General features: G+C 44.8%; 1 long non-coding RNA gene across 1 annotated transcript; it reads left to right on the top strand.

Annotated features, from left to right (window-relative positions):
• Positions 1–57,284: 57,284 nt before the first annotated feature.
• Positions 57,285–62,215, top strand: LOC143773690 (uncharacterized). The gene is made up of 3 exons (XR_013215307.1): positions 57,285–57,379; positions 61,731–61,775; positions 61,906–62,215. It is a non-coding gene; the product is annotated as an uncharacterized LOC143773690 (long non-coding RNA).
• The last annotated feature ends 9,874 nt before the right edge of the window (positions 62,216–72,089 follow it).

The following is a 72,089-nucleotide window of genomic DNA, read 5'->3' as shown; positions in this document are numbered from 1 at the left end:
CCATTACTAATCTGTGGGCTTGATGTCACCTGACAATACAAAGGTGACATCAACCCCACAAATATGAAGTCCACTTGCTACCACTACAGGGCAAGTGGAAAGAGTGAGGCTAAGTGCCAGATTTGGTGCATCTTACAGATGCGCCTTTTCTGAGGCAGCTGAGAGCTGATGTTTTTAGTCTGAGAGGGGCCAATATCCATGGCCCCTTGCTAGGCTATTAATATCAGCCCGCAGCTGTCTGCCTAGCCTTTGCTGGCTATATTTTATAGGCGGACGCTATGTCAATTTTTTTCTGGGGTCCCCCTGTAAACTAGCCAGTAAAGTCTAAGCAAACAGCTGTGAGCTGATATTAATAGCCTGGGAACCGTTATGGCTATTGGCTCCTTACCAGAAAATTAACATCAGCCCTCAGCCTTTGGCTTTCCCTCTGCTGGTTATTAAAATTACGCGGGAGTCCACGGAATTTTTTTTTCATTTTTTTTCTTTAAAATTAATAGTTGCTGTCTGGTTACAGCCTACGTATGTTCATTCTGTTAAAGTTCCTGCATAGGCTGGTGACAAATGTGGCAAAAACGCACCAAAAACACATGTCTTTTCCGCAGCGTTTTTCCTGCCAAGAGATGCAGATACCTTGCAGAAATTTATGCAAGCAAATGGTCAACGTGTGTACATAGCCTAAATCAGTTAATTTTGCCTGCTTTTCGAATTTCTGAGTACAGATCACCGTAAAAAAACACAAATCTTTCAATGAGTGTATGGAAAATAGCAGCAGCAAGGGTTATAATTTGAGGCAATAATCCCTGACTAAATGCCTGTAATATTCTATCCCTACTGCATCAGCTCACCATAGAGGAATTGCAGATAAGAGGGGTATTATTGCAGAATATAGAAGGGATTTGAACTGGCCCTAAAAAGATTTTTTCTTGTACGTGGTAGCAGCAAACTCTGGAGGAACGCAAGCAACAATGCTGGTTTTGATGGTTTTCTGAGTACAGATCACCTTAAAAAACATGAATCTGTCAATGTCATGAGTGTGTCATGCCAACCTGGGAGATTTTGTGTGTTGGGATCCCATATTTGGTTTCCTTTGGTGCTAATGAGGTTAATGACCCTTTCTATGCTGGTCAGAAACACGCAGTTCCATTTCAGCTGCTTCTGATTTGGTTGTTAACTCTTCCTATAAAACCTGGCCACACTCTCTCTGTCTTGACAGTGAAATCTCTTCTTCCTTGCTCTTAGAAAGTGCTGTACTGAAAGGAGTTTGTTGTTGTTTTGAAGATTAATTTTCCTGTGCGGTGTGCTTAAGATAGGTGTTTTGGAGAGACGTTGTTGTTACAGGTGTTCTGCTGTATGTGTGTTTATCTCCTGTTCCCCCATTTCCCTTTAGTTTATTTCTCCCTGTCCCTATCCTCCTCCCTGTTGTTGGTTGGTGCTTGTGCTACCTAAGACCGTCGCAACATGATCCCATTATAGTCTTTGCCAAACAGTTGCAGGGCCTGTCGCTTGGAGTGTCAGACCTGCAATCTATGGTCTCTCAGCAGCAGACTGTTGGTCTTGTGGGCAGTCAGGCTGAACCAGAATCTAAGGTGGCCCTCCCGGATAGGTTTTCTGGGGGACGGGATCAATTTATGGTGGTCCGTGAAGCTTGCAAGCTGCCTTTTAGGCTTCGTCCTTGTTCATCTGGGATTGAGGAGCAATGGGTTGGAATTCCTTTTTCTCTCCTTCAAAGATTTCCTCTATTCTGGTGCTTTTCACTTCCGACAGACCCACTGTCTGTCTGGTCGGTTGATGAGTTTTTTGAGGCTCTGGGCCTCATGTACAATGATCCGGACTGGGTCTCTATTGCTGAGTCTAAGCTATATAAGTTCTAGCAGGGAGAATGGCAGGAAGAGGAATTCTGCTCAAAGTTCGGAAGATGGGCACTGACACCCTGTAGAACGATTCTACTCTTAGGAGTCAGTTTGGTCAGGGCCTGTCTGAAAGACTAAAAAACACACTAGCGCTTTATGAGGCTCCTGAGTCGTTGGAGTCTGCCATGGCTGTGGCCATACACATTGATAGATGCCTCAGGGGTAGACCTGTTGTGACTCCACCCTTCATGGTACTCCCTAAAACCGATGTTCTCTCTGTATGCTCTGAAGAACCGATGCAATTAGGAGGGGTCTCCCCTCGGTATGAGTCTCTTACAGGTCGCCGCAAAACAGAGTTCTGTTTTTTCTGTGGTCAAAAGGGGCATTTCATTGGGGTCTGTCCTTCTTTATGTAAAGCACAAAAAGTTGTCAGAAAACTTCTTTACTCAGGTTGTGTGGAGTATAACAACCTGGGTGCATATGGAGCGCCCCCACACCGCCGCAGGGCCGAGGGGTACCCGGAGCCGGGCCTCTGAGTCTCAGTTCTGGGGTTGTCACGGTGGCTGGACCCGATCCGTGGCCCTGCCTGTCAGTGGGGGACGTCCAGTGCGAAAAGTGGTGTTGTAACGGTGCAGGTCGTGGCAAATAATGAAGACACCAGGTTGCAGTCTCTTTACCTCTTTACTGAAGATGTTGGAGACCTCAGTCCAGAGCGCTGTTAACTGGGTTTTCAGAGACCGGCCGGTCCAACGACACATCAGGAGTTCTCCTTACAGGTGGGAATCAGTATCTACCTTCTAGCGCTGTGTGTTGTAGTTCTTCCCTGCTGAGCTCCCGGGATAGTCCTCACAACTGTTTCTTTTCTGTCTCTACTGTTCTGTCTCCGTCCTCCAGATCATATGGTAGGACGCACCCGTATGACGGGGTAGGCCTGGAGTTCTTCCGGGACCCTAGAGTCGCCCCTCTCCCACAGCTGCCTCCGTTGTCTGCTTAGGTGTTAAGTGAGACAGCCAACCTGTAATTAGCTGTCCTGCCGTGGTTTGCAATGTACTTAAAGTCTCTTACTTGCTCGGCGTTCCGGCCACCGACTGTTTGCGCCTCAGAAGGATGTTGCCTCGGTCTAACAGCAGGACCCCTTCTGGTATTTCTCCTTTTCTGTATTCCCGTTGTTTACTGGTTAGTTCTGCTCTGAGGAGTCTGCCAGGATCCCCATCCCTGACAGGTCCTCTCACTAGCTCTTCCCAGCTACTTCTCCCTCTCTTCCTGTCCAACCCCCCAGTTTTACCAGAGTTGTGAGGGGTGGCCTACTAGATAGGACCACCCCCCCTGGTGGCCGGAGTGTGAAGTGTGGTGTGAGTGTACCTGGTCAGAGAAACTCCTTAGTGCAATCAGACGTACCATAGCTCCCCATAGTGGCGGGGCCACGGTACTGCAACAACCAGGACTCTGGGGTGCTGCACTCCCCCCCCGGTTAAATCCAGTACTCCGGGACTGGGAAAACAAGAACAATAATACATGTTAACAGGAAACACACAAATTTTTGAAATAGCATAACAATTGAACATAACAATGCTTCCCTTTACGGGAGGTGAGGATTCTTGAACGTTGCAAAAGTTAGGTCATGCACAGTTTATGACTCTCAGTTCAGTGGTTGAAACTGCGGGGACCCCGGGTAAACAAAGGGGTCCCCCTTACAAAAGTTTTTGAGCAATTCACCGTCCATTACTCTAGTGTCCATTTAAAAACCTGTAACAAAAAGATATGCATACAAACATTTTCAATTAAATGGCAGCCCTTATCAATACCTCCAAGTTTTGTAGCGGAGGGGAGTTTGATTTTGAGTGCTGCGTGTGGACCTTCGCAACGCAGGGGTTGCTATTGGCCTAACAGGGCCCGCTATGCTTGCTACCGCTGGTGTAGTGCGCTGTCTTCTAACTACACTTCTAGTGAGTCTGGGTAGCACTGGCAGGTTGGGGCTCTCAGAGCTGCGGTTTTCAACAGTGGGTACAGCAGATTCACTGATAGCAGAGGGAGGATTTGCCGGTTCAACGGCTGGCAGGGCTTCATCAGGTAAGGCTTGTTGAGGTAGTGGAGCCAGATGATCTGGTACCACCATTGTTTCTGGCTGGTCCGGCTGTTGAAACATTACGACAGGTACCACAACGGCTTGGTTTATCTGAGTCCAGGACTGGGGAAAGTCACCAAGGACAGTATGGAACATTTTCTCCTTTTCCACCGGCAGGGAGATTTCTGGAGCCGTGCCCCTCTCTTTCAACTTATCGGGGCAGGCCTTAAGGTGATCCCTGGATACCGCTGTCGAGGTCTCCCCTCTGTCCTTGCTGATGAGACAGACCTTAGTGTTGTCGAAATCAGATGGCAAGATGGTATACGGTTCCGCTTCCCATTGGTCATCGAGCTTGTGTAACCTCCTCTTTCGTTTAAACACTTGCTCACCAGGTGACAGGGGAATCGCAGGAGCATGTTGGTTGTAGTCCCTTTCTTGCTTCTGCCTAGCCTGGGCGAGACTTCTCTCTACACACTCCTGTACTTCGCGGTACCTTCGCTGCCTTTCTGCATCCCAATCTGCATCCGGCGAGGTATCTTCGGGTACTAGGACCCCCATGTCCAGATCAACGGGTAACCGACTAGACCTTCCTCGCATCAGGTACGCTGGAGTACAGTTGGTGGAACTTACTGGGATGTGGTTGTACATATCCACTAAGTCAGGCAACTTTGTCGGCCACAGATTCCGTTCCTCCACAGGCAAGGTCTTCAATAAATCGATTACTACCTGGTTCATCTTCTCGCACATCCCGTTGGTTTGAGGGTGATACGGTGTAGTTCTGATCTTCTTACACCCGTACAACTGGCAGAATTCTTGGAACACTTCCGCTTCGAATGCAGGCCCCTGATCGGTCAGTACTTTCTCTGGGTAGCCATGGGGCCTACAAAAGTGCTGCTGGAAGGCCCTGGCGGCAGTCCTAGCTGTTAGATCCTTGACAGGCACAACCACCAAAAACCTGGAGTAGTGGTCCACGATGGTAAGGGCGTAGATATAGCCCGCCCGGCTAGGTGTCAGCTTCACATGATCCAGCGCGACCAGTTCGAGCGGCCGTTTGGTGATGATAGGCCGCAGGGGAGCCCGTTGACTGTCACGGTCCTTCCTGCGCAGACTACATGGACCACACTCCCGACACCACTTCTCAATGGTTCTCTTCATGCCAATCCAATAGAACCTCCCTCGGAGCAGCTTCTCCAGCTTCTTCCATCCGATGTGTCCGGCTCCATCATGGTAGGCTCCCAGAACCATGGGCGCATCTCGCCTTGGCACCACTATCTGCCACACCAATTCATGAGTACGTGGGTCGATGCTCCTCCTGCACAACTTGCCATCATGGATAAACAGTTTGCTTCTCCCCTTCCACAGCTGTTGGGTCTCTTGTGGATCATCTGGGCCAGGGTGCAAGCCAGCCTGCGTCAAGAGTTCCTTCACCTGACGGACCGCGGGGTCACTATCCTGGGTTTCTGCCCATCCGTGGTGGGGCAGGGGATTCAGCGTGGCATCCGATTGGTTCTTGTGCCTGTTCTTCACATGGTGAGAGTTCTGAGTGGCTTTGGGGCGATGGAAGGCAGGCAGCTCCACCTCTTCAAGTGCCTCCGGGTCTTCTCCCACTTCTGGTAAATTGGGCATTCGGGACAGAGCATCGGCATTGGCATTCTGGTGCCCTGCCCGATATTTGATGGTGAAATCATAGTTGGACAGCCGGGCCATCCACCGCTGTTCCAAAGCCCCGAGTTTGGCAGTATCCAGATGCGTTAGCGGATTGTTGTCCGTGAAGACGGTGAATTTCGCAGAGGCCAGGTAGTGCTTAAACCTCTCTGTCACCGCCCAGACAAGGGCAAGGAATTCCAGTTTGAAGGAACTGTAGTTGTCAGGGATCCTTTCCGTGGGACGGAGTTTCCTGCTGGCGTAAGCGATCACTCTTTCCTTGCCTTTCTGGACTTGAGACAGCACGGCTCCTAATCCCACATTACTGGCATCTGTGTACAGCACAAACGGTTGGTCGTATTCGGGGTAAGCCAGTACCTCTTCCCCCGTCAGCGCCGACTTCAAGCAGGTGTAGGATTCTTCCAGCTCCCCGTTCCAGTCAAAGGGGGTGTTCTTCCCCCTGGTCTTCTTTGGTTGGCCCACCAACAGGTTTTGCAAGGGTGCGGCCTTTTTGGTGAAGTCTTTAATGAACCTCCGGTAATAGCCTACCAGCCCGAGGAACTGCCGGACTTCGTGGAGGTCACTGGGCTTTGGCCAGTCCTTGATCACTGTGACCTTGTCAGGGTCTGGGGCCACTCCTTCAGCGCTCACCACATGGCCCAGGTACTGCACTTTAGGTTTCAGCAGATGACACTTGGACGGTTTCACTTTTAGGCCGAAGTTGGACAAGGCTTCAAACACCTCGGCCAGGTGCTTCAGATGGTCTTCGTAGGTTTTAGAGAAGACTATGACGTCATCCAGATATAGCAGCACGGTTTCAAAGTTCAGGTGTCCCAGGCAGCTCTCCATCATCCTCTGGAACGTTCCGGGAACATTGCACAATCCGAAGGGCATGTAGTTGAACTCACAGAGGCCCATTGGCGTCGTGAAGGCCGTCTTCTCTTTGTCCGCCTCCGCTACAGGAACCTGCCAGTACCCACTGGTGAGATCTAAGGTAGAGAAATAGTTAGCAGATTTTAAGGCAGCCAGAGACTCCTCTATCCTGGGCAGTGGGTATGCGTCCTTATGTGTAATGCGATTCAACTGTCTGTAATCAACACACATCCTCATTGTACCGTCTTTCTTTTTAACAAGGACTAACGGAGCCGCCCAGGGGCTACAGCTGTCTCTCACCACCCCAGCCTCCTTCATTTCTCGCAACATGTCCTTGGCACACTGGTAATGAGCTGGGGGTACAGGGCGATATCTCTCTTTTATGGGTCGGTGATCGCCCGTGGGGATGTGATGTTGGATCCCTTTCACCTGCCCAAAATCTGAGGGGTGTTTGCTAAATACCTGCTCGTACTCGTGTACCACTCTGTAAGCCCCCTGTATTTGATGAGATGGGGTAGAGTCAGTGCCCACATGCAATTCCCGACACCAGTCTTTCAAGTGCTCGGCAGAACCCTTGTTCTCCGCCACGTTTGACGGGACCAAGGGTTCAGGTGTCTGTATTACACTATTATTGACAGTGAACAGTTTGGCGAGCGTGGTATACTTGGTTAGGTGGACCTCTTCCTCCCCACAATTGAGGACACGTACGGGCACTCTCCCCTGTCGGACGTCGACCACCCCCCGGGCTGTCAGAACAGTAGGCCTATTGTCTGAATATACAGGTTCTACCAAGGCCTGGTAGTCCTTACCCCTGAGGCCTATAGCTGCTCGACACCATATTAACATTTCACTTTTGGGGGGTATCGCGATGGGGTTTGAATCACTCACAGTGACACGACCAATCTCACCACCAGTCAGCTCTACCTGCTGTCTCTGCATCAGAGCTCTGATTTCCTTCTGCAGGGCACGTTGCTCACTGTGGCCAGCGGTTTCTGCCACCTGTTGCAACAAAACAATCACTTCTGCAAGACAATTTTCTATAACATTAGTACCAAGAGTCATCATGGGATTACATTCTCGACGATCAATATCTACAATCACAATCCCTTGGGCTTTCAATTCCACCCGCCCCACTTTGATGGTGACCTCCTTATACCCCACTTGTGGCAACGGCTGACCATTACTGGCGATTATGGTGAAATCATCGTCAGGGCCACGAGTAATATCAGCGTCCTCCCAATACCGTTTGTAGAGCACGTAAGGTATAGTCGTCACCTGAGAACCGGTGTCCAGCAAAGCATTCAAGGGGATTCCATCAATCACTACAGGGAGAACTGGTCGTCCTCCAATATACTTGGTTCTCCAATGCTGCGGGCCTGACCGTCCTACTCCTGGGGGTTGGCCCTTTGCCCCAGGGGTTGCTCGTTTAAAGGACAGTACCTTGCAAGATGGCCCACCTGGTGACAGCGGCGGCAGATGGGTCGTCCATCTGGGTGGAAGCGATCGTCGGGCCGGCTCCTAGTCGGCGGAGTCCTCCTCTGTCACATCCAAGGGACATCCTCCGGGCTGGAAGCCAACTGGATCTTCTCTTTGGGGGCCTCCTGTAGGGACTGCACCGTCCGGGCCAGGGCAGCAACGCTCTTGGTTAGCTCTTGTATTTGGAGACGGAGTCCTGCAGGGGAGTCGTCCTCTAGGCTCTGGGCATCGGCCTCGGCGGCGACTGGGGCATCCGATGCCACCTCCTGGTGGTATGTGAGAGCGGGGCGCCTGGGTGGTACTGCGCGGCTGGGCTGTCGCTCCTGCAATGCCTGGATAGCTTTATCTTTAAACTGCGCAAAAGTCAAGTCTGGATTTTGCATGGCCAGAAAGTGCAATTGGCCCCGCTGGTGAATGCATAGGAGCCCCTCAATGAACCGCTCCTTCAGGATTTTATCCTCATCCTGCATGCTGCCGGGGTCACTCTGCTTAATGGCCCGCATCGCTTCCTGGAGATTAAGGGCATAGTCCCGTAAGCTATCCTGCGGCCTCTGTTTGCATCCATAGAAAGTCAGTTTAATCTCTGTGGCAGTGCGAGTATCAAAGGTGGCTTTAAGCTTGGCAAAAATCTGTTGTGCAGTTCCTTTATCCTCAGCGGGCCAGGATTTCAATTCTCTAAGAGCCGCCCCAAAGAGTTGGCCGGTTATCATATGGACCTTCTGGGTCTCGGTTAGGGGATAGAACTCGAGCAGGCTGCAGAGCCCTTCTTTAAAGTCAGTGAACGTATGTGCCTCCCCAGAGTATCGTGGGAGCCCGGCCGCTCCGGGCAGGTAGGGCATGGAGAAGGGCATTATGGCTTTTGCATTAGCGGCAGTGTCCGACTGGCTGATGGGGGCAGCGGGTTCTGCGGCAGCCAGTGGTGGTATTAGGGCCGCGGCTTCGCCCGCTGCGGGGACCGGAGCTGCCCCTGCGTCCGCGGCTGCGACCGCCACCTCCTCTCCTCCCGACTCGGACATGGCCGTCCCTTCCTCCCACTAACCTGCTGGAGGTCGGAGTTCCTCTTCCGGGATTGGCGCCTCACCGCGCTTTTCGTTCCGCGCTTCTTTTGGCTGATCCCGCCCACGTAGCTAAGGCTCCTCCCTCCGCGCGCGGCAATGGCGAATTTTGGCGGTAACTTTCCGCGGCGAGCAGTAGCACACAGTTCTCTCAATAAAGTACAGTCCAAGCACGATAAATCACAGTTCCAAGGCACACATGACCTGATTCTTCAGGCTTAAGTAAATCCTGTTCGTGACGCCAAATTTGGAGCGCCCCCACACCGCCGCAGGGCCGAGGGGTACCCGGAGCCGGGCCTCTGAGTCTCAGTTCTGGGGTTTTCACGGTGGCTGGACCCGATCCGTGGCCCTGCCTGTCAGTGGGGGACGTCCAGTGCGAAAAGTGGTGTTGTAACGGTGCAGGTCGCGGCAAATAATGAAGACACCAGGTTGCAGTCTCTTTACCTCTTTACTGAAGATGTTGGAGACCTCAGTCCAGAGCGCTGTTAACTGGGTTTTCAGAGACCGGCCGGTCCAACGACACATCAGGAGTTCTCCTTACAGGTGGGAATCAGTATCTACCTTCTAGCGCTGTGTGTTGTAGTTCTTCCCTGCTGAGCTCCCGGGATAGTCCTCACAACTGTTTCTTTTCTGTCTCTACTGTTCTGTCTCCGTCCTCCAGATCATATGGTAGGACGCACCCGTATGACGGGGTAGGCCTGGAGTTCTTCCGGGACCCTAGAGTCGCCCCTCTCCCACAGCTGCCTCCGTTGTCTGCTTAGGTGTTAAGTGAGACAGCCAACCTGTAATTAGCTGTCCTGCCGTGGTTTGCAATGTACTTAAAGTCTCTTACTTGCTCGGCGTTCCGGCCACTGACTGTTTGCGCCTCAGAAGGATGTTGCCTCGGTCTAACAGCAGGACCCCTTCTGGTATTTCTCCTTTTCTGTATTCCCGTTGTTTACTGGTTAGTTCTGCTCTGAGGAGTCTGCCAGGATCCCCATCCCTGACAGGTCCTCTCACTAGCTCTTCCCAGCTACTTCTCCCTCTCTTCCTGTCCAACCCCCCAGTTTTACCAGAGTTGTGAGGGGTGGCCTACTGTTATGACCCCAATGGCGAGGGTCTCAGAGGAACGTGGAAGTCTGCAGAATACAAAAATCCAGCTCATAGGGCAGTGGTAACTGGGTTGACCATATATCTACTCCTAACGCCAACACTAGAAGTAGCCGGGGATCATTCCTACGTTGATTCTAGATGACACGCGCCAGCCGGAGAATCTAGCTACCCCTAGTAGAGGAAAACAAAGACCTTTCTTGCCTCCAGAGAAGGGGACCCCAAAGCTGGATAGAAGCCCCCCACAAATAATGACGGTGAGGTAAGAGGAAATGACAAACACAGAAATGAACCAGGTTTAGCACAGAGAGGCCCGCTTACTGATAGCAGAATAAAGAAAGGTAACTTATATGGTCAACAAAAACCCTATCAAAATCCACACTGGAAATTCAAGAACCCCCGAACCGTCTAACGGTCCGGGGGGAGAACACCAGCCCCCTAGAGCTTCCAGCAAAGGTCAGGATATAGATTTGGAACAAGCTGGACAAAAATACAAAACCAAAACAAATAGCAAAAAGCAAAAGGCAGACTTAGCTGATATAACTGGAACCAGGATCAGTAGACAAGAGCACAGCAGACTAGCTCTGATAACTACGTTGCCAGGCATTGAACTGAAGGTCCAGGGAGCTTATATAGCAACACCCCTAACTAACGACCCATGTGCGGATAAAAGGAATGACAGAAAAACCAGAGTCAAAAAACTAGTAACCACTAGAGGGAGCAAAAAGCAAATTCACAACAGTACCCCCCCCTTAGTGAGGGGTCACCGAACCCTCACCACGACCACCAGGGCGATCAGGATGAGCGGCATGAAAGGCACGAACTAAATCGGCCGCATGAACATCAGAGGCGACCACCCAGGAATTATCCTCCTGACCATAGCCCTTCCACTTGACCAGGTACTGAAGCCTCCGCCTGGAGAGGCGAGAATCCAAGATCTTCTCCACCACGTACTCCAACTCGCCCTCAACCAACACCGGAGCAGGAGGCTCAGCAGAAGGAACTACAGGCACAATGTACCGCCGCAACAAGGACCTATGAAATACATTGTGAATAGCAAACGACACAGGAAGATCCAGACGAAAAGATACAGGATTAAGGATTTCCAATATCTTGTAAGGCCCAATAAAACGAGGTTTAAATTTGGGAGAGGAGACCTTCATAGGAACAAAGCGGGAAGAAAGCCACACCAAATCCCCAACGCGTAGTCGGGGACCCACACCGCGGCGGCGGTTGGCAAAGCGCTGAGCCTTCTCCTGTGACAACTTCAAGTTGTCCACCACATGATTCCAGATCTGCTGCAACCTATCCACCACAGAATCCACCCCAGGACAGTCAGAAGGCTCCACATGACCCGAAGAAAAGCGAGGATGGAAACCAGAGTTGCAGAAAAAAGGCGAAACCAAGGTGGCGGAACTAGCCCGATTATTAAGGGCAAACTCAGCCAACGGCAAGAATGTCACCCAATCGTCCTGATCAGCAGAGACAAAACACCTCAAATAAGCCTCCAAAGTCTGATTTGTTCGCTCCGTCTGTCCATTAGTCTGAGGATGGAAAGCAGACGAAAACGACAAATCAATGCCCATCCTACTACAAAAGGATCGCCAGAACCTGGAAACGAACTGGGATCCTCTGTCTGACACAATATTCTCAGGGATGCCGTGCAAACGAACCACGTTCTGGAAAAACACAGGAACCAGATCGGAAGAGGAAGGCAGCTTAGGCAACGGAACCAAATGGACCATCTTGGAGAAGCGATCACATATCACCCAGATAACGGACATGCCCTGAGATAGCGGAAGATCAGAAATGAAATCCATGGAGATATGTGTCCAAGGTCTCTTCGGGACAGGCAAGGGCAAGAGCAAACCGCTGGCACGAGAACAGCAAGGCTTAGCTCGAGCACAAGTCCCACAGGACTGCACAAATGACCGCACATCCCTTGACAAGGAAGGCCACCAAAAGGACCTGGCCACCAGATCTCTGGTGCCAAAAATTCCCGGGTGACCTGCCAACACCGAGGAATGAACCTCGGAAATGACTCTGCTGGTCCACTTATCCGGGACAAACAGTCTGGAACCAGAATCAGTAGACAAGAGCACAGCAGACTAGCTCTGATAACTACGTTGCCAGGCATTGAACTGAAGGTCCAGGGAGCTTATATAGCAACACCCCTAACTAACGACCCAGGTGCGGATAAAAGGAATGACAGAAAAACCAGAGTCAAAAAACTAGTAACCACTAGAGGGAGCAAAAAGCAAATTCACAACAGTATCGCAGACAGGCTATCTGTTATGACCCCAATGACTAGGGTCTCAGAGGAACGTGGAAGTCTGCAGAATACAAAAATCCAGCTCATAGGGCAGTGGTAACTGGGTTGACCATATATCTACTCCTAACGCCAACACTAGAAGTAGCCGGGGATCATTCCTACGTTGATTCTAGATGACACGCGCCAGCCGGAGAATCTAGCTACCCCTAGTAGAGGAAAACAAAGACCTTTCTTGCCTCCAGAGAAGGGGACCCCAAAGCTGGATAGAAGCCCCCCACAAATAATGACGGTGAGGTAAGAGGAAATGACAAACACAGAAATGAACCAGGTTTAGCACAGAGAGGCCCGCTTACTGATAGCAGAATAAAGAAAGGTAACTTATATGGTCAACAAAAACCCTATCAAAATCCACACTGGAAATTCAAGAACCCCCGAACCGTCTAACGGTCCGGGGGGAGAACACCAGCCCCCTAGAGCTTCCAGCAAAGGTCAGGATATAGATTTGGAACAAGCTGGACAAAAATACAAAACCAAAACAAATAGCAAAAAGCAAAAGGCAGACTTAGCTGATATAACTGGAACCAGGATCAGTAGACAAGAGCACAGCAGACTAGCTCTGATAACTACGTTGCCAGGCATTGAACTGAAGGTCCAGGGAGCTTATATAGCAACACCCCTAACTAACGACCCAGGTGCGGATAAAAGGAATGACAGAAAAACCAGAGTCAAAAAACTAGTAACCACTAGAGGGAGCAAAAAGCAAATTCACAACAGCCTACTAGATAGGACCACCCCCCCTGGTGGCCGGAGTGTGAAGTGTGGTGTGAGTGTACCTGGTCAGAGAAACTCCTTAGTGCAATCAGACGTACCATAGCTCCCCATAGTGGCGGGGCCACGGTACTGCAACAACCAGGACTCTGGGGTGCTGCACATATATCTCCTCCGCATGTGTATCTCAGTTTTTCTTACCCGCAGGTGTGGTTAGTGGTATGAAAACTGAGAAAATATCCATCCTCTTGGATAGTGTCCACCTGGTGTGCTGTTAGTGAAATGTAGCATCACTGACCACAAGCATTTGTCCACATGTCCATAGTTAAGTGGACTTTCCCAGTAACAGCGTTTTTCAGGGCACGACTTGTGTAAGGTGGGGTCGGCACAAGCAGGAGAAATAGTGGCTGCTGTTATGGACCTGGTGGTTAGGTGCACCTGGAATGACCTGATGGTTAAACTAGAAGACAGGACAAGCTCTGGGAAGTGGGAACTCTGCTGACCGCAAATCCTAATCCTATAACACACACACTAGAAATAGCTGTGGAGCATACCTAACTCTCCCTAGACGCCTCTTCACAGCCTAAGAGCTAACTACCCCTAAAGATAGAAAAATAAGCCTTACCTTGCCTCAGAGAAATTCCCCAAAGGTAAAGGCAGCCCCCCACATATATTAACTGTGAGTTAAGAGGAAAGTCACAAACACAGGGATGAAACAGGTTTCAGCAAAGGAGGCCAGACTTACTAAATAGACTGAGGATAGGAAAGGGATCTATGCGGTCAGCATAAAAAAAACTACAAAAAGCCACGCAGAGTGAGCAAAAAGACCCCCGCACCGACTCACGGTGCGGAGGTGCCACTCTGCAACCCAGAGCTTCCAGCTAGCAAGGCAATATCATGTTAGCAAGCTGGACTAGAACTTAGCAAGTACTAAGAAATATATTCAGTACACAATGAACAACAAATGAACTAGCGGGGACTTAGCTTCTGCTGGAGAGAGATCTGAACCAGTACGGATACATTGACAGCTGGCATGGAGTAACGATCTGAGTGGAGTTAAATAGAGAAGCCAGCCTAGCCGCAAACGAGGGCAGCTGAGGAGGCAACCTCAGAACCAGCAGTTCCACTCACAGCCACCAGAGGGAGTCCAGAGACAGAACTCACCGAAGTATCATTCATGACCACAGGAGGGAGTTCGAGAACGGAATTCACAACAGTACCCCCCCTTGAGGAGGGGTCACCGAACCCTCACCAGAGCCCCAGGCCAATCAGGACGAGCCAAATGAAAGGCACGAACCAACTCGGCCGCATGGACATCAGAGGCAAAAACCCAGGAATTATCCTCCTGACCATAGCCCTTCCATTTGACCAGGTACTGAAGTTTCCGTCTCGAAATACGAGAATCTAAAATCTTCTCCACCACATACTCCAACTCCCCCTCGACCAACACCGGAGCAGGAGGGTCAACGGAGGGAACCATAGGCGCCACATATCTCCGCAACAACGACCTATGGAACACATTATGGATGGCAAAAGAAGCTGGAAGGGCCAAACTAAACGACACAGGATTGAGAATTTCAGAAATCTTATAAGGACCAATGAAACGAGGCTTAAACTTAGGAGAAGAAACCTTCATAGGGACATGACGAGACGACAACCAAACCAAATCCCCAACACGAAGTCGGGGACCAACACAGCGACGGCGGTTGGCGAAACGTTAAGCCTTCTCCTGGGACAATGTCAAATTGTCCACTACATGAGTCCAAATTTGCTGCAACCTGTCCACCACAGAATCCACACCAGGACAGTCCGAAGGCTCAACCTGCCCTGAAGAAAAACGAGGATGAAAACCAGAATTACAAAAAAAAGGCGAAACCAAAGTAGCTGAACTGGCCCGATTATTAAGGGCGAACTCAGCCAATGGCAAGAAGGTCACCCAATCATCCTGATCAGCAGAAACAAAGCATCTCAGATAGGTCTCCAAAGTCTGATTAGTTCGTTCGGTTTGGCCATTTGTCTGAGGATGGAAAGCCGAAGAGAAAGACAAATCAATGCCCATCTTAGCACAAAAGGACCGCCAAAACCTTGAAACAAACTAGGAACCTCTGTCCGACACGATGTTCTCCGGAATGCCAAGCAAACGAACCACATGCTGGAAAAACAGTGGAACCAAATCAGAGGAGGAAGGTAATTTAGGCAAGGGTACCAAATGGACCATCTTAGAGAAGCGATCACAAACCACCCAGATGACCGCCATCCTTTGAGAGACAGGGAGATCTGAAATAAAATCCATGGAAACATGCGTCCAAGGCCTTTTCGGGACCGGCAAGGGCAAAAGTAACCCACTGGCATGAGAACAGCAGGGCTTGGCCCGAGCACAAGTCCCACAAGACTGCACAAAAGAACGCACATCCCGTGACAAGGAAGGCCACCAATAGGACCTAGCCACCAAATCTCTGGTCCCAAAAATCCCAGGATGACCAGCCAACACCGAACAATGAACCTCAGAGATAACTCTACTAGCCCATCTATCAGGGACAAACAGTTTCTCTGCTGGACAACGGTCAGGTCTATCAGCCTGAAACTCCTGCAGCGCCCGCCGCAAATCAGGTGAGATGGCAGACAGAATTACCCCCTCTTTAAGAATACCAGCCGGCTCAGGAACTCCCGGGGAATCAGGCACAAAACTCCTTGAAAGGGCATCGGCCTTCACATTCTTAGAACCCGGAAGGTATGAAACCACAAAATTGAAATGGGAGAAAAACAGCGACCATCGAGCCTGTCTAGGATTCAACCGCTTAGCAGACTCGAGATAAGTCAGATTCTTGTGATCCGTTAAGACCACCACGCGATGCTTGGCTCCCTCAAGCCAATGTCGCCACTCCTCGAACGCCCACTTCATAGCCAACAACTCCCGATTGCCAACATCATAATTACGCTCAGCAGGCGAAAACTTTCTAGAAAAGAAAGCACATGGCTTCATCACAGAGCCATCAGAAGATCTTTGAGACAAAACAGCCCCTGCTCCAATCTCAGAAGCATCAAACTCGACCTGAAAAGGGAGCGAAACATCTGGCTGACACAACACAGGGGCCGAAGAGAAACGACGTTTCAACTCCCGAAAAGCCTCAACGGCCGCAGAGGACCAATTCACCACATCAGCACCTTTCTTGGTCAAATCAGTCAACGGTTTAACAACACTAGAAAAATTAGCGATGAAGCGACGGTAAAAATTAGCAAAGCCCAAGAATTTCTGAAGGATCTTCACAGATGTAGGCTGAGTCCAATCATAAATGGCCTGAACTTTAACAGGATCCATCTCGATAGTAGAAGGGGAAAAAATGAAACCCAAAAAGGAAACCTTCTGAACTCTGAAGAGACATTTAGACCCCTTCACAAACAAAGAATTAGCACGAAGAACCTGGAACACCATTCTGACCTGCTTCACATGAGACTTCCAATCATCCGAAAAGACCAAAATATCATCCAAATATACAATAATGAATCTATCCAAATACTTTCGGAAGATGTCATGCATAAAGGACTGAAACACAGATGGAGCATTAGAAAGCCCGAATGGCATCACCAGGTACTCAAAATGGCCCTCGGGCGTATTAAATGCTGTTTTCCATTCATCGCCCTGTTTAATACGCACAAGATTATACGCCCCTCGAAGATCTATCTTGGTGAACCAACTAGCCCCCTTAATCCGAGCAAACAAATCAGACAGTAGAGGCAAAGGGTACTGAAATTTGACCGTTATTTTATTGAGAAGGCGGTAATCTATACAAGGTCTCAGAGAACCGTCCTTCTTGGTCACAAAAAAGAACCCTGCTCCCAACGGTGACGACGACGGGCGAATATGCCCTTTCTCCAAGGACTCCTTTATATAACTCCGCATAGCGGCGTGTTCCGGCACAGATAAATTGAAAAGCCGTCCCTTAGGAAATTTACTACCAGGAATCAAATTAATCGCACAATCACATTCCCTATGAGGAGGTAGGGCACTGGATTTGGGCTCATCGAATACATATCGGTAATCCGACAAAAACTCAGGGACTTCAGAAGGAGTAGAAGGAGAAATTGACAACAACGGAACGTTACCAAGTACCCCTTGACAACCCCAACTGGACACAGACATTGATTTCCAATCCAATACTGGATTATGGACCTGTAGCCATGGCAAACCCAACACGACCACATCATGCAAATTATGCAACACCAAAAAGCGAACATCTTCCTGATGTGCAGGAGCCATGCACATGGTCAACTGAGTCCAGTACTGAGGTTTATTCTTGGCCAAAGGCGTAGCATCAATTCCCCTTAATGGAATAGGATACTGCAAGGGCTCCAAGAAAAAACCACAGCGCCTGGCAAACTCCAAGTCCATCAAATTCAGGGCAGCGCCTGAGTCCACAAATGCCATAACAGAGTAGGACGACAAAGAGCAAATCAGAGTAACGGACAAAAGAAATTTAGGCTGTACAGTACCAATGGTGACAGACCTAGCGAACCGCTTAGAGCGCTTAGGACAATCAGAGATTGCATGAGTGGAGTCACCACAGTAAAAACACAGCCCATTCTGACGTCTGTGTTCTTGCCGTTCAGCTCCGGTCAAAGTCCTATCACATTGCATAGGCTCAGGCCTCTGCTCAGAGGACACCGCCAAATGGCGCACAACCTTGCGTTCACGCAAGCGCCGATCGATCTGAATGGCCAAGGACATTGATTCATTCAGACCAGCAGGCGTGGGAAACCCCACCATAACATCCTTAAGGGCTTCAGAAAGACCTTTTCTGAAAATTGCTGCAAGGGCACACTCATTCCATTGAGTAAGCACAGACCACTTTCTAAACTTCTGGCAATATACCTCCGCTTCATCCTGACCCTGACACAAAGCTAGCAAGATTTTCTCTGCCTGATCCACAGAGTTAGGTTCGTCATAAAGCAATCCAAGCACCAGAAAAAACGCATCTACATTAAGCAATGCAGGATCTCCTGGCGCAAGGGAGAATGCCCAGTCTTGTGGGTTGCCACGTAACAAAGAAATAATTATTTTTACTTGCTGAATGGGGTCACCAGAGGAGCGGGGTTTCAAAGCAAGAAACAGTTTACAATTATTTTTGAAATTCAGAAATTTAGATCTATCTCCAAAAAACAAATCAGGAATTGGAATTCTAGGCTCTAACATAGGATTCTGAACTACATAATCTTGAATGCTTTGTACCCTCGCAGTGAGGTGATCAACACAAGAGGACAGACCTTGAATGTCCATATCTACACCTGAGTCCTGAACCACCCAGAGGTTAAGGGGAAAAGAAAGACAAAACACACTGCAGAGAAAAAAAAATGGTCTCAGAACTTCTTTTATCCCTCTATTGAGATGCATTAACACTTTGTGGGCCAGCTGTACTATTATGGACCTGGTAATTAGGTGCACCTGGAATGACCTGATGGTTAAACTAGAAGACAGGACAAGCTCTGAGAAGTGGGAACTCTGCTGACCGCAAATCCTAATCCTATAACACATACACTAGAAATAGCTGTGGAGCATACCTAACTCTCCCTAGACGCCTCTTCACAGCCTAAGAGCTAACTACCCCTAAAGATAGAAAAATAAGCCTTACCTTGCCTCAGAGAAATTCCCCAAAGGTAAAGGCAGCCCCCCACATATATTAACTGTGAGTTAAGAGGAAAGTCACAAACACAGGGATGAAACAGGTTTCAGCAAAGGAGGCCAGACTTACTAAATAGACTGAGGATAGGAAAGGGATCTATGCGGTCAGCATAAAAAAAACTACAAAAAGTCACGCAGAGTGAGCAAAAAGACCCCCGCACCGACTCACGGTGCGGAGGTGCCACTCTGCAACCCAGAGCTTCCAGCTAGCAAGGCAATATCATGTTAGCAAGCTGGACTAGAACTTAGCAAGTACTAAGAAATATATTCAGTACACAATGAACAACAAATGAACTAGCGGGGACTTAGCTTCTGCTGGAGTAGACAGGTCATCTGTTGTGGATTCTGTTTGTGGGCTCCCTCTGGTGGTTACTGCTGGTACTGGGTGACTTTGGTGGGTTGTGGCCTTTGGTTTCCACCTGTCCATCAGTGGCTGGGTGTTTCCTATTTTACCTGGCCTTTCTGTCATTTCCCTTGCCGGCTATCAATGTATTCAGATGTGCTCTGTTTGGTTCCTGCCTACCTGCTCCCAGATCTTTCAGGATAAGCTAAGTGCTGATTTTCAGTTGTTTGGTTTTTTGTCCAGCTTGCTTATTATGTCTCTATGCTAGCTGGTAGCTCTAGTGGACTGAGGTTCTCCCCATGTGCCATGAGTTGGCACATGGGTTCTTGTAATCTCAGGATGGTTTTTTTTTTATTAGGGTTTTTTGCTGACCGCTCAGTCCCCTTTTGTATCGTTCTGCTTTCTAGTTTACAGCGGGCCTCAATTTGCTAAAACTATATATATCATCTCTATGTGTGTGCCTTCCTCTCATTTCACCGTCAATACATGTGGGGGGCAACTATATCTTTTGGGGTTCATTCCGCTGGAGGCAAGTGAGGTCTTAATTTTCTCTGCAGTGCTAGTTAGCTCTTAGGCTGGTGCGTGGCGTCTAGAACCAACGTAGGCACGCTCCCTGGCTATCTCTAGTTGCGTTTGTCAGGCGTAGGGCAGCGGTCAGCCCAGGTTCCATCACCCTAGAGGCTCGTCCGTAATATATTTGTACTTTGCTTGTCCTGTGCTATCCCTAGCCATTGGGATTCATGACAGTATAGCCGGCCCGCAAAGTGTTAATTGTTTGGGCTGAAGCAGGAGAAAGAGAAGTGTTTAAGGGAAATTTTTTTTTTTTTTTTTTCCCTTCAGAGTTTTGCTGCCTAGCCCTTAATTGCTGTCTAGCTGCTTCTTACCTCCTCTTAACCCTTGAATGGCTCTGATCTTAGCTGTTTAACATGGATGTCCAGAGTTTGGCTTCCAGCCTGAGTAATCTCGCGGCAAAAGTTCAAAACATACAGGATTTTGTTGTTCACACTCCCATGTCTGAACCTAGAATTCCTATTCCAGAGTTCTTTTCTGGAGATAGATCTACCTTCCTGAATTTCAGGAACAATTGTAAATTGTTTCTTTCCTTAAAATCTCGCTCCTCTGGAGACCCTGCTCAACAGGTCAAGATTGTAATATCTTTCCTGCGGGGCGACCCTCAGAATTGGGCATTTGCATTGGCACCAGGGGATCCTGCATTGCTCAGTGTGGATGCGTTTTTTCTGGCATTGGGATTGCTCTATGAGGAACCTAACCTGGAGATTCAGGCTGAAAAGGCTTTATTAGCCCTCTCTCAGGGGCATGATGAAGCGGAGATATTTTGTCAGAAGTTTCGGAAATGGTCGGTGCTTACTCAGTGGAATGAGTGCGCCCTGGCTGCAAACTTCAGAAATGGTCTTTCTGAGGCCATTAAGGATATTATGGTGGGGTTCCCTACGCCTACAGGTCTGAATGAGTCTATGGCTATGGCCATTCAGATTGATCGGCGTTTACGGGAGCGCAAACCCGTGCACCAGTTGGCGGTGTCTTCTGAACAGGCACCTGAGACTATGCAATGTGATAGAATTCAGTCCAGAAGTGAACGGCAAAATTATAGGCGGAAAAATGGATTGTGTTTCTATTGTGGTGATTCAGCTCATGTTATATCAGCATGCTCTAAACGCACAAAAAGGGTTGATAAATCTTTTGCCATTGGTACTCTGCAGCCTAAGTTCATTTTGTCTGTGACTCTGATTTTTTCACTGTCTTCCATTTCCGTCGATGCCTATGTGAATTCGGGCGCTGCCCTGAGTCTTATGGATTGGTCATTTGCTAAACGCTGCGGTTTTAGTCTGGAACCTCTGGAAGTTCCTATTCCTCTGAAGGGAATTGACTCTACACTATTGGCTATGAATAAACCGCAGTATTGGACACAAGTGACCATGCGCATGACTCCCATTCATCAGGAGGTGATTCGCTTCCTTGTACTTTATAATTTACATGATGTACTAGTGCTTGGTCTGCCATGGTTACAAACTCATAATCCTGTCCTGGACTGGAAAACAATGTCTGTGTTAAGCTGGGGATGTCAGGGGGTTCATGATGATGCACCTCCGATTTCAATCGCTTCATCTACTCCTTCTGAGATCCCTGCGTTTTTGTCTGACTATAGGGATGTTTTTGAGGAGCCTAAGCTCAATTCGCTCCCTCCGCATAGAGATTGTGACTGTGCTATAGAATTGATTCCTGGCAGTAAGTTCCCTAAGGGTCGTTTATTTAATCTGTCACTGCCAGAGCATACTGCTATGCGGAATTATATTAAGGAGTCCTTGGAAAAGGGACATATTCGTCCATCTTCGTCCCCTCTGGGAGCAGGTTTTTTTTTGTGGCAAAAAAAGATGGTTCCCTGAGGCCTTGTATAGATTATCGCCTTCTGAATAAGATTACAGTCAAGTATCAGTATCCATTGCCATTATTGACTGATTTGTTTGCTCGCATTAAGGGGGCTAGGTGGTTCACTAAGATAGATCTTCGCGGTGCGTATAATCTGGTGCGGATAAAACAGGGTGATGAGTGGAAAACCGCATTTAATACGCCTGAGGGCCATTTTGAGTATTTGGTAATGCCTTTTGGACTCTCCAATGCTCCGTCAGTCTTTCAGTCCTTTATGCACAATATTTTCCGTGAATATCTGGATAAGTTTATGATTGTGTATTTGGATGATATTTTGGTGTTTTCTGATGACTGGGAGTCTCATGTTCTACAGGTCAGGAAGGTGTTTCAGGTTCTGCGGGCCAATTCTCTGTTTGTGAAGGGCTCAAAGTGTCTCTTCGGAGTCCAGAAGATTTCTTTTTTGGGGTACATTTTTTCTCCTTCTACTATTGAGATGGATCCCGTCAAGGTTCAGGCGATTTGTGACTGGACACAACCTACATCTGTTAAGAGCCTTCAGAAGTTCTTGGGGTTTGCTAATTTTTATCGTCGGTTCATTGCTAATTTTTCCAGTATTGTTAAACCTTTGACTGATTTGACTAAAAAGGGTGCTGATGTTGCTGATTGGTCTCCTGCGGCCGTGGAGGCCTTTCAGGAACTTAAGCGCCGGTTTTCTTCTGCTCCTGTGTTGTGTCAACCAGATGTTTCACTTCCTTTTCAGGTTGAGGTTGATGCTTCCGAGATTGGAGCGGGGGCGGTTTTGTCACAGAGAAGTTCTAATGGCTCGGTGATGAAGCCATGTGCATTCTTCTCTAGAAAATTCTCGCCCGCCGAGCGCAATTATGATGTGGGTAATCGGGAGCTTTTGGCCATGAAGTGGGCATTTGAGGAGTGGCGTCATTGGCTTGAGGGTGCTAAACATCGTGTGGTGGTCTTGACTGATCACAAGAATCTCATTTACCTTGAGTCTGCCAGGCGTTTGAATCCTAGACAGGCTCGTTGGTCGTTGTTTTTTTCTCGTTTCAATTTCGTGGTTTCATACCTGCCAGGTTCAAAGAATGTGAAGGCAGATGCTCTTTCCAGGAGTTTTGTGCCTGACTCTCCTGGAGACTCTGGGCCTACTGGTATCCTTAGGGATGGGGTAATATTGTCCGCCGTATCCCCAGACTTGCGACGTGCATTGCAGGAGTTTCAGGTGGATAAACCGGATCGTTGTCCACCAGAAAGACTGTTTGTTCCGGATGATTGGACCAGTAGAGTCATCTCCGAGGTCCATTCTTCTGTGTTGGCTGGTCATCCTGGAATATTTGGTACTAGAGACTTGGTGGCCAGGTCTTTTTGGTGGCCTTCCTTGTCTAGGGATGTGCGTACCTTTGTGCAGTCTTGTGAAGTGTGTGCTCGAGCTAAGCCTTGCTGTTCTCGGGCCAGTGGGTTGTTGTTATCCTTGCCCATCCCGAAGAGGCCTTGGACGCACATTTCCATGGATTTTATTTCTGATCTCCCGGTTTCACAGAAAATGTCCGTTATCTGGGTTGTGTGTGACCGCTTTTCTAAGATGGTTCATTTGGTGCCCTTGCCTAAGTTGCCTTCCTCCTCTGAGTTGGTCCCTTTATTTTTTCAGAACGTGGTTCGTTTGCATGGGATTCCGGAGAATATCGTTTCTGACAGGGGATCCCAGTTTGTGTCTAGATTTTGGCGGACATTTTGTGCCAAGATGGGCATTGATTTGTCTTTCTCGTCTGCATTCCATCCTCAGACGAATGGCCAGACGGAGCGAACTAATCAGACCTTGGAAACTTATTTGAGGTGTTTTGTTTCTGCTGATCAAGATGACTGGGTTGCTTTTTTGCCACTGGCCGAATTTGCTCTTAATAATCGGGCTAGTTCGGCCACGTTGGTCTCTCCTTTTTTTTGTAATTCGGGGTTTCATCCTCGTTTTTCCTCTGGTCAGGTGGAGCCTTCGGATTGTCCTGGAGTGGACGTGGTGGTGGACAGGCTACATCAGATTTGGAATCAGGTGGTGGACAATTTGAAGTTATCTCAGGAGAAGACTCAGCAGTTTGCTAATCGCCGTCGCCGCGTGGGTCCCCGACTTCTTGTTGGGGATTTGGTGTGGTTGTCTTCTCGTTTTGTCCCTATGAAGGTCTCTTCTCCTAAGTTCAAGCCTCGGTTCATCGGTCCTTATAGGATCTCGGAGATTCTTAACCCTGTATCTTTTCGTTTGGATCTCCCAGCATCATTTGCTATTCATAATGTGTTCCATCGGTCGTTGTTGCGGAGGTATGAGGTGCCCGTTGTTCCTTCGGTTGAGCCTCCTGCTCCGGTGCTGGTGGAGGGAGAATTGGAGTATGTTGTTGAGAAGATCTTGGATTCTCGTGTTTCCAGACGCAAACTCCAGTATTTGGTTAAGTGGAAGGGTTATGGTCAGGAGGATAATTCCTGGGTGGTCGCCTCCGATGTTCATGCGACTGATTTGGTCCGCGCCTTCCATAGAGCTCACCCTGATCGCCCTGGGGGTTCTCGTGAGGGTTCGGTGACCCCTCCTCAAGGGGGGGGTACTGTTGTGGATTCTGTTTGTGGGCTCCCTCTGGTGGTTACTGCTGGTACTGGGTGACTTTGGTGGGTTGCGGCCTTTGGTTTCCACCTGTCCATCAGTGGCTGGGTGTTTCCTATTTTACCTGGCCTTTCTGTCATTTCCCTTGCCGGCTATCAATGTATTCAGATGTGCTCTGTTTGGTTCCTGCCTACCTGCTCCCAGATCTTTCAGGATAAGCTAAGTGCTGATTTTCAGTTGTTTGGTTTTTTGTCCAGCTTGCTTATTATGTCTCTATGCTAGCTGGTAGCTCTAGTGGACTGAGGTTCTCCCCATGTGCCATGAGTTGGCACATGGGTTCTTGTAATCTCAGGATGGTTTTTTTTTTATTAGGGTTTTTTGCTGACCGCTCAGTCCCCTTTTGTATCGTTCTGCTTTCTAGTTTACAGCGGGCCTCAATTTGCTAAAACTATATATATCATCTCTATGTGTGTGCCTTCCTCTCATTTCACCGTCAATACATGTGGGGGGCAACTATATCTTTTGGGGTTCATTCCGCTGGAGGCAAGTGAGGTCTTGTTTTCTCTGCAGTGCTAGTTAGCTCTTAGGCTGGTGCGTGGCGTCTAGAACCAACGTAGGCACGCTCCCTGGCTATCTCTAGTTGCATTTGTCAGGCGTAGGGCAGCGGTCAGCCCAGGTTCCATCACCCTAGAGCTCGTCCGTAATATATTTGTACTTTGCTTGTCCTGTGCTATCCCTAGCCATTGGGATTCATGACAGTTACCCCGGTGTAACGCAGCCATTAACCCTGTGTGAGCGCTGACTGGAGGTGGCACTGACAGAGTAGGAAGGGGCGAATTCGGGGCCGGACTGTGCCCATCGCTGATTCAATCAGCGACGCGGGATTTCCGTGACAGACAGACAAACAGACAGACAGACAAACAGACGGAAGTGCCCCTTAGACGATTATATACAGTATATAGATTATTATATAGGTTGTTGGTTACCACCAGTTGCCCATAGGTATACATGTTGATGTCACTTTGCCATTACTAAATCTGTCCTTGCATTTAATAGCTTGGAAGGGGTTGGATGTAGGAGACCTCAGAATGTCATACTTGTCTTTTAAATTTAATCGACAAATTGAACCTGAAAGGAATTTCTGGAAATTTGCTCACCTCTACACTGTTCTACATATAGTGATGTGGAAAAGTGTTTGCCCCTCTTCCTGATTTCCTATTCTTATTCATGTTTGTCGCACTTCAATGTTTCACATCACCAAACAAATTTAAACATTGGACAAAGATAACACAAGTAATCACAAAATTCATTTTTTAAAGGATTCAAATTCATTTTTTATTTTTAACGGAAAAAAAATCCAAACCTACAGGGTTCTGTGTGAAAAAAATGATTGCACCCAAAACCTAATAACTGGTTGGGCCACCCTTAGCAGCAACAACTGCAATCAAGCATTTGTGATAACTGACAATGAGTCTGGTGAGTTCAAAAGAACAAGCAGAAAACAAGCCCCCTCATGGCCATATTGATGGAACATAAAAGTTATAGCACTGGGAAGAAGGAGAGCAAAAAAATGAAAATGCAAAAACGGGAAAACACACAGGGGTAACGGCGTTAAGGGGGTAATCACTTTTTCACACAGGGCCCTGTAGGTTTGGATTTCTTTTTCCCTTAATAATAAAGACCTTCATTTAAAAACTGCATTTTGTGTTTACTTGTGTTATCTCTGTCTAATTTTTAAATTTGTTTGGTGATCTGAAACATTTAAGTGTGACAAACACGCAAAAGAATAGAAAATCAAGAAGGAAGAAAACACTTTTTCACACAACTGTATTTTCAAAAGTTGTCAGGTTCAGTGCGAAGAAGCAGTGTGCGAAACGTGCGTTGGGGTCTCTCCTTCCACGTCCAGGTGCAGGTTGGTTCACTATACCATATATAATGTTATTTCGCTGCACTTCACTTCACATTTTCTAAAAGCCTGATTTTTCATAGAGCAGTGGGATTTCCCCTATATGCCTGGTATTGCCACTTCAGTATATATTATTTCTATTTTTCCCAGTAAGGGTCTTACCTATAGCACTAGCTACTGTGGTTATATTGAGGTTATACTATCTACTGCATCTTGGCACTTTGCACTTTATTTGATTTATTTTGTTGAAGTGATGTGTCCTCTGATACAGCTAGGGGGCGCTGTTTGTTCTCCCCAGAATGTGCATGCAGACAGATGAAGTCCATAGGTGTGCATGAGAGTCACGGATTTCCGGTCCGGGTTTTCCAGGTGGCTGAAGGCCACAGGTTTGTGTGTGTTTAAAAGCCCTGCAGTAAGGGGTATGGGTGTGTCAGGCCATGCAGGCCGTGCAGGCGTCTGGCCAGGTGAGGCCAGGTGTGGGAGGTGCACGTCAGTGTCAGTCTGGTGTGTGCTGGTCTGCAGAGTGCATGGAGGCCAGTAGAGCCAGCAGCCAGGGCAGCTGAATAGCCTGGCACCCGCAGCGTACACAGAGATGCAAGTCATCCATGGTACTGGTCTCGGATGTGGACAGTCCTGTTCCCGGAGGTTGACAGTCCTGTGACCGGAGGTGGTTGTCCTGTGCCCGTAGGAGTCGGATGTGGACAGACCTGTGCCCAGAGGTGGATGTCCTGTGCCCGAAAGAGGACTAGCATGTGCAACGATTGCAAACAGGTGGATATGGTGCCCGGCTGCTATCCGGAGGATATCCTGAACTGTGTACGACTGTGTGAGTAAAGAGTCTGTAAAGAGACTGTGATACAGCGATGCAGGACACCCACGAGAACTAGTCAGAGGAGGGCTGGCGTGAGTAGTGTCTGCAACATACGAGGCTGTGTGTATGGAGACGTATAGAGACTGTGAGATGGCGTGCGGTCGCCCAGGGAAACTGGACAAGGGAAGTCTGGCCTGTTTAGGGACCGCAAATCTAAAGCCATGTGAAATGTATTGCATTGAACTGGTGTAAACTGATCACTGAAGTTATATGCATTTATGTGTATCCGGCTGCACTCCACAGGATAAAGAGTGCAGTGCGCTGAGTGAGTACAGAGGACTGACACCCTGCGTCTTGGGCTGTCTTATGTGTATCCGGCTGCACTCCAGAGGATAAAGAGTGCAGTGCGCTGAGTACAGAGGACTGACACCCTGTGTCTTGGGCTGTCTTATGTGTACCCGGCTGCACTCCAGAGGATAAAGAGTGCAGTGCGCTGAGTGTGTACAGAGACTTGTTACCGGCGTGCGGTCACCCAGGGAAACTGGACAGAGGGAAGTTCGGCCTGTGTATTGACTGCGTCATATAGCCATGCATTATTAATGGACTGTATGAAGAAGCCGTTTACTATATTGACTGTGTGAAGTAACACAATAAAAGAGACTTTTGTGTTTGAATTTGTGGGTCACTGCTTCTTCACTGCGTACAACGCTTTACAGATGTAATATGCTATTTTGAGCCTTGGCCATATTTACCTATATACATATATTCTACTGTTAAATAAGAGGTTTAATATATTACTAGCTGTACTACCCGGCTTCGCCCGGGGTAATAACTGCTGTTAGCAAAATAGAATGTGTTAACAAAAACTTATTCTGCACAAAAAAACCACAAAACAAATAGATAGAAATGTAATTATTAAAAGGCAAAAACTAAGCTAATAGAAGCATTTTACAACATATATTTCAACACCAGAGATATTCCACACAGATTTAACTAAATTGGCCAAGTAATGTGAAGTAATCTTCTACTACTTATTCGAGAGCCTTTTGATAAACGACATTCTTAGTTTTTCCTTCAGGTGCAAAGACAAACAGATTTTTGGCTGTTCCAACTCTTGAACAGGCCACATAAAGTTGACCATGAGAAAAGCATGGAGATTGTAAATCTAAGCTAGCTGAAGAGCCCGGCGTTGCCTGGGCATAGTAAATATCTGTGGTTAGTTATAGCACCTCACTTCTCTTATTTCCCCCTCACATCTCTCATTTTCTCCCTCACACCTCTCATTTTCCCACTCAGTCCTCTTATTTTCCCCCTCACTCCTCTCATTCCCCCCTAACACTTGTCATTTCGACCTCACATCTGTCATTTTCCGATCACTCCACTATTTTCCCTCACTCCTCTCATTTTGCACTCACACCTTTTCATTTTCACCTCACACCTCTCATTTTCACCTCAGTATATACATGTTTGTCATCTCCCTTATATATAGTATACACCTGTATGTCATCTCCTGTATATAGTATATACCTGTATGTCATCTCCCCTGTATATAGTATATACCTGCTGTGTGTCATCTCCCCTGTATATAGTATATACCTGTATGTCATGTCCTCCTATATATAGTATATACCTGTATGTAATCTCCTCCTGTATATAGTATATACCTGTGTGTCATCTCCCCTGTATATAGTATATACCTGTATGTCATGTCCTCCTATACATAGCATATACCTGTATGTCATCTCCTCCTGTATATACTATATACCTGTAGGTAATCTGCTCCTGTATATAGTATATACCTGTGTGTCATCTCCTTCTGTATATAGTATATACCTGTATGTCATCTGCTGTATGTAGTATGTACCTGTATGTCATCTCCTCCTCTATATAGTATATACCTGTGTGTCATCTCTCCTGTATATAGTATATATCTGTGTGTCATCTCCTCCTGCATATAGTATATACCTGTGTGTCATCTCCCCTGTAAATAGTATATACCTGTGTGTCATCTCCTCCTGTATATAGTATATATCTGTATGTCATCTCCTCCTGTATTAGCCTTCGTTCACACGTTATTTGGTCAGTATTTTTACCTCAGTATTTGTAAGCTAAATTGGCAGCCTGATAAATCTCCAGCCAACAGTAAGCCCACCCCCTGGCAGTATATATTAGCTCACACATACACATAATAGACAGGTCATGTGACTGACAGCTGCCGGATTCCTATATGGTACATTTGTTGCTCTTGTAGTTTGTCAGCTTATTAATCAGATTTTTTTTTTTGAAGGATAATACCAGACTTGTGTGTGTTTTAGGGCGAGTTTCGTGTGTCAAGTTGTGTGTGTTGAGTTGCGTGTGGCGACATGCATGTAGCGACTTTTGTGAGATGAGTTTTGTGTGGCGACATGCGTGTAGCAACTTTTTGTGTGTCGAGTTGCATGTGACAGGTTAGTGTAGCTAGTTGTGTGCAGCAAGTTTTGCGCATGGCGAGTTTTGCGCGTGGCGAGTTTTATGTGTGGTGCCTTTTGAGTATGTGCAAGTTTTGTGTGAGGCAACTTTTGCATGTGTTGCAACTTTTGTGCATGTGGCAATTTTTCCGCGTGTGCAAGTTTTGCGTGTGGCGAGTTTTCCATGAGGTGAGTTTTGCACGTGTGGCGAGTTTTGCATGTGGAGAGTTTTGCGCGTGGCGAGTTTTGAGCGGTGACTTTTGTGTTTCAACTTTTATGTGGCGAGGTTGGTGTATGTGTGGTGAAATGTGCGCTGAGGGTGGTATATGTGTTCGAGCACGTGGTAGTGTGTGGCGCATTTTGTGTGTGTGTTCATATCCCCGTGGTGGTGTGGTGATTATCCCATGTCGGGGCCCCACCTTAGCAACTGTACAGTATATACTCTTTGGCGCCATCGCTCTCACTCTTTAAGTCCCCCTTGTTCACATCTGGCAGCTGTTAATTTGCCTCCAACACTTTTCCTTTCATTTGTTCCCCATTATGTAGATAGGGGCAAAATTGTTTGGTGAATTGGAAAGCGCGGGGTTAAAATTTCACCTCACAACATAGCTTTGACGCTCTCAGGGTCCAGACGTGTGACTGTGCAAAATTTTGTGGCTGTAGCTGCGACGGTTCAGATGCCAATCCCGGACATACATACACACATACACACATTCAGCTTTATATATTAGATTAGTATTGAGACATTTGGTAAGATAATAAAATATCATCTATATTTTATTTCTAATCATTACGAGGCTATTTTATGTATTATCCCTGCAATACCTCTTTCCTGTACGTGGTACTAGGATGCCGTCTCTCACTTTTTATTGGGTTTATCTTTAGTAAATTTTGTTTAACTTATTTTTAATAATTTATAATAAAAAATTTATAGCATTTTTTACCCAGCTCTAGTGTCCATTTTCCTTTGGTTTTTCAGTTATGAAATAAGCTATCACTTAATGATTTTGACCTCTTAAATTCAAATCTGACAATGAAAATGTTTAGTTACCTCTTGTTTTCATGATGTCAAAGAATTTTCCTTTTCCTGCTACATATAATTAATGCATAAAAGTTTCAGTACTACGAAACATTATTATTTTTGCAAATACAAAGATGCAGAATAGCTTGTTATGGCAAATTTTTTTATCATAATTTAGAGGAAACTTAGCAACAATTCAAATAACTAAAGTATGTCTAAACACTATTGTGAATTATAAACAGTTACAGAAATTGCACAAAATTTGGTCCTCACTCAGTAACAACTATTTTGTGCTTGTCTCCTGTACTCCTGCATCGGACCATCTCTTACAATTGTCCAGCAGTAATCTGCAAGCATTGATGGATTCCATTTTCCTTGATATATTTTCTCCATGGCAGCAATATCTTGGTAAAACCTCTCATCAGGCTTGTCGCTCACTGCTCTGCAGTTTAGTGGAAAAAGTCTTCATGCGGATGTAAGAAATGAATGTTTAAGGACATGTTACAAACAAGAGCCTTACATTTTTTGAGATTTTCCACCAACTATTCATAGTTATCTGCTCTTGAGTTTCTCAAAAAATTAGTTACTACTATTGCAAATGCTAGCCATGCAGGTTTTTCCTTGCTCTGCAACAACTTGAAGAAGCTTACGAAACTGAGGTCCAATAAAGACTCCTTCCTTTATCTTTGCTTAACTCAACCTTGGAAATGTATCAATTAGATACTTGAGTGCTTTTGCATTTTTATCCATTGCTTTTGCAAAGTTCTTCATTATGCCCAACTTGATATGCAGTGGTGGGAACAAAATCTTCTATGGGTCAACAAGTGCTGGATGCAGGACATTTTAACTTCCTGGCTGAAGTGTATGTTGGAGAGGCCAGTCTATTTTATTGGAATGATATTCACTGGTACAACTATTGCACTCATACAGGAAGCAGTAGTACTTTGTGTATCCACCCTGGAGACCAAGTAAGAGGGAAACCACCTTTAAGTCACCACAGAGGGGCCACAAATGTTTGTCATAGTTTAGGCACCTGAACAGCTGTTTCATGTTGTCATAGGTTTCTTCCATGTAGACTGCATAACCAACTGGAATTGAAGATAGCGCATTGTCATTATGCAGCAAGACGGCTTTTAGGCTTGTTTTTTTACGAATAAAGAACCTTCATATTTCTAGATTATGATAAATAAAAACAAATGGATGGATCCGCGCTAAAGTGATAAACAGATAATCAAGGATATAGATGATAGTATATAATCTAGTCCCTAAAAAATACTAGGCTGTGTACCTATCCAATGTATGGATAAAAAAACAAGACCACAAGGGTGTGGATATAAGGCCCCCCAACACCACACACAAACCACTTTAGGGCAACCTAAATGCGATACAGAATTGGACCTGAATGCGATACAGAATTGGACCTGAAACAAAGCTGGAAATGTGCCCAGAAAATCTGTACCGATAACACTGCAGACTCACCGTGATGTAGTGGCAACTCAGTGTGGAGTGAAGGATGCGGTCCGGATTCGGACCGCATCCTTCACTCCACACTGAGTTGCCACTACATCACGGTGAGTCTGCAGTGTTATCGGTACAGATTTTCTGGGCACATTTCCAGCTTTGTTTCAGGTCCAATTCTGTATCGCATTCAGGTCCAATTCTGTATCGCATTTAGGTTGCCCTAAAGTGGTTTGTGTGTGGTGTTGGGGGGCCTTATATCCACACCCTTGTGGTCTTGTTTTTTTATCCATACATTGGATAGGTACACAGCCTAGTATTTTTTAGGGACTAGATTATATACTATCATCTATATCCTTGATTATCTGTTTATCACTTTAGCGCGGATCCATCCATTTGTTTTTATTTATTGTATTCCCCCACTGACAGTATCAGCCCCTTGCTGTCTTGGTTCCTGCAGCTCAGTGATTCTAGCCAGGCAGCGCTGGTGTATTTTTGTACATTACATCATTTCTAGATTATGATTTATCTTCAGAGCTTTGATTAAATTGTTAATGTTCTTGCATGCCACAAGATCACACTCCATGAAGACCTATTGGACAAGATCTTTATCACGGTGAATCCGAATATTGTCAGCTAGGAAATTCCACTGCTGTAGCCTGTAACCTAAGAGCTCAGCCTTACTCTTAGGCAGATCCAAATCTCTAACAAGATTGTTCGGTAAACTTTGTGCTATAAGGTGTGGTTCAGTTGAAGTTGCTGACAGAAAGTCTAAGTCACGAGAGGAAGATGCTTTGTGACACCAAGGGCTCTCTTCTTCCTCACTTGACTAGAATGAAAATGTTTTTCTTTTGGAACCAGCAGTTCTTCTATATGTGGTACAGGGCACAGTGCAGATGAAATGTTTGGATACCGTAAAGTCCACTTTTTTCCTTGAGACTCCTTTCCTAATGGAGGCACCATGCAGAAATTGCAATTGGCAGTGTAATTGCTTGGGTCTCCAGATCATTGGGACAGCAAAAGGCATAGATTGCTTCTTCCCATGCAACCAATGGGTAAGATGCGATGCACATCTATTGCAGTATATGTGTGGAGCCCAACTCTTGTCCTGTTCTCCAATTCTTCAGCCAAATACAGATTGTAGGCTATCCTTATCATGATAGTCAAGTTTGATGCAAGGACCAGTTGAAGCATTATTTGATAAGAAGCAGCCATCGTTCACGATGTATTCCATCCACCCCTGCAACCCACTCTTAACTTTTTTCAATGAAGAGAAGATTTTCAAGGGACGGTGAGTGCGACCCTTTTCACTTTACTTTCCACATTTCCCATTGACTGAGTCTTTTGGGTGAGCACCCAGAGTTCCCTTCGTTTGGCTGTGTCTGTTACTCCTTCACACGAGGACAAAATAGGCGGTTGGATGTTACATGGTGCCGGCACGCATTCTCCATACATTACTATGATGCCAAGAAACTAAGCTAAGAAATCCTAAAACCATACCTTGCACAGAGAGCATTCATAAAAGTAGGCGATGCAACCTTAATTATGATTACGTCATGGGAGCTGAGTTGGCGGTTTTTGATTGGTCATCCTAAGATGATAAAATACTGAAGGCTCATGCAGTAGACTAGCTACTAACAATGCAATAATGATGGTGAAATAATACAGATACAATTTTTATATAAGTCTACATGAGAGGTGTCATAAGTATTTGCAATCTCCTCTGGATCTTGAAACTTAGAGCCAGTCAGCAAATTTCAATGTTTTATTCCTTTTCAGCACCACAAAATTAGTTGAGTGGAACAGTTTCATCTTTTTTCTTAATTACTTTATTAAACAGCAACAAATGTACACATTCTGTATATAACCAATATAACGTACACACACTCATCATAATAGTTATTAGAAAACAGCAAGTTTTCATACTGAGTTATTTGTACAAACTTCAATTCCACAAGTCCATATTCTTTTGCGAGGCTTATGGAACAATTAAGGAGCAATTGGAAGACTCATTATTCAGATTTATGTGTATTTGGTTATACATAACTCAGAATGATACAATACATTCAACATATCTATCATATTCTTAAAGAAAGAAAATATAAGACTACAACTACCCTGCTGCCAAGAACAATTTTCACAATGTTAATAACATTATGATACTATAAAGTGTGAATCAATGTATTCTTTGCTACAGCTATTATAATGGTACCAGACCATTATCTACGTGTTGATATAGTAAGGTGAGATGAGTTCCACACATCCCAAATCTTATTGAACTTCCCCAAGCAGTCCCTATTCTGATACATTGTCCGCTCGTAAGGTATAATTGAATTTACCAGCTCAATCCAAGCTGTAAAGGTACCGTCACATTAAGCGACGCTGCAGCGATATAGACAACGATGCCGATCGCTGCAGCTTCGCTGTTTTGTCGTTGTGTGGTCGCTGGAGAGCTGTCACACAGACAGCTCTCCAACGATGCCGAAGTCCCCGGGTAACCAGGGTAAACATCGGGTTACTAAGTGCGCTTAGTAACCCGATGTTTACCCTGGTTACCAGTGTAAATGTAATACAAAACAAACACTACATACTCACATTCCAGTGTCTGTCGGGCCCCCCGGCGTCCGCTTCCCTGCACTGTGTAGCGCCGGACCTAACAGCAGAGCGGTGACGTCACCGCTGTGCTCTGCTTTACGGCCGGCACTGACACATTCAGTGCAGGAAGCTCTGAGCAGCAGCGCGGACGTCGGGGGACGTGACAGACATCAGAAGGTGAGTATGTACTGTTTTTTTTTTTTTACTTTTACAATGGTAACCAGGGTAAATATCGGGCTACTAAGCGCGGCCCTGCGCTTAGTAACCCGATATTTACCCTGGTTACCATTGTAAAACATTGCTGACATCGTTGCTTTTGCTGTCAAACACAACGATACACGCCGATCTGACGACCAAATAAAGTTCTGGACTTCTAGCTCCGGCCAGCGATATCACAGCGGGATCCAGATCGCTGCTGCGTGTCAAACACAACGATATCGCTATCCAGGACGCTGCAACGTCACGGATCGTTGTCGTTCTCGTTGGAAAGTTGTTCAGTGTGAAGTACCTTAAGAGATGGATGTACATTACCCATCCAGCGTAAGGCCAATATTTTCCTAGCTAAGAAAAGCATCTCCCGCAGGAAAATTTTAACATGGTATCCCTATATCTCTTCTTCTAGCACACCAAATATGCATACTAATGGATTAAGAGGAACAGGAATAGATAGATATAAGGGAGGTTAATAACTTGGTTACCTTGTTCCAAAGGGATAGGATAACTGGGCATCTTCTCACCATAGGTATAAAATCCGCAGCATTCTGAAGATTGAGACCATCCCATTCTGAATATCCATAGCGGGGTCAGGTATGATTGGTGTACTATATATAATTGGGTCATTCTATTATTAGCCGATGGAGACACCTTGGTTGGAGATCCAAGAATCTCCTCCCAAACTTCATCTTGGATATCAGGAATAAGAAGTTTCCATTTTTCTCTTACTGTCAGTAAAGCAGAATCAATACCCACGGACAACATGTGTATATATATGAGGTGGAAATAAGACCTTGGGGACCCTGTGATTTGAGGATCCGTATTAAAGGGAAGGATGATATTACTTGAGCTGTATTTGTATTGCGTAAGTGTGATTGAATTGCTGATCTGAGCTGTAGGTAGCGAAAAAATTGGGACCTTGGGATTCTGTATTTAGTTTGTATTTGTTCAAAAGACATTAGGACATCATGATCATATAAATCTTTAACCGAGGAAACATTATGTGAGATCCAGAATTGAGTAGACGGGTGGTCTAATAGCACTGGGAAGTAAATATTATTCCATATGTGGCATATCAGCTATGATGCCAGCAAAGCAAACCACTTTTTTAATTCGTCTCCAGACTGATCGTGCCAATCGGAGTAAGGGTAATAATCTAGAGGTATTAGGTTTATCTGTTTCTAAAAAAAACTCTAGCAGGCAGTCGATCTTTGCAGTATGAGCCAAATGAGTCTCTGAATTAGGTAGGTAATTATTGGGCATCCACTTACTCAAAGCTTTGATTTGCCCGGCGAAATAATACAAAAAGAAATCCGGCAGTGCCCCTCCTCCAATTTGTTTAGACCTATGTAAGGTGGACAGTTTGAGTTTGGGCCTAGTCTTCCCCCATATAAAGGACAAAATTAATGAATTTAAGCTTGAGAAAAAAGATTTAGGAATCAAAACTGCACTATGCTGGAGTTAATAACTAAACTTTGGAAGTAGAATCATTTTAATCAAGTTTATACGCCCGGAGACAGATAACGGTAATTTACTCCAGATAGCATATTTAAGCTTGTGAGTTCTAACAACAGGAGAATATTAAATTGAGTATGCTGTGTTTTGGTATGTTTATTCCTAGATATTTAAAATTAGATACAAGAGGCAGTGGGGATAATGCTTCAAGGTGATCCATTGGATCAAGGGAAAGAGGCATTAAATCAGATTTATCCCAATTTATGTATAATCCCGAATATTTACTAAATTTGTCTATAGTGGTAATCACATGAGGTAATGTTTCTTATGCTTTATCCATAAATATCACCATGTCATCAGCATATAAGCCAATAGTATCTAAATGGTCCGCTATGTTTATACCCTTAATGGCTGGAGTGGATCTTATATGTATCGCTAGTGCTTTGATCGCAAGAGCAAAAAGGGCCGGGGAGAGGGGACATCCCTGACGTGTTCCCCTTGCCAAAGAGAACGACCCCGATATAGAATTGTTTATAGTTAATCGGGCTTTTGGTTTCATATATATTGCACAAATCCACTTCCAAAATTTAGAACCAAATTCATATTTTTTCAAACATGCAGCTAAAAAGGACCACTCAAGGAAGTCGAAAGCTTTAGCCGCGTCTAGCGAGGCCAGGGCCCTTTTATTATCTGGCACCAGAGAGAGGTACTGAACTACTGATTGAACTCTCCTGATATTAATAGATGTACTCTTCCTGGGCATAAAACCGGTCTGGTCTGGGTGTATTATTTCCAGTATCACCGAGTTTAATCTAGTGGCCATGATTTTGGTGAAAATTTTATAGTCCACATTTACGAACGATGTGGAACAGTATGACCCACATTCGAGGGGATCTTTCCCTTCTTTCTTAAGTATTATTATATTTGCTTCATAAAAGGAGTCTGGTAAAGAACCATCCTCCCAGGTCTTCTGAAACACTTTTAGAAGGAGTGGTGCCAAAATATCCCAATATTTCCTATACATTTCTATGGGAAATCCATCTGACACGGGTGCCTTCCCAGAGGCCATATCCAGTATAGCTCTATAGTAAAATCAGCGTCCAAAAAGGCTTGTTGAGTGGGACTTAACGTGGGAAACTTTTTGTCTGATAAATATTCAAGACATTCCAAGGTGTTAAAACCACCTTTGGAACTATATAATGTTTTATAGTAATCATGAAAACATTGGAGTATATCATCTGTTGAGGTTACTATCGACTTATTTGATTTTCGAATTTGAAGTATAGTGTTAGATGTGTTATGCTGGAGTACTATAAATGCCAGTAGTTTACTGGATTGGTTTCTTAATTCAAAATATGACTGATGAGTAAAGAATAATTTGCGCTTAGATTTGGTATCCATATGTTGGGTATATAACCTATAGGAATTTAACCACTCCATTCTATTTTCATTTGTTTGATTAGCTATATAAGTTGCTTCCGAATCTCTCAGTCGCTCTTCCATTTCACCATCTAGAGTTCTATCGTTGGGGCCTATCGATTTCAGCCAGAATGGGTTTAGCTTCCAAAATAGATTATGATTTGTTTGGCCAAACCTGAGTTTAAGTATTATCGGACTATGATCTGAAATACCCCTACTTCCATGTTCCACATCTACCACCCACATCGCCAGGTTACTGGATCCAAATATATACTGTATTCTCACCCATCCCTTGTAGATTGTGAGCCTTTGCGGGCAGGGTCCTCTCTCCTCCTGTACTAGTTATGACTTGTATTGTTTAAGATTATTGTACTTGTTTTTATTATGTATACCCCTCCTCACATGTAAAGCGCCATGGAATAAATGGCGCTATAACAATAAAAAATAATAATAATAATAATAATAATAATGATAGTCTATACGGGATAAAGTGTGTCTAATGGACAAGTGGCAAGTATATTATCGCACACCAGGATGACGCTCGCTCCACAGATCCAACCAACCACTGTCATCCATGAACATTGATAAATGGGATGGAGAGGCGGTCACCCCGGAGGCTCCGTCGTCCAATCTAAGTCTATCAAAACAATTATCCATGACAAGGTTGAAATCTCCCATGCACATAACATGTGCATCTGGATAATTTAGAGCAAAGCTTACGCCTATTTAATAACTGACATATTTGCTGGGAGTGGGTTATAAATACACATTATGACGTAATATTTCAAATTTACCAATGCATGTACAAAAATAAAGCATCCCTCAGGGTCTCTCCGAGCCTCCTTGACCTCCCATCTAATGTCCTTATGTATTAACAAGGACACCCCTCTAGAGTAACTAGTATGAAAAGCATGTATGGACTATTGCACCCATGGTTTCTGCACACAGCGGGCCGAATCTCTGGTCAGGTGCATTTCAACCAAAGCTACAATGTGGGGACGATGATGCTTAATCTGAGAAAAAACCTTAATTCTCTTTCGAGGAGATTTGAGACCCCTCATTTTCCAGGTCATGCATATTACTTCAGATCCCATGTTCCCTTATCTAAGTATGATGTACATTGTCACACAGGTTAAATATTGCAGGCAACTTAATTGGTGTCTTGGCAGCAGTTTCTATATAAACTTTAACTAACAAAACTAAAACAAGAAAGAAACAATCTCATGCTCCTATCGTATTCCAAAAAGAGGGTACCTTCACTGAACACAGTGTCCGGTATTGTTATAGTTATATTGGATGCTGGCAGAAAGAGCTCCTATCATTACAAATATTGATAGAGTTCCATTTCTTATGCACCCATATAGGGACGGTGCAGACAGATAAGGGCTTCTTTCCATTTGCTCCTGCGTTGGACCGCAGCCATTCCACGGCCTCTGCTGGGGTTGTACAAAATATGGAGGAACCCTCATAAACAATTCACAGTCGAGCTGGGTAGGTCATTGAATGTAAAATATTCCTTTCTCTGAGTTTCTTGATCTCCAAAAATTGAGCTCTGTCCATGTCTCTGTCCCTGCAATTAGGAGGCTTGCCAGGAAAGGTTGCGGTGGGCTGCCCGGGGGAAGAGGTCTTGTGGGGACCGTATGAGCCCTTTCCACGGAGAATGTTGGAGAGAATTCATCCCCTAAAGAGTCTTTGAGCCAGCTATCCAAGAATTGCTCAGGTCGCTAACCTTCTGAGTGGTCTCGTGATCCAATGATTCGGATATTGTTCTGGCACATTCTATTTTCCTAGTCATCCGCCTTCTGCATCTAGGCATTTATGGAACCAGCCACCTTTGTCAATTTAGTTTCCATAGGTGAAAGATTATCTTCCAGGTGGGACACTCTTGATTCGACTTCCGTAATGTGCCCCCTCATGGTTTGCATGCGTGGCACCCCAGGAGTCCGGGTACCACAGTGGTATTGCCTGCCTCTCGGGGAGGGTGATTCCATGCCTGGAAGCGGGGAGGATCCATTTAACAGGTAACATGTACATTCAACACTTTCTGACACCAGGCCAAAAGGGGGAGCTCTAGACCTGGTTTCAGGGGAACTTCACTGCATATATTCTGGCTGGGGGAGGAGTTAGTTAGTCTGTCAGAGAGTAGTCTGAGAGAGAGGAGTGATCTGTGGAGAGTGTGAGGGGCTGAAAGAGCAAAGGAGAAGTGAGGAGCTGGAGGGGAGCTGCGACGGAGCTCCCTCCACACTGAAGCACAGGAACTAGACACCGGGAGTCCGAGGCTGTGTGGAACTGTATGCCCCACAGCAGAAACCAGAGGGCAGGAGATTTCAAGTTGCCTGTCCACCAGTACACCCATGTCAGGACTCTGAACATTTTGATTACCTTTTGTGCATTACTGCCCTTTTCCAAGATGGCGTCTTTGGTCTCATGTGCATTGTGTCTTCCTGCTATATAACTCCACCCCAGCCTTTAGTCTGTGCTAGAGTATTCTGCCTTGCATCCAGCTCCTGACGACTCCCTGGCTTTGCACCTGCACCTGCTCTTGTGAACCTGTGTGGAGATCCTGCTACTCAGCTCTGAGTTTCTGCTGCATACATCGGTTTCCAGTAATCCTCCATCTGGCTGCTTGTGTTTGTTTCCATCTGCATTTGCTGGACATGTAAGCTGTTGCTGCTCTGCTTAAACCTGAAAATTTTACCCAGGCCTTCCTGGTTGTGCTAAGTTATTATTTGAACTGCCTTATAAGCATAGCTATCTGTGTTTGGACTACCAAGGACTTATTCGTGTCAAGTATCCTCAAGAATAATTGTGCTTCATAGACTTTCTGCGTGATTGCATTTTCCTCAGAAGTTTCCTATAGACTGTTAAGCTGTGTTTAATATTTACACCAAGTGTTGTGGACTTAAGTTTCTCTCTGCACCTGTTTGAATCACCGTGTGATAATATAGAATTTACCACTTATAAAACTGTGTCCTGTAGTTGTCTTGTTCAATGCAAAGAGTCTCCTGAGTTATCCCTTATAATCTTTACAGGATACTCTAGCCTCAAAAGAGGAGACTGCTGGAACAATGACTGCAGAAAGCAGAGTAGAGCAGGTGTTCTCCATAATTAGATCACTGCAGAAAGATGTGGAAGGTCTGCAAAAGAAGTTTGGAAGCTTTGAACACAATCAACAAGTGTTTGGACAAACTTTGCAGGACATAAGCACCCACATGGCAGCCCAGGAAAACAAACTTGCTGGTATAGAGTCCCAGTATGGACGGGCTTTTCAGGACATAAGCACGCAAATGGCTGCACAAGCGACTTTACCATCTGGGCAACCACCACCAGCTAGCCCACCTAAGTTGCCCCCATTTAGATTTAATGGTGATCGCCACAAATTTCGTGGCTTTGTGAATCAATGTATGCTATATTTTGATGTGCATGCTGACCGTTTTCCTAATGATAGATCCAAAGTATTGTGTGTAATAATGCTGCTGACCGCACGAGCGCTCGCCTGGGCGAATCCGATGATTGAGTCTCGTGACCCACGGTTAAATAAATTGGATGATTTCTTGGCCGCTATCGCATTAATGTTGATCCTAATCGCCATGCAACCGCTGAATCTGCTTTATTGTCTTTACGCCAGGCAAAACGTTCTGTTATTGAGTATGCCACTGAATTCAGGAGATTAGCGGTAGATACTAATTGGAACAGTTATGAACAATTACCTATTTTTAAAAGGGGTCTGTCTAGCATTGTAAAGGATGAATTAGCTCGCTCTGAATCACCACAAGAGCTATAAACATTTATACAGCATTGTGTGCGCATTGACATTCGCCTTTCTGAGCGTAGGCAGGAGAAGTTTGCTGCATATAACCGTATTTCTAACTTTTCCCTTCCTTCCAAAGAGCCTGCAGGTAAAACCTCTCGGGAGGTGGAGGAGGTGCCTATGCAAATTGATTCCGTTCAGAGGCGTGAGATCAATGAGCGCCGGGAGCATCGCCTTCGTGAAAGTCTATGTTTCTACTGCGGCCAGTCTGACCACTTCTTGATCGATTGTCCTAAGTGTCCTAGACGGCCTAACAAGGTGCTAGCAGCAGTAGGGGAGTATGACAACTGTGATGATGAATCTGACATCTCTGAATGTAGCCTGCCTTTAAATTTATTCCATTCACTTTCTATGACTTCACCAGCCAAGGAGCTAAATGAAAAGAACTCTCACTGTTCTCTCCCAGTTAAGATCCTGTGTACAGGACAGTGGATTTTCAGTGCAGCTATGATTGACTCTGGTGCAGGTGGCAATTTTATGGATATCGCATTTGCCAAGGACCATGGTATTGAAATTCAGCAAAGAGCCTCTCCAATTACCATAGAAACAGTGGATGGGTCACCTTTAATCTCCGGGCCTGTGGATCAGGAGACCGCACCCCTTGAGATTTTGTTGGAGCCTAATCATCAAGAGCAACTCTCTTTCTTGTTAATTTCTTCTCCTCATTTTCCTGTGATTTTAGGCATACCTTGGCTGCATTCTCAAAATCCAACTATCAACTGGGAGACCAAGGAGATTATCTTTCCAACAAGGAGCAACTCAGCATTAACTGAAGCTGTCCCCGAGTCCACAGCTATGGAACCACCGGTACAGGTATTTACTTTACCTTGAGCATATAAAGAGTTCTCTGACATCTGTGACAAGAATAATGCAGATCAGCTTCCTCCCCACAGGCATTATGACTGTCCCATTGAGTTGCTTCCTGGGGCAGCTATTCCTTTTGGTAACGTATATCCTTTGGTGGCACCTGAGCGTCAAGCCTTAAAGGAGTATATTGATGAAAATCTGGCCAAAGGCTTCATACGTCCTTCTTCTTCACCAGCAGGGGCACCTATATTTTTTGTACAGAAGAAGGATGGGTCCCTGAGACCCTGTGTGGACTATCGAGAGCTCAATAAGGTAACCGTACGAAATCGTTACCCTTTGCCTCTGATTCCCGAATTACTGGAAAGAGTCCACCATGCTAAGGTGTTCTCTAAACTAGATCTTCATGGGGTTTATAATTTGGTGCGTATTTGTCCAGGGGATGAGTGGAAGACAGCATTCCGATGCCGGTATGGACACTTTGAATATCTCGTGATGCCCTTCGGGCTTTGTAATGCCCCTGCAACGTTTTAACGCCTTGCCAATGACATTTTCAGAGATCTGTTGGACCAGTTTGTGGTGATCTATTTGGATGATATTCTAATCTTTTCTGACTCTCTACAGGAACATGAAGAACATGTCAAGGCTGTTTTAGGACGTCTGAAAGAGAACCATCTGTATATCAAGCCGGAGAAATGCGAGTTCCATCGTTCTGCGATTCAGTTCTTAGGTTATATCATCTCTCCCCAGGGGCTGAACATGGAATCTGGTAAGATTCAGGCTATCCTTGACTGGCTGGTACCCAAAAACGTTAAGGAGGTGCAACATTTTATTGGTTTTGCAAATTTCTACAGGCGTTTTATTCGAAATTTTTCTGATATTGTCCAGCCTATTACTTCCTTGACAAAGAAGGAAAAGCCCTTTAAGTGGTCATCAAAGGCTCAAGAAGCTTTTGATCGGCTTAAGATCTGTTTCACCTCAGCACCGCTGTTGATACACCCAGATCCAACACTTTCTTTCATTGTGGAGGTGGACGCTTCTGATAATGCTTTGGGGGCTATTCTCTCCCAAAGAACTGGAGAGAAGGGTCTGCTACATCCTTGTGCTTTCTTTTCCCATAGACTAACCTCAGCAGAGAAGAATTACGATGTGGGAGACAAGGAATTGCTGGCTATTATTGTGGCTTTCAAGGAATGGAGGCATCATCTGCAAGGAGCTGCACAACAGATCGTAGTGCTTACTCACCATCACAATTTAGAGTTCCTCAGATCCGCTAGATGTCTTTCTCCTCGTCAGGCTCGTTGGAATTTATTTTTAAATCAATTTAACTTTGTTATCTCGTACCGTCCAGGTTCTCGTAATGGGAAGGCTGATGCTTTATCCCGAATCCATGCTGCGGATTCCGTACCTGGAGCTCCGTTCAAGACCATTCTATCTGATGCCAATTTCATCGGAGTTATCCACGATCAGGACTTGTGGAAGAAGTGCAGGGAGGCTTATGATGGTGATATATTTCTGGCCAACCCACCTGTTGATATTAATCTTGTCTTTATGGGTGGCATGTGGTTCAGAGATCAACGTATCTATGTCCCTGAGGCCATCCGTCTGCAGATCCTCAGGTTGGTACATGACTCCAAGTTGGCTGGCCACAGGGGGGTACAGAAGACGCATGAGTTCCTAAGCTGTTTTTTCTGGTGGCCAACTTGCCTGAAGGATACTAAGGACTATGTTCTCTCTTACGAGGTATGTGCTCGTTACAAGACTCCTCGTGTGGCACCTACGGGTCTCCTGAAACCATTACCTGTTCCGTCCCGACCTTGGGGGTCTATATCAATGGACTTTATTGTGGAGCTGCCTATATCGGGGGGCATGAATACGATCATGGTAGTAGTTGATCGCCTGACTAAAGCCGCTAATTTTGTTCCATGCACCGGCCTCCCCTCAGCTAAGGATACAGTGAACTTGGTTATTCAGAATATCTTCCGGCTGCATGGGGTCCCAGATGAGATCATCTCTGACCGTGTCGTACAGTTCACTTCAAGATCCTGGAAGCGGTTTTGCTCTTCACTCAATATTAATGTCTGTCTCTCTTCCGCTTACCATCCCCAGACAAATGGTCAGACTGAGCGTACCAACCAGACATTGGAACAATATCTAAGATGCTATGTTAGCCATCTCCAAGATGATTGGTTGGAATTACTGCCGTTAGCCGAATTTTCATACAATTCTCAGAGCGCCTCCACTAAGTTCACTCCTTTCTTTGCCAATCTGGGTTATCATCCATGTATCTTACCTAGGTCTCCGATTAATTCTCCGGTTCCTGCAGTTGAGGAAAGGCTGACTGAGATGAGGCAAAATCTGGAGGTTCTGAAGGAATCCCTGACCACGGCTCAAGAACGTTATAAGAGATCGGCTGATAGATTCCGTAAACCTGCACCCATGTTCAAGGTAGGAGATTCCGTGTGGTTATCAACTAAGAATCTGAAGTTAAACATTCCTTCACAAAAACTTGGACAGAAATTCATTGGCCCTTTCAAGATCAATGGTATTGTGAGCTCTGTGGCCTGCCGTCTGAAGCTGCCTAGGACTATGAAGGTACACCCAGTTTTTCATGTAGCTTTACTAAAGCCTGTATCTCCCAATACCTTCCAGGGACGTGTTGTGTCACCTCCGCAGCCTGTGGTGATTGATGGGCAAGAACAATTTGTGGTGGAGGAAATTATTGATTCCAGGATTCGCAGGAATCGGCTCCAATATCTGATAAGATGGCAGGGATATCCCTCTAAGGAAGACTCTTGGGAACCTGTGGAAAACATCAATGCCCAACAGAAGATCTCTCGTTTTCATCAAAGATTCCCTGAGAAACCAGATCCAGGATCATCCTGAGGCCGCTTCTAAGGAGGGAGTAATGTCAGGACTCTGAACATTTTGATTACCTTTTGTGCATTACTGCTCTTTTCCAAGATGTGTGTCTTCCTGCTATATAACTCCACCCAGCCTTTAGTCTGTGCTAGAGTATTCTGCCTTGCATCCAGCTCCTGACGACTCCCTGGCTTTGCACCTGCACCTGCTCTTGTGAACCTGTGTGGAGATCCTGCTACTCAGCTCTGAGTTTCTGCTGCATACATCGGTTTCCAGTAATCCTCCATCTGGCTGTTTGTGTTTGTTTCCATCTGCATTTGCTGGACATGTAAACTGTTGCTGCTCTGCTTAAACCTGAGACTTTTACCCAGGCCTCCCTGGTTGTGCTAAGTTATTATTTGAACTGCCTTATAAGCATATCTATCTGTGTTTGGGCTACCAAGGACTTATTTGTGTCAAGTATCCTCAAGAATAATTGTGCTTCATAGACTTTCTGCGTGATTGCATTTTCCTCTGAAGTTTCCTATAGACTGTTAAGCTGTGTTTAATATTTACACCAAGTGTTGTGGACTTGAGTTTCTCTGTGCACCTGTTTGAATCACCGTGTGATAATATAGACTTTACCACTTATAAAACTGTGTCCTGTAGTTGTCTTGTTCCATGCAAAGAGTCTCCTGAGTTATCCCTTATAATCTTTACAACCCGAAGGCACAGCAGCATATAGAGCCCAGAGTTGCCGCAAGTAGGGACACCTGTAAAAAGGCTTGCATTGCATGCCATGTGTGTACTGTCCTACATGTAGGACAGAGAGAGAGGACCTTGTGTGAAGCCTCAGGCAGCAAGGGACTCACACTACAGCGCAGTAAGGAAGGCTTCCAACCTCACCTGGCTAAGGGGATCCCAAATCGCTTCCAGGCTGCCTGGATTCCAAAGACCACCTGTAATCGAGGTACCTGAACTACATCAGTAAAAGGTAAAGAGACTGCAACCTTGTGTCCTCCAATTCTTTCCGGCACTACACCATTTGTCATCTTTATCCACTACAACGGGAGCCCTGGGGACTAGGCTTCACATATGGTAAGCCATACCATCCCTGCTGCAGTACCATCATCCCCAGTGGACCCCTTTAGAAGCATCGGTCATCCCTGACCGAATACCACAGGTGGCGTCACGAACATTCTTTATTTTCTTACAAACCATCCCCTTTAAAGACCTTCCCTTTAACTTGGACACCCAGGGCCACGGACCGGGTCCCTGCAATTGTGACCTCCCCTTTAAGAACCACCAGACCTGGCCAGAGTACCCCACGGTCCTAGCGGTTGTTCCACATGTCCTGTCGAAGACGTCCCACTTTGGAATGCACCTCCTCTATTTTCCCAGTCAGGGATGTCCTAGTTAGAGATATGGCTTGCATTAATTGTTCAGATGCCTGCCTTAGAGTTAGATCTTCTTGATCTCCACTCTCTTCGCTATCAGAAGCGCGATTTTTACATTGGTCTGCAGCTTTAACATTTAATGGGTTATTTCTGAGAGACCATGAATTGTCAGGGGGGTCAGGTCTTGCAAACTCTTTTAGGTTTTCAGCCACTGACGAACCCTTTGAGCAGTTCATAATTTAAGTTTATGAGATACAGCAAGCTGGTTAGGTATATTCTCTTCTTTCTTTACTCCCAACTGTAGCAGCACTTTTTTGAGATGTAGGTACAGTTTTCCCTGGTTTACTAATGTGAAGCAGTACAGACAATCTTGCCTAGTCTGCTGTGCAGGTCTTTTGCAGATATGATATGTTGTACTGTCAACAGGCTGTTGTGTCATCTATGGCTCCAGCCTCAGGGGACTGGGGAAATGAAAGTAAAATTACAGAGACTCTAGCATAGTCTAATATACTGCTCTGCCAGCAAATTGTTATACAGCTATGATCCCAGTTTCTGAGCAATAATGCTAGTTATATGAGTCCCATAGCAGACCCCAGCATGCGGTCTGGTGTATTGCACTGTCAGCAGACTGCCGCAGCAACTGCGGTCCCAGTTCCGAACAACGGAGGTGATAGTGAAAGCACTAATATAAATGTAATAAGATGCGCCAGCAGGCGATCTATGTTTTTAATGAGGGAGCACGGGGCTCATTTCTCAGAGCTCACACCGCATCTTCCTCCTTGTATACCTCCGTGAGTCCGGCGTGCCATCCAGCTAGTCACTCCTGAGGTGGATTCTTCCGTGATGTGCCTCCAACTGCTGACGCGCAAAGCAGAAAATGGCCACCGTCCTTTTGCTGGCCCTGTCTCCCGCCTGGGTTCTCCTGGATCTGATCCGCTCGGAGCCGCACACTGCACCTCCTCAGGAGCCAGATGTCCCCAGGAGCCCAGGGATCCACAGTATCACCGGGGTGAGTCCTTTTTGGATATTATAAATGCTGGATTTGGGTCAGGATTATGGGAGCTCTGCCTAGACGCGTCCTCTCAGCTCCGCTACATCACCACGCCCCAACAGTTTCATCTTTGAACCAATTTGTCTGTGGAACAGTGTATTTACACTGTGTGCAGAATTATTAGGCAAGTTGTATTTTAGAGGATTATTTTTATTATTGATCAACAACTATGTTCTCAATCAACCCAAAAGACTCATAAATATCAAAGCTTAATATTTTTGGAAGTTGGAGTGGATTTTTTTTTTAGATTTGGCTATCTTAGGAGAATATCTGTTTGTGCAGGTAACTATTACTGTGCAGAATTATTAGGCAACTTAATAAAAACCAAATATATTCCCATCTCACTTGTTTATTTTCACCAGGTAAACCAATATAACTGCACAAAATTTAGAAATAAACATTTCTGACATGCAAAAACAAAACCCCAAAAAATTAGTGACTAATACAGCCATCTTTCTTTATGATGACACTCAACACCCTTCCATCCATAGATTCTGTCAGTTGCTTGATCTGTTTACAATCAACATTGCGTGCAGCAGCCACCACAGCCTCCCAGACACTGTTCCGAGAGGTGTACTGTTTTCCCTCCCTGTAGAGCTCACATTTTATGAGGGACCACAGGTTCTCTATTGGGTTCAGGTCAGGTGAACAAGGGGGCCATGTCATTATTTTTTCTTCTTTGAGACCTTTACTGGCCAGCCATGCTGTGGAGAAGTTGGAGGAATGTGATGGAGCATTGTCCTGCATGAAAATCATGTTTTTCTTGAACGATACCAACTTCTTCCTGTACCACTACTTGAAGAAGTTGTATTCCAGAAACTGGCAGTAGGTCTGGGAGTTGAGCTTCACTCCATCCTCAACCCGAAAAGGTCCCACAAGTTCATCTTTGATGATACCAGCCCATACCAGTACCCCATCTCCACCTTGTTGGCGTCTGAGTCGGAGTGAAGCTCTCTGCCCTTTACTGATCCAGTCTCTGGCCCATCAAGAGTCACTCTCATTACATCAGTCCATAAAACCTTTGAAAAGTCAGTCTTACGATATTTCTTGGCCCAGTCTTGACGTTTCATCTTATGTTTCTTGTTCAAAGGTGGTCGTTTTTCAGCCTTCTTTATCTTGGCCATGTCCCTGAGTATCACACACCTTGTGCTTTTTGTTACTCCAGTAAGGTTGCAGCTCTGAAATATGGCAAAACTGGTGGCAAAAGGCATCTTTGCAGCTTCACGCTTGATTTTCCTCAATTCATGGGCAGTTATTTTCCACCTTTTTTGCCCAACATGCTTCTTGCAACCCTGTTGGCTATTCGCCATGAAAAGCTTGATTGTTCGGTGATCACGCTTCAAAAGTTTGGCAATTTCAATACTGCTGCATCCCTGTGCAAGACATCTCACAATTTTGGACTTGTCAGAGCCCGTCAAATCTCTCTTCTGACCCATTTTGTCAAAGGACAAAAGGAAGCTGCCTAATAATTAAGCACACCTTCTATAGGGTTTTGATGTCATTAGACAACACCCCTCCTCATTACAGATGCGCACATCACCTGATTTACTTAATTGGTAGTTGGCTCTCAAGCCTGAACAGCTTGGAGTAGGACAACATGTATAAAAAGTATCATGTGATCAAAATACAACTTGCCTAATAATTCTGCACACAGTATATTACTACTTAGCCATCTGTAATTTTAATTAGTTTACCCACAATCAACTTCTGTGCTACACCCACTACAGAAAAAAAATACTACATTATGTTCATTTAAATCAATGGCTCTATGCTTGCTTGAAATTAGCAAATAAAAAAGGTAAACACTCCGTTTTCTGGTGTTACCATTCAGCCTCTTTCTCAAAGGGGAGATAGAGCAGGGCCAAACTTCAATATGAGAGCAAGCCCAAAAAAGAAAAGCCCTTGAAATACATGATAAATTACCATTCCTCTAATCATCAGTTTCTGTGTGTTCCTACTTTTGTGCTTTTGCTACTCTTCTGGAAATCCAAGAATAAATTGACAGCTGGGTGTTTCATTATCAATGGAACATCTCCATACGCTGTCCCATAATTGCTGAAAGATTAGGGACACACTATATTGACAAGAAGAATGGTAATACCAGTTTTCAATTTATTTGTACATTTCGAAGAGTAATAAAAGAAGAACAACACAAAGTAGAGCTCTAAGAAAAGAAGCTCCAAAATTTTCATTTATAGGTAATTCAAATATTGACTGAACATATATACAGTACAGACCAAAAGTTTGGACACACCTTCTCTTTTAAAGATTTTTCTGTATTTATTGTATGAAAATTGTACATTCACACTGAAGGCATCAAAACTATGTATTAACACATGTGGAATTATATACTTAACAAAAAAGTGTGAAACAACTGAAATTATGTCTTGTATTCTAGGCACTTTAAAGTAGCCACCTTTTGCTTTGATGACTGCTTTGCACACTCTTGGCATTCTCTTGATGAGCTTCAAGAGGTAGTCACCGGGAATGGTCTTCCAACAATCTTAAAGGAGTTCCCAGAGATGCTTAGCACTTGTTGGCCCTTTTGCCTTCACTCTGCGGTCCAGCTCACCCCAAACCATCTCGATTGGGTTCAGGTCTGGTGACTGTGGAGGCCAGGTCATCTGGCGTAGCACCCCATTATTCCCCTTCTTGGGCAGTTAGCCCTTACACAGCCTGGAGGTGTGTTTGGGGTCATTGTCCTGTTGAAAAATAAATGATGGTCCAACTAAACGCAAACTGGATGGAATAGCATGCCGCTGCCAGATGCTGTGGTAGCAATGCTGGTTCAGTATGCCTTCAATTTGGAATAAATCCCCAACAGTGTCACCAGCAAAGCACCCCCACACCATCACACCTCCTCCTCCATGCTTCACGGTGGGAACCAGGCCTGTAGAGTCGATCCGTTCACTTTTTCTGCGTCGCACAAAGACAGGTAGTTGGCACCAAAGATCTCAAATTTGGACTCATCAGACCAAAGCACAGATTTCCACTGGTCTAATGTCCATTCCTTGTGTTCTTTAGCCCAAACAAGTCTCTTCTGCTTGTTGCCTGTCCTTAGCAGTGGTTTCCTAGCAGCTATTTTACCATGAAGGCCTGCTGCACAAAGTCTCCTCTTAACAGCTGTTGTAGAGATGTGTCTGCTGCTAGAACTCTGTGTGGCATTGACCTGGTCTCTAATCTGAGCTGCTGTTAACCTGCGATTTCTGAGGCCGGTGACTTGGATAAACTTATACTCAGAAGCAGAGGTGACTCTTGGTCTTCCTTTCCTGGGGCGGTCCTCATGTGAGTCAGTTTCTTTGTAGCGCTTGATGGTTTTTGCCACTGCACTTGGGGACACTTTCAAAGTTTGCCCAATTTTTCGGACTGACTGACCTTCATTTCTTAAAGTAATGATGGCCACTCGTTTTTCTTCACTTAGCTGTTCTTTTCTTGCCATAATACAAATTCTAACAGTCTATTCAGTAGGACTATCAGCTGTGTATCCACCAGACTTCTGCACAACAGAACTGAGGGTCCCAACACCATTTATAAGGCAAAAAATCCCACTTATTAAACCTGACAGGGCACACCTGTGAAGTGAAAACCATTCCCGGTGACTACCTCTTGAAGCTCATCAAAAGAATGCCAAGAGTGTGCAAAGCAGTCATCAAAGCAAAATTTGGCTACTTTGAAGAACCTAGAATATAAGACATAATTTCAGTTGTTTCACACTTTTTTGCTAAGTATAATTATTCTACATGTGTTAATTCATAGTTTTGATGCCTTCAGTGTGAATGTGCAATTTTCATAGTCATGAAAATACAGAAAAATCTTTAAATGAGAAGGTGTGTCCAAACTTTTGGTCTTTACTGTATGTCAGGAGAGCAGATAGTTCATTTCAAAGCTGTTCATGGTCCCCATTCCATAGCTCACCCACCAGAGAGAAAGCGTGAAGACACAACTAACGTCAGCAGACTTGCCTCTTAACCCCTTAATGTCCAATGATGGGCAGAGTCCATCATTGGACGTCTCCCCCTGTTTGTTGTGGGCTCCGGCGGTGAGCCCGCACCTTTTCCGGCACATGACAGCTGATCTGACATGTGCCCTTAGCAGCCGGGGTGGAATCACGATCTACCCGCGGCTGTTAACATGTTAAATGCTGTTGTCAAACTCTGACAGCGGCATTTAACATGCACGCGCAGGAAGCACATCATTACCTCCTCCATCGGCGCCTGTGTCACATGAAAGCGGGTCACCGATGGGTTTGGCATGACTACCAGGGGTCAGCAGTCTGCTATGTCCCTTTCTTTATGCAGCACAGAGGATTATGCGCATGCCCAGTTTGTATGCTGTAGTCCCGGCTCTCTATGTCCATATTCTTTTAATCTCACCATAGTCATATGGTTATATGTATATATGTATGCTCCTTGTGCTTTATTTTTATTTTTTCAACATCTTGTCTTGTTTAGCACAGTGATTTTCCCATGTGCTATGCGTATATTACTTACGATCATTTATGAGTGCAAATCTTTCCCACGCTGTGCCCCTGGCTGTGCGCATGCCCAGTCTGTGTCCTGAGGTCCCGGTTCTCTGTGTCCATGTTTCCTTGGTTACGCCAGGTACTCCGTTCCTGTGCGGCCGGTCATGTGACTCGGAGACCGGAACTTCCGGACCTCCTGACTGCGCATGCGCCGGTTACACCCGGGCCACAGCGCTCGGAATATGACACTATATAAACCCCTTCAGAACCCGCAATAGCCACCCCCTGACGAATGAGAGTTTACCCGCAGACACGGGACCCAGCTTACCCCCCAGGTATATGGTATATACATTGCTGTGCTGTCTTACACATTTTTAGCAAGTATTCTCTTTTTTTATGGTTTGCACGTTGTCTGACCTCTATGTAGGTCATGCACTTTGACACTTTAACTATTTAGTTTGTGTGTAACTAATTCTCTATACACAATTATTTATTGAGGCACTTTATTTTTGCTGTTATATTTTTTTGATTTATATATATATATATATTTTTTATATACAAATTTACACCTGTTTTTTATAACGTTTTTTGGCACTTTCTGATATGCACAGCTCAAACAAAAATCCTTATATTTTGAATTGTTGGGGTTTTGCTGGTGTTAATCATATCTATTATCCTATGTAATCCTGCTCTTGCGCACTTTTGTGTATTTATACACATTTTTATTTATGTAATCATTGCCACTTTTATAAATAAAGGCATATTTTAATTATTCTTGGGCTCATATACTATCTGGTGGTCCTTTGTTCCAGATTGCTTTGGTTTTAAGCAAGTAAAAAAAAAAGTTTTTAAAAATATAAAAAAATGAAAAAATATAAAAGTTCAAATCACCCCACTTTGGCCCCATTCAAAATAAAACAATAAAACAAAAAATATACACATATTTGTTATCGCCGCGTTCAGAATCGCCAGATCTATCAATATATAAAAAGAATTAATTGAATTGGTAAACGGCGCAACAAGAAAAAAATCGAAAGGCCAGAATTACGTTTTTAGGTCGCTACATAAAATGCAATAACGGGCGATCAAAAAATCTTATTTACACCAAAATGGTATAAACAAAAACATCAGATCAGAGAGCAAAAAATAAGCCCTCACCCGGCCCCAGATCCTAAAAAATGGAGACACTACGGGTCTCAGAATATGGCAAAAAAAAATTTTTTATACAAATTTTGGAATTTTTTTTCACCACCCAAATGAAAAAAAACCTAGATATGCTTGGTGTCTGTGAACTCATAATGACCTGGAGAATCATACTGGCAGGTCAATTTTAGCATTTAGTGAACATGGTAAAAAAAAATCCAAAAAACTATTGTGGAACTGCACTTTTTTTTTGCAATTTCACTGCATTTGTTTTTTGTTTTCTCTTTCTCCAGTACATGATATGGTAAAATCAATGGTGCCATTCAAAAGTACATCTCGTTCTGCGAAAAACAAGCCCTCATATGGCCATATTGATGGAAAAATAAAAAAGTTATGGCTCTGGGAAGAAGGGGAGCAAAAAATGGAAATGCAAAAATGGAAACACCCCTGGTCTTTAAGGCTACTTTCACACTAGTGACGTGCCGATGCAACGACGCTAGCGTTGAAAGCGCCGCACAACGGGGGCAGCGGATGCTGTTTTTCCATGCATCCGCTGCCCCATTGTGAGGTGCGGGGAGGAGGGGGCGGAGTTCCGGCTGCACATGCGCGGTCGGAAATGGCGGATACGATGCAGCAAAACATGTAACGTTTTTTGCTGCCGACGGTCCGCCACAGCACGACGCAACCGTCGCACGACGGTTGCGACGTGTGTCAATGCGTCACTAATGTTAGTCTATGGAGAAAAAACGCATCCTGCAAGCACTTTTGCAGGATGCGTTTTTTCTACAAAACGACGCATAGCGACGTGCAGTGCACGACGCTAGTGTGAAAGTAACCTAAGGGGTTAATGGAAGCATTCTATGCATTATGCTATAAGTAGAAGACAATAGCTTAAAAAATATTGCAAAAAATTTGAATCTGGAATCATATTTTTGCATAGTATGTGATGTATTTTATAAAATGACAATTATGTAAAAAGTAAGATGTGGTATATAAGAGTCATCACACTGGTGTTAATGCTTGTGATGAAAAATAGGCTAGGCCAATTGTCTAGAGAAGTGTAGTACTTAGGAGCTTAATCCATCTTTAGCTGCAATCTATGATTAAAAGGAAAATAACAAGCATATCAAAGAACATTTATCAGCTTTGTGATAATCCTTGGCAAAATTGCTCACTGTAGGAGAAAATGGCGGCTTATAATGAACAAATAGTTTAAATGCACACAATGGGGTCAGTAAATCATTAGTTCCAATAAGTCCAGTTGCAATATTCCTTTACAGGAAGTTCATTCAATTGTATGTAGAACTTTGAATACTCCATGTTACATTCTATGATCTCTCTGATACACAATACAGCACAGAACACACAAGTACTGAGTCAGACTACCTCATGGTTTGGGTCAGGAGACTCACGGCCAGTCAGTACAGGGATGTGGGAATCTGTCTTTTGTTGGTACAGACAGAAGCAGCAGCAATGTGGAGGAAAATATACAGCATTAACAATCTGTGTAGATGTGAATCCAGCTCTAAGATGAGGTAAAAAGGACTTGTTAGAAAGCACAGTATGATCTTTGTGTGTCTGTTTTTGCTTGTTTTCTCATTCTGTTCCTCACCTCTCCTCTCTGTGAAGTATAATAGAAGGTATAACCTTACACCAGTCCATCTAGTCTTAAAGGGACACTGTCACCTGAATTTGGAGGGAACAATCTTTAGACCTAGGGGCGGGGTTTTCGGGTGTTTGATGCACCCTTTCCTTACCCGCCGGCTGCATGCTGGCTGCAATATTGGATTGAAGTTCATTCTCTGTCCTCCGTAATACATGCCTGCACAAGGCAAAAACCCCTCCCCTAGGTCTAAAGATTGTTCCCTTCAAATTCAGGTGACAGTGTCCCTTTAAGCAAGACCAAGTTTAGCTGGTTTTTTTTCAAGGTCATTGGTGAGTTCAGGAGGCAAATAGAACAACAAGTAGCTCAAAAGTGGAGGAAGAAGCAGAGTTCTTTGGTAAAACACATTAAAGGGAATCTGTCACCAGGTTTTGCAATGTAATTTGAGAGCAACAGGATATAGGCTTACACTGGCTACCCATTCGCTACAGGGTCCAGTACAAACTCATCTCTCTCACCCACAAAGCCCTCCACGGTTCTGCACCGCCTTATATCTCCTCTCTCATCTCTCTCTATCGCCCTACACGTGCCCTCCGTTCTACAAACGACCTAAGACTAACATCCCCTGTAATCCGAACCTCACACCTCCGTCTACAAGACTTCTCTAGTTCTGCGCCAGCTCTCTGGAATGCACTTCCCCAGACATCAGACTGATACCTAGCCCCGACCTACTCAAGCGCGCTCTAAAAACCCATCTCTTCAAACAAGCCTACCTCACCAACTACTCAGTAAACTAACTTTGCCCTGTTCCCTCCTTCCAAATATTACTCTGAATCTGCGGCCTACTATTCATCTGTCTCCACACCCTCCATGCACATGATAACTGCACTTGACACTTGACTATTGCACTTAAACACACGGGCTGATGACCGGATCATGCAGCTTTGTATGAAAATCCCTATTTATTATAATTGCCTGACCTGAAATGACGAGCACTTTTCACCTATTGTGTCCCCCCCACTTCCTTGTAGATTGTAAGCTTGAGAGCAGGGACCTCACTCCTAATGTCACTGTTTAAATTGTTAAATTGTCTTAACTTGTACTGAATTTATTGTCTGTACATGTCCCCACTTAATTGTAAAGTGCTGCGGAATATGTTGGCGCTATGTAAATAAAAATTATTATTATTATTATTATGGGAAGAGAACCTATCACATCCTGGGCTATGATGTTTCAATACAATCAGTGTTTTATCAGCAGGAGATTATCTGTTATGGGGATACCGCAGTAGAGAGAAGCCAGAAGACCTCAGTGTCTGATTGCTCCTACTCCTGCGCTCTCTGGGAGTTAGGGCTCTCAGCTGAGCATGGTTAGCCACTCCTATTCCCTATATAATCTGGGTCCTGACTAATACACATCATTAGAGCTAGCTTATGCTGCATGGCTGGAAGGATGGTAGTTGGTGGTTATTAAAGTAGGCGTTTCATTACAGTAATGAATACGGACCCGACTCCACTCCCATAGGGGTGGAGCCGCATATTCATTACTGTAATGAGCGGTAACAGTGACCGCTCATTACAGGAAGAAGCTGCGGCGCTGGAGAACCAGGGACTGCACCAGGAGCAGGTGAGTATAATGGGGAGGGCGGAGTGCTGCGCGATATTCACCTCTCCTGGTGCCGCCCCGTCTTCAGCGTCTTCTGCATTGACTCTCAGGTCAGAGGGCGCGATGATGTTTAGTGCGCGCCCTCTGCCTGAACGTCAGTGCAGAAGATGCTGAAGACGGGGCGGCACCCGGAACCAGGAGAGGTGAATATTGAAAGTGCCAGGGGCCTGAGTGATGAGAGGTGAGTATGTGATTTTTTTTTTATCGCAGCAACAGCATATGGGGCAAATGTCTGTATGGAGCATCTTATGGGGCCATAGTCAGCATTTGTGCAGCACTATACGGGGCAAATGTGTCTGTATGGAGCATCTTATGGGGCCATAATCAACATTTGTGCAGCATCATATGGGGCAATTATCTTTATGGAGCATCTTATGGGGCCATAACGTTTGTGCAGCACTATATGGGGTAAATATCTCTATGGAGCATCTTATGGGACCATAATCAGCATTTGTGCAGCATTATATGGGGCAAATGTCTCTATGGAGCATCTTATGGGGCCATTATTAACCTTTATGCATCATTATATGGGGCATATTTTAATGTGGAGCTTCTTATGGGTCCCATCATAAACTGTATGGAGCATTATATGGGGCTCCTGATTCAATATGGATATTCAAAAACACTTAACCTACTGATGTCTCAATTAATTTTACTTTTATTGGTACCTATTTTTACTTTTGAAATTTACCGGTAGCTGCTGCATTTCCCACCCTAGGCTTATATACTCGAGTCATTAAGTTTTCCCAGTTTTTGGGGGGGCAAAATTAGGGGGGTCGGCTTATACTCGAGTATATACAGTATGTGTTTAAACACTGAAATGTGAATGAGGACGAATGAATGAGACCCGTCTTGTTATTGATCATGTAATATGCTGTACAGTGTTGTAGATACAGTATATGTTTATATGTGCATGAATCTTTGTTCCTGTGATCACACCAGTTTGCCTGGCTCCGGAGTGATACATATAGGGTCACATTTAATTGTGCACTTAGTAATCACAGGTGTTGTCAGACAGATTTCCTCTCCTCATAAATTTCCCCTTTACAGTGATGCAAAACTTTACTATATATTTTTTTTTTCATGCAGACTTAATCAGCATTGCTGAGAGACCTTGGTGAAGGTTTATGTCTCGGAAGATATTACCAAGTTTCCAGTGTGTACTTGTGTTCACTTTTTTCCATGTAAGTTATACTTTTATTCGCTAAGCACATAAATTTAATCAACCTCAGAAGGTTCTGAGAACAGTGAGATGATTCTAGAAGAGAAATGTTTATTTCACAGTGAAAACAATGTGATGCATCCTATAGGACTGAGAAGAACCGGCCTGCCAGCCTATTTATGTCCAGAAGTCCTGTCTGACCCACAGAGGTTATAGCTCCTCAGTCCGGCATTGTTCACGCCAGTCTTGATGAAGAAGCTTTGTGGAGTCAGAGTCACCTGATTCATTAACAATAATAATAATAATAATCTTTATTTTTATATAGCGCTAACATATTCCGCAGCGCTTTACAAGATGGCATGCGCCTCCATGTGAACCTCACCACAATTCTTACCCCATTTAGGGACTACACATTTGTGGTGTAAGACGAAACGTGGATAATTTGTCTGTTTTTCATGGGTCGTTCAAGTCACAGTAAAAGATCAATTGAAAATCACTTTTAAGTAATCTCTGTGCTTGACAGTTTTGTCTTCTGAGCACCAATCTCTAATTGTTTGCAGTGAGCAAGCATATTCATTTTCTTGTATGCCACAACCCCTCATGAATTTGATGAGCGGGCATCGCCGTGCCATGTCTTGTTCTGCCCATGTTAGAAGACCTGGCCGAACCTGGAGTGAAAACGCTAAATGTTGCAAAATTTTGGAGCAACCTCGCCAGAATTGGTACTCTTACTAGTCTGCATGTCTGCACTTCTATAACCAAAAGGCTGCAATTCACTGGATTTTTGATAAAATTCGATTGGAGCTGGCATTTACTTTTAAGGCCGGATGCCCGCCATCCAGAAGTAGCACAGCTTTGGACACAGCGTATGTTCACTACATACAAAGCGCTGCCGTCTATTGAATGCAAGTTAATCCGCATGTGTTCACTGAACTATGCGGAATCACCGCATCCAATACATTCTATGGGAGAAATTTCCAGTAGTCCGGTAATTACAGTCTGGTCCCAGTCCTATTTCATCATAGTAGTGCCTAATTACTGCCAAATGTTCCTGTTTCATCAACTTCAAGAACTTATTCACTTCAACCCTCAGCGGTTTTAATGTTATGGCTGGTGTTCGTATTAATGCATATGTTTGCAGTTTTGGTTCCAGTGACTAATTGTTTGTGGTAAACTTCTACTGCACTGGCGGTCGTTTGAATGCATGTTTGCTCAGGCAGATGAAAGCAAGCGATGCACACAGAGTGATCTTTATTAGATTGTCCAGTGCACATATGATGCCATGGTTTGCAGCATTGTGAGTCCTGTTTACACAGCATAATGCACAGGGGCGGACTGGGCCAGGGGCAGCACATGGCCCCGGGATGGCAGGTTACATAACGACCGGATCCGTGCGCACGTTCAGCTGAGACCCACTGGCTCCGTTCACTGCGATACACGCCACCGGCCAATTAGAGGCCGCAGCTGACGTCGACGTACTCGTCACACGCGAGCATATGCTGCACATAGTGGGGATGTCAAAATCCGCTGCCAGCCTCTGTACCTGTGATAAGAGGACACCACGTCATGAGAGTGGAGGAAGGTAAGAATAATCGCTTTTTTTTAAAATGTGCTGGCTAGCGGAGAACATCATTAATAGAAGGGCCCTAGGCTGAGGGACATTATATGAGGAAGTGACTCAGAATGGGGAACATTATGCCAGGATGGGGGACATTATTAGTGTAAGGGTTCAGGATGGGGGACATAATAAAAGGAAGGGGTCAGGATTGTGGACGTTATTGCAGAAAGGGGTTCAGGCTGCGGGACATTTTTATAGAATCTCGACTATTATTCCAGAAAGGGACTAGGAAGTGGAGCATTATTACAGGAAGGTGTCAGGATAGGGGACACTATTGCAGAAGGGGCCCAGGATGGAGGACATTTTTATTACCCAGAATTGGGAACATTATTGCAGAAAGGGGCTAAGATGGGGAGCATTATTACAGGAAAGGGCATAGGGTGTGGGACATTATTGCAAAAAGGGGCTTGGATGGGGGGTTATGACAGGAAAGGTCCAGGATGGGGGATATTATACAAAAAGGGGAACATTATTACTGAAAGGTGTCAGGATAGGTAACAATATTGCAGAAAGGGGCCCAGAATTGGGAGACATTATTACTAGGAGTCAGGATGGAGGACATAATAAAAGGGGTTAGGATTAGCAACATTATTGCATTAGGGGCCAAGGATGGGGGACATTTTTATAGAATCTGGCCCAGAATAGGGAAAATTATTGTAGAAAGGGGCTAGGATGGGAGCATTATTAGAGGAAAGTGTCCAGGTTGGGGGACATTATTGTAGAAAGGGACTGGGATTGGGGCCTTTATTACAGGAAAGAGTCCAAGATGGTGGACATTCTTAAAGGAAGGGGCAGGAGGTTTCTGACTAGGCCTGATCCTGTGTTATGTTCCGCGGTCTCTCTGAGGCACTGCTTGATGATTTATGGCAGGGTCCAACCTCCAGAAAGATCAGCTTGTGCTATCAGTGGGAGTGATTCGCTCCATCATTACCCGATCTGCAGAAAAGATCAATCTGTAGTAATAACTCACAATGAGCCTCAGAGTGATTGCAGACAGCAAAATACAGCATCAAGGAACTGCCGAGTATCAGTGATTGCTATGGACAATAGCTGCTTTGTTTGACTGAGGTGGGCTAGCTCAGCCGTGTATGAGTAGCCAGGGTCTGATCGGTTTAGTTAGCGCCTGGACAAGGCTAGGAATTTATGCTTATGAGTTTGTTTTGGTGCTGTGCAAACTGTGGAAAGCAATTAAAACTGAATGTGTTTGAACCAAAACTGCAATGCATATGTGAACGCTACCCAAGGCCCAATGCTTACCAGAGAGAGTGAATCCCTACAGTGCACAACGTATAGCACATCCAGTATACAGATTAGTATATGACTGGCATATGACATACTGGAATACAGACATCAGATGTTATAATACATATACTGTTATATACCATCTGACGTCTGTAGTCGCAATATATTGTATACTAATCCGTATACTGTATTCCAAATTATATTGCAAATGCTATTTTTCTCAGATTTTTTTGAATGGTCAATGTAAATGAGTCAGAATAATTTTCAAATCATCAACAGTAAGGCTGCCGTCACACTAGCAGTATTTGGTCAGTATTTTACATCAGTATTTGTAAGCCAAAACCAGGAGTGGTACAATTAGAGGAAAAGTATAACAGAAACGTGCACCACTTCTGGATTTATCTCCCACTCCTGGTTTTGGCTTACAAATACTGATGTAAAATACTGACCAAATACTGCTAGTGTGACGGCAGCCTTAGAGTATAAATCAGAACCTTCAGGACCCCTTCTTTGATATCACCTTCACAATTCTTGGATCCATTGAATTTGAGAGTTATTGGATAGTTTCTACTTGAACTTCTTTGCAGGATGACAGAATAGCCTCCCAGAGCTGCTGTTTTGATGTGAACTGCCCCCCAGCCTCATACATCTTTTCCTTGAAGATACTACAAAGGTTCTCAACAAGGTTGAGGTCAGGAGAGGATGATGACCACATCATGAGTTTCTTTCCTTTATGCCAATAGCAACCAATGACTCACAGTAATTCTTTGCCGCATGAGATGGTGATTGTCACGTATGAATATGATTTTGCTAGATTACCCAGTTCTTTTTATACCATAGAAACTCTACATACTTTGCCGAGGCCATTTTCAGACCATCACGGATCCTAAAGGGCCCTACCAGCTCTCCCCCCATGATTCCACCCCAAAACATGACTCAGCCACCTCCTTGCTGACGTAGCAGCCTTGTTGGGACATGGAGGCCATCCACCAACCATCCACTACTCCATCCATCTGGACCAACCAGGGTTGCAGGGCACTCATCAGTGAAGAAGACTGGTTTAAACTTAGTCTTCATGTATGTCTGGGCCCACTGCAATCATTTCTGCTTTAGAACACTGATTAGGGATGGCCGAATAGTAGGTTTATGCACAACTGCAAGCCTCTGTTGGATCCTACACCTTGAGGATAATATGTGATGTATATATATACTATGTGCATAGACATCTCATGTTATACAGGGTGGGCCATGTATATGGATGCATCTAAATAAAATGGGAATAGTTGGTGATATCAACTTCCAGATTGTGGATCATTAGTATATGAATGGGGGAAAACGTTTCAAGATGGGTGGTGACCATGGCGGCCATTTTGAAGTCGGCGATTTTGGATCCAACTTTAATTTTTCCAATGGGAAGAGGGTCATGTGACACATCAATCTTATTGAGAATGTCACAAGAAAAAACAATGGTGTGCTTTGTTTTAATGTAATTTTATTCTTTCATTGTTAACAGGTGATTCCATTTCACATAAGATACATACTTCAGCATACAGAAAAGGTAATTCAGGAAACTCTCTACTTCTTTCTTCCTCCTCTCATTCAAAACATACTATTAAGGCGATCCCTTATGATGAGTTTAACAGAATCACACGTCTGTGTTCTAATCAGGATATTTTTTTTTTTTACAGGAAAGTCATATTGTTACTGAACGTTTGATAGATAGAGGTTATAATCGTCATGATATCAGAGAAGCTTTTAACAAGGTTTGCAGACAACCTAGATCCCTTTCATCCACCAGAGCCCTTCCCCCTACTGATTCAGAATCCATTGTTACATTTTCCACCCCTAATAGTCTCCAATTTCACTTATATAAAAAATATAGTGAAAAAATATTTACCTGTAGTTAATCAGGATGACAAATGGCTGCAGATGTGTGCGTTTACGCACTGGATAAAACTAAATCTATTAGTTCTTTTTCAGGGTTTTCACAGAAGATTACGTCTTTTATGAATTGTGATACATAATATGTAATTTACTGCATCTGTTGTTTGTCGTACAAAATGCAATATATTGGTTGCACTACACGGAAAATTAAGAAACACATAGCTGAACATCTAGCCCAGAGGTGTCAAACTGCATTCCTCGAGGGCCACCAACAGGTCATGTTTTCAGGATTTCCTTGTATTGCACAGGTGATAATTTAATCACCTGCACAGAATGATTCCAGCACCTTGTGGAATGCTAAGGAAATCTTGAAAACATGACCTGTTGGCGGCCCTCGAGGAATGCAGTTTGACACCTCTGATCTAGCCAACATTCAAAACAAAAATGCGGCTTACTCCAGTGCCTCAAAACACTATGTGAATATTCACCAAGGAGACGTCACAAATTTTGCTTTTTAAACATTTAAAAAGATTTTGAATCCTATTCGGAGTGGAAACAAACAGAAATTATTGACTTCAAGGGAGGCATTCTGGATTCTAAAGCTGGACACGAGATATCCGATGGGCATGAACTCAAGCAACGATTTATTTTATATTTATTGATGGGGTTTTTTTTTTTCTCCTTCGCTGCGGTGTTTGCATCCACATCTTGTGCATATGTAATTATTTGTCATCTGTGATTGGCTGTTCATAGATATTTATTCTGGCTGTGATTTTAATTGTATATCCTATGACTAACCTCTGGCACCGGCACTCCGGAGCGGAGCGTGCAGCTCCATGTATTGCTGTGCGGCTGCACGCTCCGCTCCGGAGTGCCGGTGCCAGAGCTGGGTTTCACCTGCGAGACTCGGCCATATCTCGCGTATGTGTGACCCCGGCCTAAGGGTGCTGAATGCACCTGAAACGCGGAAGGCTTTTCATGTTTTTAATATGGCTTGCTATGCCTGAATAAAAGATTTTTTCCATCAGTGGTGTGCCGCTATCCTATTTTTCCTGGACATAATGTACTATGTGCACAGACATCAAATGTTCTACACAGGATAATATGCGGCTGGTATAATATCTGACGTTCTGTTGGCACATTGTAATATATACCAGCCATGTACTCTCTTGTATACTGGATAGAATGTACTATGTGCACAGACATCAGATGGTATATGCAGTACAGGATAATATGTCACGGATATAACAGCCACATATTATCCTCTCTTCATATTTCTAAATGTTACCAGGTCTACTACAAAGAAAGGATATAACTGAATGCCGCTTATATCCTGCTTTAAAAATAAAAGCCTCCTGTTAACTTTTTCTTGCCACAGAATCAGTGTATAATGTAGTATCAGGGTATTAGTATACTCCCCTATTGCCGTCTTCTCCAGTGTCCAGTGCCATTCTTCTCCCCTTCTGTGCTGTAGGTGCGACCTGGAAGTGGCTTCTACTTTGCAAGTACATGGAGCCTTGTTCTCGCGCTCCATAGACTTACATTGTAAATGAGCCTTTGTGGCTGACGAGGGCAGTGTGACCTCGAGTCTGAATCCCAGAGAAGACCATGGTAGGTGACTATATTACCACACTGTCACTACATGCACATATACACGGGTTAAAGGAAAAACGTTATTGTGCAGCTTGTTTAGGTCGACTGTTTTCTCTATTTTACACCAGAGGTGACTATATGTAATCTACGAGGATGATATGCAATTTACCAGCCACACACTTGTTTTTCCAACACTTTCCAAGAACCTTTGCAGTATTGTTGCTTCAGTTACAGTATCTAAAAGTATTAAACAAAACAGTGTTGTGGAAAACAAAGAGGCCACCCTCATTATTATTAACCCAATTGGGAGAAAGATGCAATACAATATAATGGGACCAAGAGTAGGACCATAATGGACAAACTGCAAGAATATACACCAAACCAACCAAGAAAGAACAGTCAATAGTCCAGATAAATATAATTATAAAAAAGCCTTTATTAGAGATAATACCAGGTTAAAACATGACAGAAGGAAAAGATCCCCATGCTACCCATAGCATGCACCAAAAAGGACAGGGGGTAGGTGCCTCTAGCATATATAGATCCACTCATCAACCATTGAATAAAGCTGGAAGCATAAGGGACTTATAGAGTAATAACTGCTTACTTAGGGCAATCAAGTCCACATAAATCAGAAAGGCCCACTCAGAAAATGTGCACAGAAGTACATACCGGTTGATGCAGGGATATACCTAGTGGAGGTAAGCACCCAACCCCCGTCCACCCCGACGCGCGTTTCGGCTGCTGCCTTTTTCAAGGGGTGTGCTAGTGTAGTGCTGGGTTCATTAACATGCACATTATTTTATTTTTGATTTTAATGGGTTTTGTTTTACTTTACAGTATTGATAATTATGACATGAGGATGGCTGTTTCGTCACTACTCTGGGAGCAGGAAAGTGAATAATATGGACCATCTATGTTCCTCAGGCCTGATGAAGTAGCGAGATAATGTGACCGGGTCGGTCGAAGAAATCCACTGGGATTGTATCTAAATATATTCCCCTTTATTTGTGCAGTTATATTGATATATTTAATGGGATACCATCATGGACTCTGGCCACTTTATGCCCGCCGCTGCAAAAGGACTTGTGCTCTTTTAGGATTTACCATTTATATCTGAGGAATGGTGCCCCATGTGGACGATTAATTAGGCTGTTTTGATAATTACTATATTTGCTATTATGTATATTTGTATTGTATTATTCTTCATGGGTTGTTATTTTCAATTTTTTCTGTATGATGGTAATTATTCATTTTTTGGATATATATCTCTCTTTTTTCTCTATTAATTTGTATTATTCCTGTATTTTCCTTTTTTTTTTCCTTTGTTTCTTTATTTGTCCTCTTTATATATTTTGTATATCTTCTTGTGTTCCTTTAGGGGGCGTATATCAATTTTTGCATAAGTATGTATTCTCTATGGGCGGTGTTTATGGTATATTCATAGTTTTAATACGACGCTTTATTGGCAGGCGTATGCACGGCTATCAATTATAATTGATAAAAATAGTTTTTTATACTTACCTTTTTTCTATAATATGAATATTTGTCCGTGTTGCGCTGTCCATCTAGCCTCGTATTTTGATCTGGATGTCTTCAATATTGCCGTGTTTAATGATTATTCCATGGTCTTCAGTTTGATGGCCGTATAGGACTATCTGCGCATGTCAGTTACCATCAAAAATGGCCGCTTGCAGTCTCTATTAGTGTTCTTCAACAAGATGGCCGTGGGTTGTTCTATGCGCAGGCGTAGATACTGTATGACCTTCTGGCACTCCGGAACTTCCTCCTCTGACCGGCGTAGCCCGGTACTGCCCTCCCGGGAGTGCATGGGGCCCCATGTGCTTTCCGGTGTGGGGAGTCCAGGTGCACTGCGTGAGGGGGATGAGGATGCCCCGGATAATGCCATCTGACTACTCCGTCCATTGGATTGATTTGTTTACGCCCCTTTTCTGTATTTAATGAACCCAGCACTACACTAGCACACCCCTTGAGAAAGGCAGCAGCCGAAACGCGCGTCGGGATGGACGGGGGTTGGGTGCTTACCTCCACTAGGTATATCCCTGCATCAACCGGTATGTACTTCTGTGCACATTTTCTGAGTGGGCCTTTCTGATTTATGTGGACTTGATTGCCCTAAGTAAGCAGTTATTACTCTATAAGTCCCTTATGCTTCCAGCTTTATTCAATGGTTGATGAGTGGATCTATATATGCTAGAGGCACCTACCCCCTGTCCTTTTTGGTGCATGCTATGGGTAGCATGGGGATCTTTTCCTTCTGTCATGTTTTAACCTGGTATTATCTCTAATAAAGGCTTTTTTATAATTATATTTATCTGGACTATTGACTGTTCTTTCTTGGTTGGTTTGGAGTATCTAAAAGTAGTAAAGCAAGCAGTGATAGTAAACTTGGTTCTGTTATTGTATTTGTGCAGTACGCTAGGATTTGTAACTGCCTCTTTAGATTAAAAGGGTTTTCCTGGCTCTAGATAAATTTCTGCAGTCTCTGTCAGCGCAGATTGCTGAATCGTGATAGTGTGCTATGTGCACGCTGTCATGGTTCCTCTGTATTCCCAGCACAGTGTCCAGAAGTATGTGATTTGCAGAGTCGAAGTCGTGCCGACTAGTCTCAGCAGCCTCTCTAGGTAGCACACCGAGACACAGAGAAGTGGATGAGAATCTAGTCGGCATTTGCCTACAGCTATTCCATCGTTACTCATAAACCCTTATAACCTCCCTTTATGAAGCAGCCAGACAAACACAAAAAGGATGGCCGCTGCTCATGGGCCACTGCTGTGTGCTTGACCCCCAGGCCAAAATTTTCCAGACAGCCCCTGATGAAGCATTACTGAGATCTTTTGTGTTGTGCAAAAGGTTATTTCATTCGATGAATGAGCCTTTTGCTTTTCCATTGGGTGATCGGCTGCTTGTTTACAAGGCAAGATAACAATACTCCTTGAAGATTATATTGCAGTGTAAATGCCTCTTTGGGCTCTGTTCACATGTCCATTTATCTTATCCACTGGTCTGTTCTGTTTAGGACATACTGAACAGATATCCAGCATTAGCATCCTTTGAAAACTAAACCAATAGTATCCAGACAATCCAGATAATTCAATGGGGCCACTCTGCTTTCAGTGAGAAACAGGAAAGAGCAGGATCCTAATTCTGTTTAACGGAAAAGATAAATGAACATGTGAACAGAGCTTAAGGGGCTATCGTGCTGATTATCAACTTTTTTCCCCAAAATTTGGGGGGAAAATGGGGGTGTGTCTTATCTGTACGTAGCTTATCAGGGGGCAGCTGTGGTGGAGTGGGGTCCCAGGAGGCAGAGTCACCGCTGCAGAAAGCTGGTGGCTGCAGGAGTGGGGTGATGCTGTGGGCCCCAGGCTGGGAGGAAGGGGTGTTTTGGCAGTGAGAGGTTGTAGCGGGCTCCATGCTTTTCCAAAATGTCAGGAGTCCCCCAGAGGCAGCACATGCGGAGATTGAGATATCAGGCGCCGAAATCGCAGGACACATCCTTCCTCCCAGTCCGAAGCCCGCAGCATCACCCCACTCCTGCCGCTGCCAGCTTCCTGCAGCAGAAACCCTGCCTCTTTGGACCCCCGCTTCACCGCAGCCTCCCCCCAGTAAGCTACCATCAAAGACTAACATCCCCCGTAATCCGAACCTCGCACCTCCGTCTACAAGACTTCTCTCGTGCTGCGCCAGCTCTCTGGAATGCACTTCCCCAGACAATCAGACTGATACCTAGCCCCGACCTACTCAAGCGCGCTCTAAAAACCCATCTCTTCAAACAAGCCTACCTCACCAACTACTCAGTAAACTAACTTTGCCCTGTTCCCTCCTTCCAAATATTACCCTGAATCTGCACCCTACTATTCATCTGTCTCCACACCCTCCATGCACACGATAACTGCACTTGATACTTGACTATTGCACTTAAACACACGGGCTGATGACCGGATCATGCAGCTTTGTATGAAAATCCCTATTTATTATAATTGCCTGACCTGAAATGACGAGCACTTTTCACCTATTGTGTCCCCCCCACTTCCTTGTAGATTGTAAGCTTGAGAGCAGGGACCTCACTCCTAATGTCACTGTTTAAATTGTTAAATTGTCTTAACTTGTACTGAATTTATTGTCTGTACATGTCCCCACTTAATTGTAAAGTGCTGCGGAATATGTTGGCGCTATGTAAATAAAAATTATTATTATTATTATTATTATTATGGGAAGAGAACCTATCACATCCTCGGCTATGATGTTTCAATACAATCAGTGTTTTATCAGCAGGAGATTATCTGTTATGGGGATACCGCAGTAGAGAGAAGCCAGAAGACCTCAGTGTCTGATTGCTCCTACTCCTGCGCTCTCTGGGAGTTAGGGCTCTCAGCTGAGCATGGTTAGCCACTCCTATTCCCTATATAATCTGGGTCCTGACTAATACACATCATTAGAGCTAGCTTATGCTGCATGGCTGGAAGGATGGTAGTTGGTGGTTATTAAAGTAGGCGTTTCATTACAGTAATGAATACGGACCCGACTCCACTCCCATAGGGGTGGAGCCGCATATTCATTACTGTAATGAGCGGTAACAGTGACCGCTCATTACAGGAAGAAGCTGCGGCGCTGGAGAACCAGGGACTGCACCAGGAGCAGGTGAGTATAATGGGGAGGGGGGAGTGCTGCGCGATATTCACCTCTCCTGGTGCCGCCCCGTCTTCAGCGTCTTCTGCATTGACTCTCAGGTCAGAGGGCGCGATGATGTTTAGTGCGCGCCCTCTGCCTGAACGTCAGTGCAGAAGATGCTGAAGACGGGGCGGCACCCGGAACCAGGAGAGGTGAATATTGAAAGTGCCAGGGGCCTGAGTGATGAGAGGTGAGTATGTGATTTTTTTTTTATCGCAGCAACAGCATATGGGGCAAATGTCTGTATGGAGCATCTTATGGGGCCATAGTCAGCATTTGTGCAGCACTATACGGGGCAAATGTGTCTGTATGGAGCATCTTATGGGGCCATAATCAACATTTGTGCAGCATCATATGGGGCAATTATCTTTATGGAGCATCTTATGGGGCCATAACGTTTGTGCAGCACTATATGGGGTAAATATATATCTCTATGGAGCATCTTATGGGACCATAATCAGCATTTGTGCAGCATTATATGGGGCAAATGTCTCTATGGAGAATCTTATGGGGCCATAATCAGCATTTGTGCAGCATTATATGGGGCAAATGTGTCTATGGAGCATCTTATGGGGCCATTATTAACCTTTATGCATCATTATATGGGGCATATTTTAATGTGGAGCTTCTTATGGGTCCCATCATAAACTGTATGGAGCATTATATGGGGCTCCTGATTCAATATGGATATTCAAAAACACTTAACCTACTGATGTCTCAATTAATTTTACTTTTATTGGTACCTATTTTTACTTTTGAAATTTACCGGTAGCTGCTGCATTTCCCACCCTAGGCTTATATACTCGAGTCATTAAGTTTTCCCAGTTTTTTGGGGGGGCAAAATTAGGGGGGGTCGGCTTATACTCGAGTATATACAGTATGTGTTTAAACACTGAAATGTGAATGAGGACGAATGAATGAGACCCGTCTTGTTATTGATCATGTAATATGCTGTACAGTGTTGTAGATACAGTATATGTTTATATGTGCATGAATCTTTATACCTGTGATCACACCAGTTTGCCTGGCTCCGGAGTGATACATATAGGGTCACATTTAATTGTGCACTTAGTAATCACAGGTGTTGTCAGACAGATTTCCTTTCCTCATAAATTTCCCCTTTACAGTGATGCAAAACTTTACTATATATTTTTTTTTCATGCAGACTTAATCAGCATTGCTGAGAGACCTTGGTGAAGGTTTATGTCTCGGAAGATATTACCAAGTTTCCAGTGTGTACTTGTGTTCACTTTTGTCCATGTAAGTTATACTTTTATTCGCTAAGCACATAAATTTAATCAACCTCAGAAGGTTCTGAGAACAGTGAGATGATTCTAGAAGAGAAATGTTTATTTCACAGTGAAAACAATGTGATGCATCCTATAGGACTGAGAAGAACCGGCCTGCCAGCCTATTTATGTCCAGAAGTCCTGTCTGACCCACAGAGGTTATAGCTCCTCAGTCCGGCATTGTTCACGCCAAGTCTTGATGAAGAAGCTTTGTGGAGTCAGAGTCACCTGATTCATTAACAATAATAATAATAATAATCTTTATTTTTATATAGCGCTAACATATTCCGCAGCGCTTCACAAGATGGCATGCGCCTCCATGTGAACCTCACCACAATTCTTACCCCATTTAGGGACTACACATTTGTGGTGTAAGACGAAACGTGGATAATTTGTCTGTTTTTCATGGGTCGTTCAAGTCACAGTAAAAGATCAATTGAAAATCACTTTTAAGTAATCTCTGTGCTTGACAGTTTTGTCTTCTGAGCACCAATCTCTAATTGTTTGCAGTGAGCAAGCATATTCATTTTCTTGTATGCCACAACCCCTCATGAATTTGATGAGCGGGCATCGCCGTGCCATGTCTTGTTCTGCCCATGTTAGAAGACCTGGCCGAACCTGGAGTGAAAACGCTAAATGTTGCAAAATTTTGGAGCAACCTCGCCAGAATTGGTACTCTTACTAGTCTGCATGTCTGCACTTCTATAACCAAAAGGCTGCAATTCACTGGATTTTTGATAAAATTCGATTGGAGCTGGCATTTACTTTTAAGGCCGGATGCCCGCCATCCAGAAGTAGCACAGCTTTGGACACAGCGTATGTTCACTACATACAAAGCGCTGCCGTCTATTGAATGCAAGTTAATCCGCATGTGTTCACTGAACTATGCGGAATCACCGCATCCAATACATTCTATGGGAGAAATTTCCAGTAGTCCGGTAATTACAGTCTGGTCCCAGTCCTATTTCATCATAGTAGTGCCTAATTACTGCCAAATGTTCCTGTTTCATCAACTTCAAGATCTTATTCACTTCAACCCTCAGCGGTTTTAATGTTATGGCTGGTGTTCGTATTAATGCATATGTTTGCAGTTTTGGTTCCAGTGACTAATTGTTTGTGGTAAACTTCTACTGCACTGGCGGTCGTTTGAATGCATGTTTGCTCAGGCAGATGAAAGCAAGCGATGCACACAGAGTGATCTTTATTAGATTGTCCAGTGCACATATGATGCCATGGTTTGCAGCATTGTGAGTCCTGTTTACACAGCACAATGCACAGGGGCGGACTGGGCCAGGGGCAGCACATGGCCCCGGGCTGGCAGGTTACATAACGACCGGATCCGTGCGCACGTTCAGCTGAGACCCACTGGCTCCGTTCACTGCGATACACGCCACCGGCCAATTAGAGGCCGCAGCTGACGTTGACGTACTCGTCACATGCGAGCATATGCTGCACATAGTGGGGATGTCAAAATCCGCTGCCAGCCTCTGTACCTGTGATAAGAGGACACCACGTCATGAGAGTGGAGGAAGGTAAGAATAATCGCTTCTTTTTAAAATGTGCTGGCTAGCGGAGAACATCATTAATACAAGGGCCCTAGGCTGAGGGACATTATATGAGGAAGTGGCTCAGAATGGGGAACATTATACCAGGAAGGGGCCAGGATGGGGGACATTATTAGTGTAAGGGTTCAGGATGGGGGACATAATAAAAGGAAGGGGTCAGGATTGTGGACGTTATTGCAGAAAGGGGTTCAGGCTGCGGGACATTTTTATAGAATCTCGACTATTATTCCAGAAAGGGACTAGGAAGTGGAGCATTATTACAGGAAGGTGTCAGGATAGGGGACACTATTGCAGAAGGGGCCCAGGATGGAGGACATTTTTATTACCCAGAATTGGGAACATTATTGCAGAAAGGGGCTAGGATGGGGAGCATTATTACAGGAAAGGGCATAGGGTGTGGGACATTATTGCAAAAAGGGGCTTGGATGGGGGGGTTATGACAGGAAAGGTCCAGGATGGGGGATATTATACAAAAAGGGGAACATTATTACTGGAAGGTGTCAGGATAGGTAACAATATTGCAGAAAGGGGCCCAGAATTGGGAGACATTATTACTAGGAGTCAGGATGGAGGACATAATAAAAGGGGTTAGGATTAGCAACATTATTGCATTAGGGGCCAAGGATGGGGGACATTTTCATAGAATCTGGCCCAGAATAGGGAAAATTATTGTAGAAAGGGGCTAGGATGGGAGCATTATTAGAGGAAAGTGTCCAGGTTGGGGGACATTATTGCAGAAAGGGACTGGGATTGGGGCCTTTATTACAGGAAAGAGTCCAAGATGGTGGACATTCTTAAAGGAAGGGGCAGGAGGTTTCTGACTAGGCCTGATCCTGTGTTATGTTC

This window comes from Ranitomeya variabilis, chromosome 5, assembly GCF_051348905.1.
Source record: "Ranitomeya variabilis isolate aRanVar5 chromosome 5, aRanVar5.hap1, whole genome shotgun sequence".
Lineage (NCBI taxonomy): Eukaryota > Metazoa > Chordata > Amphibia > Anura > Dendrobatidae > Ranitomeya > Ranitomeya variabilis.
This window is presented reverse-complemented; position numbering and strand designations above follow the sequence as displayed.